Genomic DNA, 55,692 nt, shown 5'->3' with positions numbered 1-55,692 from the left:
ACGCAGAGCATGAAGACGGACGGCGAGATGAAGCGCCTCTCTCTGGAGCACGGGACCATGGAGGGCCCGCCCACACAGGACGAGCGCGCCGAGGAGGCGGAGAAGAAACGGCTCACCTCCAAGGTGACACGCCCCCCCCCACTCCCCCCTTCTCCCCCAGAAACGGCTCACCTCCAAGGTGACACGCCCCCCCCCCTCCCCCTCCTCCCCCAGAAACGGCTCACCTCCAAGGTGACGCCCCCCTCCCCCCACTCCCCCTCCTCCCCCAGAAACGACTCCCCTCCAAAGTGACGCACCCCCCCCCCACTCTCCCCTCCTCCCCAGTAACGGCTCACCTCCAAGGTGACACGCCCCCCCCCCACTCCCCCCTCCTCCCCCAGAAACGGCTCACCTCCAAGGTGACGCCCCCTCCCCCCTTCTGCCCCTGAAACACAACGCGCACCCCTACCCAGCCCCCCACACCCCCAGAAACACGACGGGCCCCTGCCCTCCACCCCCTCCCTCAGAAACACGACGGGCCTCCTCTCCCCCAGCATGAGGGCGACGCCCGGAGGCCCCCGGGCCCCCCTTTACTGACCGGTGTTTTTGTTTTTTTGTTTTTTGCTTGCCGCGGCCTTGGCCCGCAGTTCGTGGCGGAGCACGCCGACGCCCTCCAGTCGGACTCCGGGCTCGAGGCGACCATCGGCAAGTTCGACAGCAACTTCAGCAGCCTTCTGCTGGACCTGCTGGACAAGCTGAGCATGTACAGCACCAACGACTGCGAGCACAGCATGATCAACATCATCTACAGGCAAGGGCCGCCCGTGTTTCCCTGGGGAGGGGTTATAACGCGACACGCTGAGGCTGAGATTAGAACAGTTAGCCTAATGCCAGGCTCTCTCCCAGTGCTGCAGATCCTGGTCAATCCATCCTTCAGCAGAGTTCAGTTGTTCTGTGTTGAAGGCAGTTGTCTTAAACCCATTCTGGTGTTAAGGTCTAGGTTTGGGAGTGGTTGTAGTGTTTTATTAAAAGTGTAAATAATTTCAAGTGTGTTTTAAAATAAGGAAGAGTTTTGCAGGAAAGACGTCACTCACGTCCAGCTGCAGGACAGGGACACTAGTTTGAATATCAGTTGTGACGTCTCGTGGAGATTTCCGTTCTTGCACCCATTTAATTTCCCCACAGGAACAGGTTGTGCAAAATGTACTTCAAAACAACTTTTTTTTTTTTTAATGCCCAAAACTGGCCAACACAAAACAGTACTTTTGTGTTTCCTCCCCTACAGGCTGGATTTCAACGGCTTCTACACAGAGCGTCTGGAAAAGATGGCCATAGAGAGGAGTCAGAAAGCAGCAGCGTAGCAACGTTTGTGCGTTGTCCTTCCTAAAGGACACGTTTCGGACAAATATAATTATTTATCTCACCATTGTGTACATCTTGGGGGGGAGGGTACATTTGTTACTCACTGTATACCCCCTCTAAAAAAAAGGCTAAAGGGGCCTGTTTGACATATATAGTAAGACAGCATGCTGAATTCACATTGAACTCTGATCCCTTTGAAACGCGAATATGCGCGGTCACATGATGTTCCTCCGTTGTGTCGCACCCAATCGCGTCAGCACTGTGTACCATAGAAATGACTGAAAACAATTAGAGTTGTCTAAACAATAAGCACTGTGGCTTGTGGCGGTTGTTACTGGTGCAAAGCGAAACGAGTGTTGAGCTATCAAATGTACTTTAACGTGACCTTACGACGTGCATAGCCATTGTTGTGACATCACATTTTATTAATCGATTTGACTGTATAATAAAACCCTTTTGAGATGTGAGCTTTTGTAATGTGCCTCAATGCATCTTCCACAGGCATATGAAGTAAATATGCTGTATGTGATATAAATATTTTAATATTTTAAGTTTAGACCTATGATGAGCGAAGTGTGGCCCCGGATGGTGAATGGTCGTGTGAGGGAAGAGCAGGTGTGTAAACTGAGCGTGTCTGCAGTCATGACTAGTGGGGACATCTCTGTGTTTGTACCCATGTGGAGATTTGGGGTTTCTGTGGAAACGACAGATCTGGAAGGAAAACCCTCATCTTCCGCTCTGAATGCCCTGACATTTCCAGTTTGCTAAGAGGCCAGGTTTCTTTGCTAAGTTCAAAGTTCAGTGAGTTCAAAGTTCAGTTTGGGTAGTGGGTCAGATTGCTCCTGCTGGAGGATATTGACTGCCCTGGTATTTACTGGCTGGGTGATTTAAAAAAAACGACTAGGTAATGCAACATATGGGTGTTATTCTTGATCTGGCCAGAGTGGGCAGTAGTGAGCAGTAATAAGCTACTGTCCTACCTACCTATGCAAGGAAGTTTGGTCTGACATGCAACCAACCAAAATGACAATGGCTGACCATACAAGATTGGGTTTTATACGTTTTTTTTGTTTTTTTTTTCTTGTGACCATTTATAGGCTGGTCCCTAGACCCTCTCCTTGCTTGGTTGAGTGTGTTCTTACACAGTGAACAAAACATGGAAACACCTGGGCAGAGTTATTTGAAAGGGTGTTGGGCTACCACCTGTGGTCAGTATGGCCTGTATGTGCAGGAACCTGTGGCAGAGATCTGGAATTCTACCAGCATCTGGAATTCTACAGGTGGAATACGAGAACACTTCTACAAAGTGTGCGAGCAGCCCATTACATATGAATAACGGTAATATACTGCAATGCTTTTTCAACTATTGAGTGACTATTCTACCAATGCGGTGTGGCCAGGGGAACTGTCACTGAAAGACACTGCTCTGTAGGGAATAAATCATTTAACATGGGAGGATGAAGATCACCCATTCTTTCAAATTATATGAGCGCCTCCCAAATCATGATGTGAAAATACAACCCCACATCTACTGAAACTTGGTGTCCCTTGCGTTATTGTTTGTGTTAAATGAAGAATTACGTTTACTCGTCATCAGTTCAAGTACTGCACTGTTTCACGGAGTTCCAGAAATTTGTAACCTGAGTAAACTACGCTTAAATAATTTTATCGGGTTTTTTTTTTTGTTTTGTTTTTTTTGCAATGAGTGTAGGTTTTCCTGGAACATGTGAATTAAGGTTGGTCAAGGATGACGTTAAGCGACTAAACCGATGATCAGGATATTGCACAGGATATTGAGGCGGCGCTCACGTCAAGCTTGAAACTTATTTTTATAGACGGATGTGTGTGGCATTTTGCAGTTCTCGGACATACTTTGCACTTCGCCGGGGCCATGCACTGTATTTCATGGACTTCATTCCTCCTGTGCATTTATTCGTGGGGTAAGATCCGTAACAACTGAATAGAATTGATAATAATAATAATAATAATAATAGAATACAGAAATTGTGCCCATACCATGATTGGGAACCGTTTTTAGAAAACCTGCTGCAATAGCCTACTCAGTTATTATTTATTTTATTTTTTACGCAACAGGTGCACACGCTTTTGATTGTACTGAAACCTTGCCTTTTCTTCGCATACGATTAAATGTAATTCGATTTCCCATTACTTTGCCTTACTGCTCATAGATTAGACGGACATTTGGACACATTATTTACACAGTAGAGATCCTTATTCAAGGAAAATTACAAACAGCGCTTCCTATGTTGTTAATTTATACGGATATTTTATTGAAGCAATTTGGGAATCTAGTCTTAAACCTATAACTCTTTCATATAAACTACTTAGGCTAATTTAAGACAGTTCTGAAATACATCTCGTTCGCTCCACATATCCACAAGCAATCACTGCTAAATGAAAATTACAGCACCTGTTATATTGTATTCCAGGATCGTTTGTCAGAAGTGCACGAGAACTACCTCATGTAACGGAATATGAAGTGATCAAGCCTAAGAGATTAGGCCGAGCGAGACGGAGCCTTTCGTCGGAACAGGTGCGCGAGTTCCTTCGATAAACCATATGGAAGCACGCTGGCACTCCTTGGTTGTCTTGTTAAAGTTAATGTAAATTACATTTAAAATAGTCTTTGATAGTTTAAATATATTGTATTTACAAATTGTTTGATGCTTGTTTGATGTTGCAAAATTGTATTTTGGCTGTCTCCACACAAGCTGCACATCCACTTCTATTGGTATATACACTATTGTGAAACTAGAAATTTTGGGCGCTCTTTCTTTCAGAAAAGAGTGATATTTGTTTCTGTGCAATAGCTTCTCATAGCATTCATTTATTTCCTTCTCTGGGTGATTGAAAATATCCATGTGGATTTTATTTTCTGATGTTTTCTTTAATGGATTGGGCCCTTTCGTGGCCATTTTTGGCTAGTCTGTTGTGAATCACATCTACTTTACCTTTTGGTTTTTTATGAATAATAACAAAAACTGTTGTTCATTCCTACATTAAGGTAGGAGTGTAATTAAAGTCTAGAAAGGGACAGTATTATTATTTTGTTTACTGACACCATTACCCAAAGTGACGTCAATGCAGTACCTTACATTTTTCATGATGTCCATCCTTACCATGGACCATATACTGCAGTAGTTCAGGTGAAGTTCTTGCTTGAGGGCAGGTAGTAAATGGAAGTATTATTAGCAGATTCATAATAAGCTGAAGACAGTGTATTATACTAATGTAATAATGTACTATAGGCATATCCTGAAGAGCTTCAATATGCTTTGTCTATCGAGGGAAATGAACACAAAATCCACCTGGAGAAAAACAGGTATGTTTTTCATAGAAAACAAAAATGAGTAAAAGTCTGTTAAAGTATGTTTTTATTAAGCTCTCATATGCACAGTTTTGCATTACTGTACATCATTCAATGTAATATGTATCTTCAAAATAAATAATTTGGAGAAATACGTGAAAAGTATTCACAACCTGTGTTTGTGAGTTGTTGTGAGTTCATGAAATTTGGTGAGCCTCTCTTACTTCACTCAACAAGTATCACTGAAAGCCAGTTTTCAGCTAAAGCCTCTTTCTTGCCTGATGTTTTTGTAAATTAATTTTGTTAAGGATTCTCATTGGAAAAAACTACACTGAGACGTTCTATTTGGAAGACGGAACTGAAGTGACCACATCGCCAAATTATACGGTAAGAACATGGTTGCCCGTGGTTACGGTAAAATATCACATTAAGACCACCATCTTACTTTCTTCAAAGACAGGAAGGCTGGTTCTATGAAAGATTATAGCGCAGGCAAACCATCCCTGTATGGTTCATTTACACTTCCCAAGTACATAAACGTGAGCACTTTTAAATTAAACCATATTGAACCCTAACGCTCAGACAGCATTTTTATCATACACCTGGTAAAGAAATACTGTCTTGTCTTTTTTTACAATAAACTGCAGACATAGGAGCTAAAGTAGTGTCTAAACCTTACATTATATATATATATATCATTGCTATTCCTCTGCTTAGCATCTTAAGGAAAATATAAAGGCGAGTATGATTTAAAATCTAGATATTAGATGTACACATTGGATGTTAATTGCAGCTGCTAATTCAGAGTACTGTCCAGGGCTCCCTGTGTTCTGTCTGAATTGTGAATGTTCGTCTGTTACGATTTTGTGAAATTGAGAGCCTGAGTCCGTACTCACTCAATGAGAGCTTTTAGAGCAGGTGCAAAAAAATAGATTTTCCCAGATGAGTAATATTCTTTCTGACATAGGATCACTGCTATTATCATGGCCACATTCAAGACATTGAAGATTCGTCAGTCAGTGTTGGAATCTGCTCTGGAATAAGGTATGTATTCTGTGGCTATAGCTGTGTTATACGTTTGCTGCATGTTCTGTAGTTGCACGGATATGCAGCTTTTTAACCAAAGAGAAATGAGTCACTCATCACAATTTCATGTGAAAGATTAATTGCCACAGACCTTTTTTCATACATGTACGTCATTTACTAGTTGGTGTATTTTTCTCGGCATCATTTTCTATTTTTGTGAGATGTATTTTCGACTTCTGAATTTTCTGCTTCACAAAGTGGTGTAACGTCCAGCTTGACCAATCAGCTCATTGCTACGTTCTTGCTTTCAGCAGAAAGCGATTCTAGGAAATCGTCTGTTGTAAGAATATAAAGTGATGTCATGAAGTACATCTGAGCTGCAAACTGTTCAGTGATTCTAAGGATTTGGCTAGAAGTTTATATGTAATTAAAAAAATAAATATATTAATATTTAATATTTGTTCTTGTCTTTGAAGAAGGTAGGGAGGGATGCAGTCTGAGGTGGGTCTTTAGTCTATAAATGCCATCAGAGGTGGAAAGTCCAGGGGTCAAAAACTGAACGTCCACCCGTGTGTTACTTCCACCCATGAACTTGACCAAATTATTTCTTTAATTAGTTCTACCTCCTAGCTGAGGAATTGGGCTAATTAGCACATCCAGGCAACTGGAACAAAACACTGGGGAGGACTTTTACTTTGTGAACCTGGATTTCCCGCCCGTGGGTGCCACAGGAAGCAGTTCCGCCTGGTTGACCTTCCTGTTTCCTGTGGGACGCAGGGGCTTTGTGAGGGCCGAGCAGCAGGTGTACCTGATCGAGCCCCTGGGCGCCTCCGCGGACGGGGAGCACGCGGTGTACCGGCGGGAACACCTGAGGAGCAAACGGAGCACCTGCGGGAACTCCAACGAGAGCTTCTACGACCACGAGCCCAGGGTCTCCGGCGTGTACAAGCCCAACGGAGCGGTGCGTACGCTTCCTCGTCCTCTTCCTCTCTGTCCTTTAATGGCGTGTACAACCCCAATGGAGCCGTGCGTACTCTTCCTCGTCCTCTTCCTCTCTGTCCTTTAATGGCTTCCTAACGGTGGGACAACATGGTCCTGTTTTACAGGATGTCAATGTTTGTGTTCTAAAAGTATCTGTTTCACGTTTTTAGTCCGTGTAAGTTTTAGATCTTAGTGGTCTTAGAACCTACTTTCATTGTGGGCGTTTCTCAGGGGAATTGTGCTTCTAATAGTCTTATTCCTCTCTTCTCTGAAGCATAGTGCCTTATATGCAAACACTCTGCATTTGTTGTAAGCAAAAACGTGATTGTTTCAAAACCAATTCTCTCTTTTTCAGACAAGCAAACTTCTGTTTGATGGAAAGAAAAGATTTGTTGAGCTTTTTTTGGTCATCGACAATACAGAGGTGTGTATCAATGATTGGGTCCTGTTGTTTTATTGAATAGTGTGTTTGCACGGATGTTGCTAAAGACCTTACCTTAAAGTAAAAATATTTACTTTATTTTATTTCAGTATAAAACCTTTGGCAGAGACAAGGATAAAATAACTGCCAGAGCACTGGAAGTCGCGAACCATGTGGATAGGGTAAGGCCTTGTGTGCAATCCGTTAGCTTTGTCCTATGTTGGTTTAAGTCTGTGTGTTTGTCCACTTTGAAATACATATAGTTTCTTGCAAATGATTGTTCCTGCGAGAAACTGGTGATTTCTCATGATTGATTGATTGATTGATTGATTGATTGATTGATTTTCCTCTGACTGATCAGCTGTATCGGCCGCTGAACATCCGCGTGATGCTGATTGGGCTGGAGATCTGGTCCTACAAGGATCAGATCACCGTCAGCACCGATTCAGACAAGACCCTGACCAACTTTCTGCAGTGGCGCCAGCACACGCTTCTGAAGAAGAGTCGGCATGACAACGCGCAGCTGATCACGTGAGTGAGAACACGTGTTTCACGCGTGCGCTTCGCCTGTTCGTTTGGGACTGGTAGCGGCGTGGAAATGTTAGGCATCAGCACGGTAAAAGACTTTTCCCTCCTAAACGTGGCCATTTTAGTTCCGTCGGCTCATGGCTTGAAGCCACAGGTTTCATTTTGTAAAGTGCAGAGGGGGCAGTGATGTCATGTGGTACTGAAGGCACACGGCTTTGTCACTCAGAAAGGGTGGGAGATGACCTTGAGCAGTTTTATTTCTGGGGTGGTGTTTTACCTGTGCTACAGATTCCACATTCTTAATGTCTGTTAAAGCTTTAATTTGGTAAAAAAAAAAAAAAAGGTCAGGTGTCATTTATTATTGGTTCCTCATTGCTGTGTTTTTAATAAAATAAGTGGTGTCATACAACGTCAAAATTAGCTTTGTGGTTAGAAACAATGGAATGTAACAGTTTAAGAACTAGGGGACCTTAACGAACTTGAGCAAGTTTTTCTTTGGTATGAGTGTCATGTTAATATGGATTTTTTATTCTCCAGTGGTATTGATTTTGATGGTGATACCGTCGGCTTGGCCATCACATCTGCTATGTGCACCGGTATGTCTGGTGCAGTGAATCAGGTACATCATACTGTTTATTTATACTTCCTAATTTTTATATTGCATTATACATTATATACTTTTCCACTGTGAAACACGGTATATTATGTCTCATGATGATCGACGTGCTCCTCCTCGTGTGATCTACCTGTGTGCAATACGCGGTGTGACGCCCGTGTGCGAGAGGGAACTGAGAGTTGACCGACGTCCTCGTTCTTCCCAGGACCACGCAGATAGCCCGTTTGCCGTGGCATCCACCATCGCGCACGAGATGGGCCACAACCTGGGCATGTCACATGACGAAGCGTTGTGTGCGTGCGGCCCTGCGTCCAGCAACAACTGCGTCATGAAAAGCACCATTGGGTACGGGGCTCAGTTCCACCACAAACGCACCGAAAACCACTTACAACCGTCCCATGCTCCCAAACCCCCAACGCCCCTAGCCCCCTATTATATCAGCTAGCGGGTATTTAATGCTTCTCATGTGTTTGACAGTGATAATTGATGAAAAACAAAAGGCTGCAATCCATAAAGAGTAAATAATTTGTTGCGTAGGGACGGGGTGGTTTTTTCGGCGAAAGCGTCCACGTCGGGAAATGTTCTGTTTTGTGTCTCTCCGTAGCTCAGTTTACCCAGAAGCCTTCAGCAGCTGCAGTAAGGAGGACCTGGTCACGTTCCTGCAGAACAGCAACCCCAGCTGCCTGATGGACACCCCACGCACGGAAACGATTTTCGGGGGTCCCGTCTGCGGCAATGCCTTCCTGGAGGCAGGAGAGGAGTGTGACTGTGGGAAGGAGAAGGTTAGACCCTGCCAAAAAATAGTCTATCAAGTATAAAATATTACTGTCGCTTGTTTTAAGGTACTTCTATGCTTGTCAAGAATCCTCAAACAGGATCTGGTTTAATTCCCAGAAAATGCAAAGCCCTTCTCACAATGTTGCTGCCATGTACTGGCAATTTTATAACGTTGACAAAAGAAACATTCCAGTAGCATTGCAAGAACATTCTGCGTTAGCAAGTAATGATAGCGGTTTTCTTTCTGCCCTTTGCTCCTGGCCCTTATCTAACTGTCCTGTTTTTATCTCCGGTGGTTTTTGCCCTGTTTCCCTCCCCCCCCCGCCCCCCCCCCCCCCGCGGCAGGAGTGCCGGAACCCCTGCTGCAACGCCACCACCTGTCGGCTGACGGAAGGGTCACGCTGCGCGGAGGGGGACTGCTGCGAGAACTGCCAGGTACAGGCTCTCATTGGCTCCCTTCGGCTCCCCTTGGCTCCCATTGGCTCCCTTTGGCTCTCATTGGCTCCCTTTGGCTCCCATTGGCTCCCTTTGGCTCCCATTGGCTCCCTTTGGCACCCATTGGCTCCCTTTGGCTCTCATTGGCTCCCTTTGGCTCCCTCTGGCTCCCATTGGCTCCCTTTGGCTCCCCTTGGCTCCCATTGGCTCCCTTTGGCTCTCATTGGCTCCCTTCGGCTCCCCTTGGCTCCCATTGGCTCCCTTTGGCTCCCATTGGCTCCCTTTGGCTCTCATTGGCTCCCTTTGGCTCCCATTGGCTCCCTTTGGCTCCCTTTGGCTCTCATTGGCTCCCATTGGCTCCCTTTGGCTCCCATTGGCTCCCATTGGCTCCCTTTGGCTCTCATTGGCTCCCTTTGGCTCCCATTGGCTCCCTTTGGCTCCCTTTGGCTCTCATTGGCTCCCTTTGGCTCCCTCTGGCTCCCATTGGCTCCCGTTGGCTCTCTTCGGCTCCCATTGGCTCCCATTGGCTCCCATTGGCTCCCTTTGGCTCCCTTTGACTCCCAAGCTTCCCGCGTATATCTCTTAATTAAGCCTGTTTTATACTTCGTCACACGACCATTTCGACAAGTGTCACATGATAAAAATGAGGTATTTTCACAGTCAACAGAACCCTCTCCACAGCCCTTTGCCAAAGTATAAATGCCAAACGTTGTGCGACACTCTCATTTTTGTCGAAACGGTCGTGCGACGAAGTATAAATCAGGCTTTACCACGACCTCCGCGTTTGGAGAAGCAGAGAGAGAGAGAGAGAGAGACGGCTAGCGTCCGCACCCGGCGGCCATTAGACCCGGGGACCGGCGGCGGGGGGGGCGCTGAAGAGAAAACCACACGTCAGATTACCAGGAACTGCTCTTTAACAGCAGGAAACGGCTTGCGGGGTCGGCTCAGCGCTGCCATGGCAACGTTCTGAGGAGCTGTCTCCGCTCACGAGCGCCTCTCGTTACATGACATCACAGCCGTTTAGCAGACGCTCTCATCCAGAGCGACTTCCACAACATTATACATACAGTAGCATTTACGCTGCGTCCATTTATACAGCTGGATATACACTGAAGCAATGCAGGTTAAGTTCCTTGCTCAGGGGTACAACAGCAGTGTCCCACCGGGGAATTGAACCTGCAACCTTTGGGTTACAAGACCTGCTTCTTACTCATTACGCTACACTGCCGCCCCCATTTCATTCCGGTCTCCCTTTTTTTTTTTCTTTCTTTCTTCTCGTCAGCTGAAGCAGATGGGCAGCCTGTGCAGGGAGAGCGCTGACGAGTGCGACCTGGCGGAGTATTGCAGCGGGAGGGCCGCCCAGTGCCCCCGCGACGTCTTCAAGCTCAACGGCCTGCCCTGCAACCGCGACCAGGGCTACTGCTACAACGGCCAGTGCCCTACGCACCTGCAGCACTGCACGCGGCTGTGGGGATCAGGTACCGGCAGATCAAACTCTGAACTTCCTTACTGCGTCAGCAATGCAGACAGTGGCACTAAATACATGATTGCATAAATACTTACCAATACATGCAGAAACTTTCAGACTCAGCTGCAAATGGGGAGAGAAATATTCTGTGTGATAAAAAAATGAATAAATATGTAAATTATTGATCTAGATTGATCTCATGTTGTAATCGTAAACTTGGTTTGTAATCCTGTAGGTGCACAGGTTGCACCGGATGTGTGCTTTCATGAGAATACCTTTGGCAACAAGCATGCGTACTGCAAAAAGACCAAAAGTGGCACTGTGGGCTGCACCACGAAGTAAGTTCTGATTGGTCCTGACTGGCAATGTCATAACATAACATAACATAACCTGACATAACAGGACATAACATAATATAACCCGACGTAACATACAAACATAACCTGACATAACATAACATAACATAACATATCATAATGATGAGAGCAGGCCATTCAGCCCAACAATTCCCACCATTTTCCTGACTGAATTGTACCTAGTGCTCTGATTACCTCCAGACTAGATAGAATCTAATACCGTATCAGCCTTGGTACTACAAGGATATTTGCATCTTTTGCCAATGTGAGATGTCTTTTTAAAAAACATTTGTTTATTAGAATCACAGAATCGAGGTGGATAGCGTAAGTTAAAATGCCGACGACTTGTTTTTCAGAAATATAAAATGTGGAAAGTTGTTCTGCATCGGGGGGAAGCCGTTTCCCATCACCAAAGAAAAGGTGGATTTTAACCTGGGTGGGTGCAAAATAGCTGTGGACAACACCGGAACGGAAGACGTCAGCATGGTGCCTACGGGAACCAAGTGCGAGGATAAGAAGGTGAACTGCACTTACGCGTTTCTGCTTTCACCATGAGTGTGCAAGCTCAGGTTGTGAAGCGGCTGATTACACTGCCTGTCCTCGTAGGTGTGCTACGAAAACGCCTGCCAAGACGTTAAAATATACGGGGGAGAGGACTGCTCCTCCAAATGCAACAACCACGGGGTGAGTGTTACAGCTCTGGTCTCAGCCAGATTTTCTCCATTAAGCTGAACTGGTAATGTTGAGGTTCACGTTGTGTTATTATAAGATGGTAAACAGCCCATAATATCCTCTGTGTGACAGGTCTGCAACCACGAGAGGCAGTGCCACTGTGACCCTGGCTGGGACCCTCCGTACTGCAATGTGAAAAGTGATCTCGGTAACGGTAGGCATCTGAGGCTCGCACTTCATAACGATGCATGTGTGCATGTACCCGCACTCTAAAGCCCGAAAGCCCGCGTTCAGTAACAGTGTAATGCACTTTGTCCTCCTGCAGATGAAACTGCTGCAGCATTTTGATTTCTCCAATTTCGAAATTTAAACTGGATTTTGTAAAGTGATTATTCAGTCAGATTGAATCTGGGCCTATGATCCATCTTTACCTCAGGTTGTATTTTAGATGTGAAGGTACATCATGGACGATCATATTTAAGCCAATGCCCTTAATATACTGTCAGTTAGGCTTTGTGGGGTGTGAGCTCTGGCCTCGGAGCGGTGGAACCCTATTTCCCATAATCCTCGGTTATAACAGCCACAGGGTGTTCAGGAACGTGACCCCAGAGTTAGCGGGGATCAGCTGTACTGGTAAAAGTCATGGATTCAGGGTATCTGTGAAGTCCGGTTGTTTTAAAATAAATTGATGTAAGGACACAGAGCTGCAGATATTTGTCGGTGCACTGGCAATGAAAGTGGGCGTGGTTTGTTTTTGGCTGATCGACAGGTAACAAGGCGATGGTGGTGGGAGTGGCGGTGTCCGTGACTCTTCTCATCCTGCTGACTCTGGTTGTCGGGGGCCTCATGTGCTACAGAAAGGACAGGAAAATCAATAAGATCTGCACAAGCAAAAAGTAAGCTGACGTTCATAATGTGACTAACTATAATGTGAGGTTGAACAAGAGCTACGTACAGCAGCTGCCTGGAATGATTGTGTAAGAAATCTAGGCAAATCTTGAGGAACTACTTTACAGGCATTTTGCAGACTTTATCCAGAGCGACTTACATTGTATCCAGTTATACAGCTGGATATAAACTGGAGCAATGCAGGTTAGGTACCTTGCTCAAGGGTACAATGGCAGTGTCCTACCGGAGAATTTAACCTGCGACCTTTAGGTTACAATACCAACTCCTTAGCCATTGTACTACACTGCCGCCTACTGCCGGACTGATTATGCTCATGATTCTGTGCGGCTGCCATTGGCTGCTGTGGGGCGCTGTAAGGGTGTGTGTGAACCTGTGTGACGTGGCCTGCTGTTCCGTAAACGCTCACAGGGAGGCGCTCCACCCCGCTGGCCTGTCCAACCCGCTGTTCCTGTCGGGCAGCGCAACGAACAGCCCTCGCTGCGGCCCCCCCCGAATCAGCCGGCCCACCTTCGTGGAGTCCTCTGCGGCCCAAACCCACTGCCCTGCTTCTACCACTGTTGCCCCCAGCAGGGCCCCGCCCCAGGTGAGAGAGGCCCCGCCCCAAAAAAAAACCTCCCAAAAAAGCTGCCCAGCTTTAGAGCGTCCGTCGCTACAAGAAGGCGGCCATGATGTTAGAGTTCGTTTTGATAGTGAAAGAGAAATATCCACAGGCTTTGTTTCTTAAACTACGGGTCGGGAGGACACAAAATTGGCGAGGATGGACACAATGTCACTCCACATACTGATGTGTTGATATTTCTGTTCACAGCCACCAAAGAAAGTGCTTCATTCAAACACTGCACAGGTAATTCATGACTACAATCAGTAAAATTAAGAATAGTTTTTTTTTTATACAGTATTTAAGCAGTATTCCTCCACATGGGTAGTAATTATGGGAAATTTGTTTTAGTGTGTCCGTCTGTCTTTCATGGTGGTTAAAAGAGTCTTTTATTGCAGTTTGTGAAGCCCAGTGTTCCACCTCCTGCTTCCTCCAGGGGAATGGCACCTTCACAGGTAAGGTTTAAGACAAACCTGCACATTTGCATACCTGTTTGGGCTGCATATTGTGCAAATACGATGACAGTGCAGTATATGCTTTTGACTGGTCAGTATAGTCTGTGTGCACTGAATATACCGAATATTGTCTTAAAGTGGTTCAACAACCCTGATCTTAAATAAAAAAGAAGAATTATTCCAACTGTAGAAAGTGAATAAACAATATTGTTTTTCCACAGGGAATACCATTGCCTCCAACAAAGCCTTTACCCCCGTTTTACGTCCATGAAGTAAGTCCCTGCACCCCTGCCATGTCAAAGGCAAATTAGGACTGTATGTGTCATCCAGGCATGAGCAGAGAATCAGCAAACCCTTCATCATTTTTCATTTATTAATCTTTAAATTATGTACTTATGGCTGCAGGTGAAGAAGCCTAATCCTCATCCTCCGTTACCTCCTATGAAGCCAGCGGGACCAAAACCATCTGGATATCAGCATCAAGTATGTGTTTCTATTCTATTTTAATCTGCCTAATTCAGCCCATATCCTGCATTGGTTTCCTGTTGTCACTGCTTGCTGTCAGCTTTAATGCTATGGAGTATTCTTAACATTGAAAGTTCTGCCTCGGCACCCATGAAGCTGAAATGTTGGGATTTAATGCAATAACCTTACAAATTCATAAAGGGGAGTGACCCGAGCACTGTACTGCAGCAGTAGATGTTCTGTCCTGTGATATTGCACTGGAAACTTAAACTGTAGTTTAAAAGCAGAGATGATGGACGGAAATGCGGAGGTGGGGTATTTTGACAGTCTAAACAATCTTTTGGTACTAGCGAGTTTCTGCTTCTGTCGGTAGATACGAAGGACGCCGTTGATTTGATAATTAATGTCTTCGCTGAATTTTAATTATGAACAGGCTGCAGCAGGAGGGCCTAAGTTTCCTCCGAAGCCCCCTACCAAGCCAAGATGAGCGTGCGCGGGAGGATGGGTGGTGATTCGTCCGTACCTTTGGTGGAGGTCAGCTGACCAAGTCCGCAGCTTACTTTAGAAAGCGGCTCCTTCGAGGGCTCAGAAGCCATGCTTTCAAATCTGTTCGTGCCTTTTGAGGATCAAAGAGGGCCTGGAAATCTTGGGGACTGATTGGCTGACTGTGGGAGCGATTACCCACATGGGTTTAATTCACTGTTTCAGTCTAATTTCAGACACACAGAAGCTTATTTTATTTGCGTGATGCTGAAGATGTCTTTTCACTGTGCATTTTTCTGGTTGTAGGCAGGTTCAACGTAACAGAATCAAATCAATTTCACAGTACATGTTAGATTCATGTGTATCCTACAACGTATTATTTGTTAATTGTAAACTCCTGATACTACTGTGTCTGCATAGTAGACTTCAGACCAGCAGTGTCTGCTTGTTCATTTTTAGTGTCTGGTTGGTACTGAGTGATGTACTAAATTTATCCAGGACAAAAAAAGGTTAAATTTAAGGACAAAGGCTCTTCAAAAGTCCCTTGAAGGAGTTCTCACCTGTTTAACTGTCCAGTCTGTGTCTTTTTAACTTATAATACTTTTAATTATGATTTTTGTCTTTTTATTTAATTTGTACTTGATTTAAAATTTTGATTATTTTATATTTATTTTTGTGTGTAAACATTTATGTTTGTGTGCAAATATTAAAATCTATTTTAAAGCCTACCATGTAAAATCTCTTGTGTATGATTTTAACAAACTTGGTATTTTGTATCCAAAGCTATTTTATCCTCGACAGTTTCCATTGTATCTCTTTTCATCGCCTGCCACTGCAACACTAAAAATTTTTAAATGTTATTAATATTCTACATTATCACGACTATGCAGTATGATCTCTGTTAAGGTTCTACTTAAAAGCTCAAATAGAAACTGCCGACATGGTAGATTGGGAGCAGATTCTCATGGGAATTATTCAATGGATAGCAAGTCCCCTGCTTCAGCTAAATGAATGGTTTTCATAGTGACAGATTTATTAATAACAGCTTGTGGTGTAAGCTTTCCCTTCCTTCTCTGATGACAGTTGTGGTAAAATTCACAGGTTGTATGTTAATGCTTTTATTCACTGCGGTTACATGCATTTCTGAGGTGTGTGTGTGTGTGCGTGTGTGTGTATGTGTAGGGGCAGGGGCTAATAATCCATGTCTCCATGGAGCTTTAGACAGAACCAGCCAAGGCAACCACACACCCCAGCCCAAAGATATGAGACTACATGTTTATATTCAGTGTGAGGAGCTTTTGATTGACTTTTTTTAAATTTCACTTCAGTGGAGTGCGACTTTAACAGTCGGCGCTGACTAGAACACGGTTACCATGGTGATTAACTACTGTCATTCACACAATTCACAAACCGTTACTCTTTTAATAGTTCAGTCTAAGGTTGCATATGGATGTGTGAGAATTTTCACAGTACAACAAGTCATGCATGCCATATTTGTACCAAAGTCAGTGTGTCACTGGTAGCCTAATAAATGACCAGTGACACATTTGGCTATTTGTTTTAGTACCTTGGAATTTGGTGTGATCCTTTAATTGTTTTGTATCGTGTATACTCCAGTATACTGTCATCTTTTTTTAACGACTTTGCATTAAAAAAAATACAGATTTCAGCTGTTGCCGGTTTTAGAGCAGAGAAAAAAACTACCAATTGTCCAGAAGAGTGGCATCACCTGTGTGTTTCCGCTTGGTGCGGGGGGGGAGGGGGGGGGGGGCATCCGGGCTATCTGGGGCCACGCCTACTGGTTAAGTAGACACACACACCTGGGGTCCATTACCTGAATCCGCTCAAGGTCTTAAAAGTGAGCTTCAACGACAGGGGAACGAGAACTGCACCTGAGAAAGAGAACTGTTGTATCGTTTAGAATGCAAACGTTTGGTTGAAAGGGGTTCTTTTGATTTAGTTGGTTTCTTTTCTTTCTTTTGCTTTTTTTTCTCCTACCCGTCTTGTGCTTATCTAAAAGATAGATATTCTGGTATCTGGCAGGAACGAGCATATCTCCCGAAGTCCGGCTATTCTGTTTCTCCCAGGGGTGTCATGGCGAGCTGAGACCTCTGGAAAAATGAACGGCGGTGAATAAAGAGGTTCTGGCTGGTAGGCTAGCTGGGACTGGAGCTCAGTTAGGCTGCAGTAGCAGCAACAAAGCATATCTGCGCATTCATACAAGTCACAAACCACAAATGTTGCCGATTGATCTTGCAAAAAGACGCTTTGTTCAACGTACTGTTTTCTGAACAACTATTGCGAACAAGATATCTTCCGTGTTCTCGCATCGTTCGTTGCTTCATGGAAGGAAGCCTATCGCAACAGCTGAAGTAATGTGGTCAGGTTTCTTGAGAAAGGTGTGCCAGTGGTTATATGCTTATATTTCAGTAGGACTAGCGCCCTATAGAAACGCTGGGCCCGTAAGCATTCATAAATGAAACATTCTATTCAACAGCAGTTTTCAATATCAATTTATGAAAACATGACATGTAAATTGCCCACCTAAGGGAAAAGCTCTCGTGTTTATCTGTTCGTCAAACATAGTTTGACATCAGATTCAGGAGCCTACCTACTCTTCACACTTGCTTCTCATTAAAGAAGTTAAACTTTTCCAGATAAACAAGTGAAGACGTTTCATCATAGGATGAGTATCACAGAAGGAAATTGGTCAAGGTTCTCATTGTTTATTTAAATTTTTTTTGTTAAACTTTCGAAAGAGAAATCGATTTCGATATAACCTGTTTTATGAAGACATCGTCAAATTGACGCACACTGCCAAGTCTTGGTCTCTACCGCTAAATATTTTTTATCCTGTATGTTCCAGTGAGTGGCACGTGCTCTTGAATTTAAATGGTTGTGCCAGTGCCGGTGACTATGCATAAGACTCCAATCTATCCATTTGATAACCTTGAACATGTCTAATGGCGAGGTAATAGCCAGTCAATGGAAAGTTAATATTGTGTCTCCCTATGGAGACTTTGACGAAGGCCCGTGGGGTGAAAATGCTTGTTTCTTGTCATACTTGTTTCTTGTTCTTCTAATATTTCGGTGCAATATGCCAATCCAACAATGACTTTTAATGTGTTTTTCCTATAATATTGTGAAGCAAATTTACCCACATGAAAAGGACAGGTAACAAAATGTTGAGACAGCATTTATCCTGGAAAAGAGCCACTGCCAAACAAAAGCTTTCTTTTCCTCTATTTCCGCATGAACCAGGATGGGGATAGAGAAAGGAGTCCCATCAGGAAGGGACAGGTCAATGAAAGAACAGCAGGTCTTAATGTTGGCTCCAATAATTTCAGATTTGTTTTTATAGTTTTCTCTCTATTTCACCATCGGGCGATCTGCTCCCTGTGATTAGTTTGTGTGTGGAAAATTATTTTAGGCTGTAGAAATGTTGATAGTCTGTCATTCTGGTGTTTTTTGTTTTTTTTGTTTTTTTGTTTTTTTTTTTTTTTTTACAGGCCACCACAGAAATGTATGCTTCATGACATCTGTGCAACCTTTACTGCAGACATAAGCCATTCAGAAACCAAGATGCTACACACAAACCTCTCGCATCATTCCCATGTGACCATATTAAAAGCCAGACAAACACAACCAATGACCATGTCAAGAAAATAATGTACTTCTTCTTTCCAAATAAATGCAAAGCAGGAATTTTTCATGCGCAACGCGGATGACACATACGCAGCTGTTAAATATTATGTGATGGTAAACAGTTTTTTAACGGCCCTAAAATCAGATTTGCAGGTGGGTGCTCCTGCTTCCCCATCATAAAACTAGGCATAATTTGTTACAGGGCAGTTGAGGTCTCTTGTCAGTCCAATTATTTATTCCTGACTTTTGGGGAAAGGTTGTTATTATAATTCAATCAAGCTGCTTTTACCATTTCACTTTATAGAAATGACTGGACCATGAGCGACATTAAGATTACCGGAATTTATATCCACACAAAAAATGTGGTCCAAAGACAGAGATTTTTCACATTAGTAACATTTTTTGTTAAAGAAAAACCAAAACTGCAGTGACAGGGATATTTTTTTTCTATCATGTATGCATCACTTGAATACTTCTGGAAAACATGAGTTCATTTTTTTTTGATGAGACAGTGGAAAATACCAATGAGAAAGCATTTCAAACACATCCCCAAAAAAAGCATTCTAAAAATGGTGTAGTGGTAGTGGAAGGGCCAGTTTGAAATGATTTACATCAGGTAAGCTTAACATTCACAGGAAAATGGCACATTAAGCCTTAAGTTAAAATGTCTCACTTTACAACCAATCCGATCCCAGCTTACTGCCTCTGTACCATACTGCGTAAATAAATAATACATGGCCATTTTTACAGTAAAATAGTCTGTGGCTGTTAAACTTGCATCCCATTAGATAAAACCACACAATCCTGACATGTACCATTTTCAGTATGTTTTCCGTGATGTTATGAACTGAAATAATTTCAAAGCTAAACTTATACCTCATTGGTGAATGCTAATGTGGGTAAAAAAAAAAACCTAAAACAAATCGCCAAGTGCAACTATGTCTTTGTTGACCTTCCTTGAAGTATTTGGATGACAAAAAATGTTATGCCTCACACCCTCTGCTACACTGGCTGTTTCTGTGGGTTACAACTTGCTCATTTTGCAGTCCATTTTAGCCAAAGCAAGTTTTCTTTTTTAAAAAGTGCATTTAAAAAGGTGAGAAAGTACCACTACAGCAAGAGGCAAAAACATTGAGGTGTAGTGTGAAAAAGGTGGGTTTTTAGATGTTTGAGGAAAACAGCCATTGAACCTTCCTTCCTGGCTGACCGGGGGAAGGTCACGCCATCAGGATGAGGGCAGGGAACAGCCAGGTCCACATGGATGGGATGCTGCACGTTCAAAGAGAAGGGACAGCCAGCTGGCAATAGGCTGCTGAATGGAGAGTTAGATAAGGGGCAGATATGCATTTTCTTCCAACCATTTTATGCAACCATTTTATTTTGAAACAGTTTACTTGCAGCAGCTCTGGTAGCCTCCGATGACCTTGTCAAGGTTAGCAACTCGCTCGCGCTGGCACACGCACACAACCAGGAAACGAGCGTGTCCAAGCAACCGTGACCTGGATTGACATCACAACAGCCAAAAAGACGGAAGGTAAGTACCACAGTGCCAGGAAAATGTAACCAAAAACACAAAAAAAATAGCACATTGAGAAATGGGTGACAGGAACAATAACACCGATATGACGCCAGGCAGCTGGGTAAACCTTTCCATTTTTCTCCGAAGTTCTTTGTGAGTATGTTGTAAGGATTTGGATTTATCACAGGAAGGAAAAAAAACAAGCTTATTTTACTCATTGACACTCATTCTCAAATCCTGTAACAAGAATATTTAAGGCATTTGGTCATTCATACGGATATTCCTATCCGTATGAATCTAATCACCCCTTCTTGCACATTCAGATTCACATTTATTCCAGTCCTCACTCCCACATTCATAGTACTATCCCCAGTTATTGGTTAAATGCCTATATGAACTATGGACCTGACCCTGGTGGCTGCTGGCAGCCAGTGGAGTGACCACAGCAGGGGAGTGACATGCAATAACTTTGGAAGATTGAAGGCAAGTCAGGCAGTGGCGTTATGAATGAGTATTAGTGGCTGTATGGCACAGGCTGGTAGGTTTGCGAGAGGGGAGTTGCAGTAATCTGGATGGGAGATCACCATGGCCTGGACGAGAAGCTGGGTAGAGCATGTGGTCAGGTATGGTCAAATCCTCCTGATGTTGGACAGGAGGAATGTGCAGGACTGTGACGTTGCAGTGATGCGCTCTGTGAAGTCCAGCTGGTCATGCAGGACTACCCCCAGGTTCTTCTCAAAGTGAGAGGCAGACACCGCAGCACAATTGACAGTAATCAATTAAAGCTGGTGGTTACAGTAGGTCTAAACCACAGGCCACTAAGGTCATAGCACAAGTAGGGCAACTGGTTAAGGTGACAAAACTTCAGAAAACCATTCATTCTTTAAGATTGAACCTGACATTACTGACAGTGAAATATGCCACTCGATGGAGAGATAGATGATCGTACAGAAAACTGAATTGTGGATTGTAACAATAGATCCAGTGCATGATTGCACAACCATTTAGGATAATGAGTCACTTTTTGCTATTTTTGCTTTTTGTTCATTTCCTGCGTTTTAAAACTCAGTTCCTCTATTTTGGCCTTCTGTGGTTTCATCTTCCAAGTTTCTACTTTACTTCACCTCATTTGAACAATGTGTAGTGGGCCAGAGTTATAATTAGAAATAGACCTAATCACTTTAAGCACTCAAATATGTCATCTTTGTTCCAGTGAAGCCTGCATGTCGTACATGTCGCAGAGTTTGTAGGATTTTAGAGGAAATTGAAATCTATTCAAAGTGTCCACTACAACTACACAAGAGGCCGTTCGTACTCTTCAGCAGTCAAGATTGGGTCACAAATGTCACCATTTTACTTCCTCAAGGTTTGAAATCTGCTAATTCTGACCCCTGGTGGGTGACAACAGACAACAGTTGAAACATTAATTTGCATTAGGCCAGCTTTTTACAAGAGCAGAGCAGCATTTTTTAAAATTTCAAATCAGCTTACACCATGTCTACTAACCAGGGAAAGAGGGGTGCGTGTGCACAGGCATTAAAACAAGCAAGTTTCAGACTTCAGCAGGTGTCGAGTGATGTGTCAATGAAACAACATGCCGTTGTGGTATCAAAATAGGTTTTATTCTTTTTTTGAGGCCATTGGCAAAACTGCTTGAAAAGGTTGCATAAAAACATTTCAAAATTGAGACTGTTCAGATTACGCAGATTGTACAAAAATTAACATTCACATAGTAAACGCATGAAATTTCAGTTCAACCTTCTGCATCACATTGCGAATCAGGATTACTGCCCACCACCACCACAACTACCTTTACAATACCTCAACCAATCTCCTTCACCAAGCAAGCAAGAATGTTTTATAACGACACCAATCACATTATTGGGATTAAGCATGCGTTTCTTCAACATGTCCACTGTTTTGGTGCAGTTCATTAGGGAATTAGTTGAAAGTTTTAGTGTTGTGACTATTGCGTCATCTGTAAATAAATATAATACTTTGACAAATTACAATGAACACATCACGACAGCAAAAAAATAAAAAATAATAATCCATGATGACTGTAGAAATCTCAGACCTGAAACCATCGCTCAATCAGTTTTAAAGAAAAGTACCGAATACCAGTCCTGAGATATGCCAAGTTAAATGTATGCAACAGGACATCAATGCTGGGTGCGTTCTTGGCTTCATATAGGCTCGTGTCTGCTTTCCACCTCGCATGTTTCTGAACAACACAGGCAAACGGCAAAACAGATGGATCAGACTTACTCTTATTTTAGACAGTGCACCATAATGTGTGCACAGGAAGCAGAACGGCGCCCTCTACAGTCTGATCCAGTTCCACATCCTAAACTTAAAAACCAAGACCCAAAAACACCAAAAAATATTATTGAAGCAATTACAATTACATCTACCATCTTCATCTTTCACTGCGTTCATCTCTGGGCAAGGAAATGGTTTATACCATATTAAAAAGCTGCTTTGCATACTTTTATATTGTTTTTATACTGTTTTTTTCAAAGGCTCTAGTATCCTTCTCAAATACTGCCGTAGTTAACAGAGATTTTATTTTATGAATCGAATCGCCCTCAAATATTTGGTACCGATTCTGTTTAATTCAAACTGAATTTACAGCACAGCACAAACCTTGTTCATGGTAATTTAATACAAAATAAAAACCTTGAGATATTTATAAGGTTAAACAAAGCAAGACTGTTCATTTCTGCCGAGCATTTTATCACTTCTTGGACAATTCCACAGGGGTAGTGCAATTCAAGCTTGGTCTACCCAGCAATAACGTAAACATAATTCAGTTTCCATTACAAAAAAGTCAGATTTAACATTTTTCCATTCACAAACCTCCAGTCTCCACATCACCCGCTTCACATCAACTCAAAATTTTACCGAGTTCATTTTCAAATATTTACTTTAAAATAATCACATTTATTTTGATGCGTAGTTACATATGATGCTTTGACAATCTGATTATCTAATTATTCTTTAAATAATCATTAATAAAGATGGCGACACTGAAGCATGTCTTTTTTTTGGTTCAAGCCCTTGGTGCCCTTTCAGATAAGAACCATCTGTAGTGTTCAAACTGTTCAGTCCACCCCCCACCTCCCCATTAACTGTGTCACCAACCACAATTAACCTACAGTACTACCAAAGTTTCAGCATGTGGAACTCATAGAGACGTATACATATCTAAACATGTAATATTGGCCTATGATATTACACATTTTTCTCCAGGTTCACTAAGCTTGGTAAGTAAGACCTTAATGCAAATCAGACTGGTTAAGTGTCATTTAACAGATCAATTTCCTTTGGCTAAAAAAGATACTGCTTGAGAGAGAGATTAGGCGATTGACATCAACCGACATACTTTATTTACTCCTACGATAAGACTTCCAAGTGCTGCGAGGTTCACATTCCAAACATTTATTCAGAACAAAGTTATTTTCCTTACCAAGGATAATCTGTCCCTTTACAGATGCTCAAATTGCAAATGTTCTTATACCTTCGCCAGATAATTCCAGTTGCACAAAAAAACAAAAGAAAAACTGTTTCATATTAATAACCCTCTGAATTTAAATGCAGATTAACCGGAAACTGAATGTAACAGATCAAAAAACAAACACAGAAATTTGCAAAGCCAGGAGTTGCATAAACCCACCGAACAGTTATTTCCTTTTTTATTTCTTTTTTTAAGTGGTTACTCTTTTTCCAGCAATCATATTCGATTGACACCCATGTACCAACAACGTTGAGCCATCAAAGTTAATCTGTAGTAGCAGTAAATCAGGCAGCACCTGCCCACACTTGCATCACAGCTCTCACCCGTCCCACCTGGCAGAGCAGAGTCCTATGACCTAATCCAAAAGCAGGACAGCCACATTCCTTAGCCTGTTGGTTACCCGTCAAGACTCCGCCCCCTTACCCCCACCTTCAGAGGAGAAAAGCTAAGTGACAAAGCATGCTCATGAATAATCCAGCACGGTGTGGTTCTCTCTCTCTCTCACACACCCGCTCTCCTCAGTGCACAAAAGCAGTTTTGGAATCGGCCGAGCGACCAGCCCTCCCGTGCCTCTCGCCCCCGCCCAGGGCCTCCAGCAGCTCCCGGGGGTCCCGCGCACCCTTAGTCCTCCCGCCAGCGGCGGCGCTGTTGTCCACGAACATGGCAGGGATTTCCTGGCCGAAGTAGATCTTGCTGTTGGCCGCGATCGCCTGGTACTTCATGAGCTCGAGGTACTCTGGCGTCAGCTTCAGCTGTGTGCATACAGACGGGTTCCATACGCGTGAGATACACGTACGCACGCTGCAGTACCATAAAATAACTTTTTTGCTTACAACACTGCACAATATAGATATAAACTGAAAAATATATTGCCCTAACCCTATGTACTGCACAATATGAAAACTTGTATAAAAAAATAATTTAAAAAAACACAGCAAGCAAGGATGTATTAAACAACCAATCAGAGTGCATTGAGTCATGCTGAATTTATGTGCTGTGAATAAGGCTGTTATTACCATGTTAGCTTCGGCTAGCTTCACTGCGGTGTAGTACTCTGCGTCTGCTCGGGCCTTCTCCCGGGCCAGAAACGCTGAGTCTGTGAGAACACACAGCCTGTCAGTCAGAGCTGCACGAGACGGGTCCCCGCGTGCAGTATAAACACAGCTCCACTGATTCCACAGACCAGTAAATAAACACATGAATGAACCTTCTAACCTTCAATTTCAGAAATCTTCTTCTCAGTTTCTTTCTCCATCACTTTCTGCTTGAAATGGATTTCAGCCACTTGAGCAGTCTTCTGGGCCTCTGGAAGGGAAGGAGATTCAAAAATAACTCTTGAAAGCTTCTGGAAAGTACCAAAAATTTTGTTTTTAAAACATTTATGCTACACTTATGGTTATGAAAGTAGCAGCTTACTCACAAGCATAGCTCTAAAAAATCAGGGTCTTTCGGAACATAAATACTCAAACCGCAGCGAAGGCACTACCCCTGTGGAATTACGGTTAAATTCAGCAGCAAAAGCCTGGTTTCCCCTGACCCACATTCTAATGCACATAACCCGTCCACGAATTTACATTTGCTAAATATGCCAAAGTGCGTCACTGGCAGTGGCTAACCTGCTATAATACCTGAAGCTAACCACCATACATTCCTAGCTGGCTAAATGTTCTGAGGTAAGATGAAAGTCTTTCCCTCCGTACCAATGATGGCCTTCTTCCTCTCCGTCTCCGCCTCCTTCTCCACCACCTTCTGGGTCTGAACGGTGATGAGCAGCCGAGTCTTCTCTGCCTCCCTGGGGAGGAAAACACACAGGTCCCAGATCAGTGGGGTACTGCCAAAAAACACCACCTACTGGCACAGGGCCTTCAGAATGCCCCTTAAACGATCAGTCACACCCCACCGCCAAAAATACTACCTACTGACACAGGGCCTGTGTAGGTTACCCACAGTGAACTGTCACAGAAGGTCCACACTTGCAGGAAAGACAGGAAGCTTCTCGCTCCGTACACATGAAAAGCTCAATAACTAAACTCAGTAAGACCGTTTACCATGTCCTAACATTCTTGGCTCTTTTTAAATGCGCTGGTGGGCCAAAAAAGTTTGTCATTCTAACCTAAGGCCATTTCTAATAAAACTTTGATGTGTGCACTGACCTTAGTAGTAGTGTTACCAATGTACTCAAATATGATCTTAATCAATATGAAATGTAATCTTACTGTCCGTCCTATTCAAATATCAGACAACTGCACCTGACCTGCTCTACATATGCCAACAGCCAAGAGGACCCTGTGCTCTCATACTCACATTAATTCAAAATTCCTCCTGATTGCTTCCGGAATTTTTGGCTTTGTAACCCGTACAGCCTGTTACCAAAGAAAAAGAAAAGAATCAATTAAAACGGAAGCCATGGAAATATTACAGACCCATGTTTTTGATCCTAGTGCAAAAAAAAAGGCGTTACTAATTAATTATGTAGCTTATACGTTTCAGCCAACCCATTCATTTTTACCAGCTCTTACCAGATTCTAGATCACGCACCTTTAATTACACAAATTCTGTAAATAATACATTTTAACGGCACTGGAATTATTCCTCTTGGTGACACTACAGCAAACGATCTTCTTTTTAAATTTCAACTCACTTGAATAGTGAGACCAGGCGCCATAACATTCAAGTCCTTCTGAAGAGCAGTCTTGAGGTTCTCATCAATAATGTCTACAACAACATCAAGAACAACAAACATCCAGAACTGCCCAAAGCTTGAAAAATGTGTTCAGTGAGGCCATTTTGTTTCTGTATCCACCATCACAAATATATGCCAAATGACACCATTTTACAAATGCTCGCCACTACTTACCAAATAATTCGATATACACCTCCTGGAGAGTGTGAACGCTGCAGAACTGATTCAGCTCGTGGTGGATCTTATTAAAAATCAGCGTCTTGTCATAATCAGCGGTGTAGTTTTTCACAATGTCAATCACTGAACAAAAGATTAAAAAATAACAGGGTTAAAGGTGTGCCAGAAAGTGTTTCATAAAAACAAAGCAGAGTCAAATTTAGTAGAGTTATTAATTACCTGCTGAAGGAACCAACATGTTGACCACTTCAATTCGATCAAAGTAGATCATGACACCCCCGCTGTTGAAAGAGTTCAAATTAATATTATTGTTGACATTCATAACATTCATATTCCTCTCAGCCAACAATTAAAACTCATCAGGCCCTGTGTCCAGATGACTGGACACACTTTTCTAGCATTATTCTACATGTTTCTTGTTTTGAGTGCAGAATAGAGTAAATGAACCTGACTTGTACAGTACTGACCTGAAAAATCTTGGAATTTTACATTCAATTCAATAAACTTTATTCACAGCGCAGTTCTGGCATATCTATTATGCCATTAAAGTCCCTCCCCAGCAAACAGAAATTGCAACATGACTACATAAAGTTACCGCTGTGGGCAACATTTCCCTGACCTCCACCATAAACAATATATTTTATTCTGGCACAAGACAGCAGAACCAAAATTATTATAATAAGCACTCTACCTTGTACCACAAGGCACGTTCTTTATCTCATCTGTCTGCAGGGTCGTCTGCAATTTTTAAAGAAGGTGATCAACAAATTTACACTTGAAGAAACACAGAAAAGCAGTTCATAGCATTTAAAACAGGAAAAAAGACGCGCGTATTTATCAGAGACCTGGACAGATCGGTAAGAGGTGATGAACGGCAGCATGATGTGGTACCCAGGGCCATTTGGAGACATCAGCAAAGCCCCACCCCTGAAACGGAAAAAGAAAACGGGATTTGTCCGGTAAACCAGAGATGAGCAAGAGCTAAGGAACTCTATCGGATGAGAAATCATAACATTTATAACAGTAAGTGGTAACAATGAGAGCAGTACAACGACAGGTAGCTCACCTGTAGTAAACAGCCAGGTGTCCCTCCTCGATCTTGTGTATGGAGGAGTGCAGGAGCATAGCCATCACCCCGGTGACAGTCACAACTATTGCCCCAACATGAGCCATCGTCATGCTTACAATTTCCTACGAAAAACATTTTTTAGACATTGATCAATTTTTTAAAAATACCTTTAAAAATAACATCCCATGGCAAACCAATAAATCATGTTTTTTTTATTTTAATTTTTTTATTCGACAAACAAAAAACAAAATAAAACTATGTGGTATTCCAATGCTTAACTAACCAGGTCATGCAGCCCACGTTTCAAAAACAGCCTAAAATGGCTACAAGTGAAAGCCAATAAACATACATAGCAACATGAATAAGTCGACCTAGAACACTCTGAACTGCTTTCGCCGTTTACCCACGTTTTGCACTCAAAGAAGGGTGCACACATTACTAAACATCCAAGAGAGTGGGTCTATCTGGGAATTCGGGACAACACAGTCTTACCTGGAAATTCCACCCATGCCTTACATTGATGCGAGGCTCAACGTATTTGATAAGTAACGACTACACCAAATAAACAATATGATGTTTTAATTGGTAAAATACATGCTGTCAGAAAATAACTTTATATTCTGCTAGTCTGTGTAACTGCGGCCGCAACACGGTTACAGTAGTTACAGATCTATAAACCACAGCTATACAGGCCAATGGCCTAGCTATAGCTTCAACGTTGGCTTGCTTGGCAGATGATCGAAATATTTGCATGCCACTCATTTCTTCCAGTAGAGTTTTAGACACACAGCAATGGATTATGAACTTTACCTCGAATGACCTCGAAGGTTACTTGTTAATCGCAACGGACATGCCTTGCAGAACTCGACAGCTAGCTAGCCAGATAATTGTCAAGTTAACGGTTGACAGCTTTATACAAATCATGCACAACAGTATTTTGTTGAACAAATGTCAGTCAACCGCATTATCATCAAATTTGCAATCTGGCCAATGTATGGTCAATGGCAGACTGGGTATCAGATTTCTCTACACACTGCCAAACTAGCACGCTAAACCTAGCTATCGATACGTAGCTAATGTTAGATAGCGAGGCATGGGTCACAAGCATGTTGTTAAAAGATAGCAATCACATTTCTGATGAGCATTTAATTGTGGAACAATGACAAACAATTATGTTCCAAGCCACTGAAGTATAAAATAGAAAATGTACTGTAGAAAATGTATCATCACATTAGCTGATCAAGCTAACAGGGTTGTATTCTTTGCACACGCTCGGGCGATGTGAATGCATCTGGTCTCTGTGTCGGATTATTGATCTTGACAGCTATGCACTCTTGCTATAATTGCTAAAATACTCAAGATTGTCCCAGATTATAATGGTTATTCCACGTCCGAATGGTTGACTGACTACCTAGCAAGCTAATTTTAGCATGGGGACCCTCGCTGATCGGATAAAGCAAAACCAGGGCCCTGCATTGATATGGATAATTTCCCCAGCTAGCTATCGTTACTTTTCAGCTACCATTCATGTTAGCCAACTTCGAGCAAGCAAAGCAAGTTTGGTCTGCAGCAAGAGATATTGCTAGCTAGCTCGCTGAACTTTATAAGATAGTTGCAAATATCATAAGTTACAGGTTCAAATAGTTATTAAAGAGTGTGGCATTGCAGCAAGCAAGGAGGCGAAAAGAATCAAGAGTGATCAATAAAACTCACCAGTCTTGCGGTCAAGCAGCTCTTATACGCCTCCAGTTTAATTTCCCTCTATCCATTCGCCTTACGCCCGATCCAACCCCAGCAGGTTTATGTCTGCCACATACCACAAGCCAAGTAGAAACTACAGCCAAACCCAATCTCCTCTTCCGGGTGAAACGTACAACGCCTATTAAAGGGGAGCTTACGCAGACCATTTTATCCAATGACAGCTAATAAACAATTATGGCCTCCCCCCAATGACACACCAGTATAATACTATGTTTAGAACAGATTTAATAAGTCTAGTAATAACAAACTCCGCACTTATTTCAGAGTATAATTTGCTCCTGCCAAAGAGCAGGCAAAATCGCGCTGTTGTAGGCTATTCCGTAAGACTCCCATACGCAGCAGGGAAGGTCCAAGTAACCTCTAACTTTCAACGATTTTCTTTTGAAGTATAAATCGTGTTGTGGGACTTGCGAAATGATCGTCTCCAGGTTCCAACTGCACCTGTTGTCACAATTAGCATAATAATTCAGTCATGCAGCCTCCAGCGCGGTATCACACTGTTTTATTCTCTTTACATACATTTGAGCTCTATACAGTACAGTAATTTATGGGATGTATATAAATGAACATATTTCAGGTAATTCTTGGCTTTTCATTCGTCCCATTAAAAGCCAAGAATTGTACACTTTTGGTACTCTACATGCTCTACATTGCACTAGTGAATATGTTTAAAATGATACGGCCAGGTAACGATGTGGCCGCAAGGCAACATAATCATTCTGACTGATGATTACATTCAAATTATCAGGTCATAATGATCATCACAACAGAGAATTCAACTTGCAAATGACGCACAACTTAAGTGTGAATAAGCCTGGAGGATCCATCAAATACAAAAAAAAAAAAAACTGAATTTGGGGAATATGAAGTTTTATGAGTGCCCATTAAATGTAAATTGGCATACACGTGATAATCTAGGAAAATACATAAATAAAACTGCACTTCAGTCATTCTTCGAATATGTTACAGATAAGGACTTCAAATATTTCTCTTTTTTACTGTTTAATTATATTTTTAATTTCAACAAAATATATGTACAGTGCAATCCTCTTTAATTCAGTTTCAATGATCCACAGTTAATTAGTTGACCACACCCAGAAAATATTTAATAAATTCTATCCACTGCATACTGCTCTGTTATACTGTGGAGTGTACATGGTGTAACACATTGAAAAAAATCTAACTATTTAAATCTATGGCTGATTAAAAAACCAAAATAAAACAAAACAAACAAAAGAAAAACTGGATGATACTTTTTTGAGCAAATCAATGAAATTAAAAATAAATATGTGTAATTATATATTCGTCAAATCTTCAGACAGTTATGTACAAATAAAATAAGAGGGGTAATATACTATATAGAATATATATAAGTACTATATATATATATATATATATATATATATATATACATATATATATATATATATATATATTCTGACCAAGAATTTAAAGATTTATGTGACAAACAATATTTCTAAACAGATTTCACAGACTGAACCCTCAACTCTTGGTTGGTTTTAACAAAGAATTTCAGAAACGGATTTGATTCGGTTCCATTTAAGCCAATAAAGTGCAGTTTACAGACATTAATATCCTTTACACAACTCTTACATAATCTGTGGATGTCAGTTTCATCTATATGATGATATAAATTCTTTAAGTTGACAGAAGGGGAAGATAGAACTTTTCACCAAAGTAAAACAAAGAAAATCTAAAGAAAAAACAATTATACAGCATGTGTTCATATTTTCCTTCATACTCGCTCAATTCAGTAAATCAAAATACATCTATAATAGTAAATGTCCATGTAATATTGCATGACAGAACTTACAACTTGGCGATGCAACTGGTGGAAGCTGAACAGAACAGCACAGATGTAAATTTTCATAGAAATATACAAGCATGTTTCTATGAAAACATTCAGTTGATGTTGGTGACCAGGCTTAGCATCAAACTCCTTTAGTGTTACCACACCAACAGACCGAGCTCGACACTGACTGCTGGTCGGTTATAAGTTTTGTAGTTTCACTGACAAAGACTCATACTTAGTCCAGCTCCAATCTTGATCCTGTAAGGAGGAAAAAGAAAAAAAAACACTTTAAGCACAAAATTAAAAATGTGTTGAAGGCAGATCTTATATTTTCAGGTCACTGAAGCACAACTGTTTGAAAGCAGAACCTTGCCATGTGAAGCAAGGTTGCTATGTGAAAATACTGTTTTTGTACTTATCCATTCCTGTAGGAAATTGAACCTTATGAATTCTTTTTGAAGGCTTCACAATGTAAAAATTAATGTTCTGAACGTAAACAGAACCCTACGGAAAGCTGTCACTGTTGGGTCAGAGGGCATTTCTCAGGATGATGAATGACCGAATAACATTCTTTAGGGTGAATTATCCCATTAAGTCCAGATTTTATGAAGGCTTTTGATCACTTCGGTTTAACCGAACTTTGGCTGCCAACTGGCTCATCAAACGTATTATTCAGAATTAGCTAGGAGAAACCCTGGACACACACGGGATGACAATCCACACTCACCACTATGCTCTTTGATCGCTCATCAGAGGTTTCCTGTATCAAACTGCTGAGCTGGTTCAGGTACTTCTGGTTCTCCTCCAGCAATCGAGGCACAGCGTCACTGAGGCAGAAAGCAAACGGGTTACAAAGCCAGTTAAAGCACACCTAACCAAGGCGGTCACCCCTCAGAATACACCTGTGTAGTCCTCACTGGATTCAGTAAGGAAGCTCAAACATGGAGCACTTTGCTTCTTTCCACAGACAGGGCGAGCTGGAGAAATCGTGCCGGAGGAGGAGGTGGCTCTGACCTGTCGTTGGGCCCCGGTAAGGACATGAGAGGATGGGGGTTGCTGACTGGCTGGGCTGCCTGTGTCCAGGTCGAGGGATTGGACACGTCCGAGCTGGTGGTTATGGAGTTGCGGGTGGAATTCTGAGCCTGGCACAACAATGAACTCTGGTGAGCCAACACTAGCCCTTTGAGGAGTGGGGTTTTTTTGGAATGTTTTTCAAAATTGTAAGTCAGTGTTCTTGAACGACCATTGCGCTGTCACCAGTAGTGATTGTTACATCAACATTAGAATGTTCAGTTAACACTCTAATCGCATATTTGTGAGCTTTCACATTAAAAGGGTTAAGGTACAGAATCAATGAAATTGCAATGCACTTTGTCACTACCCACGAACAGGTTGCATTCTTTTTACATGTTTTTAAACAACATTACTACATTTCAGAACAAATAAATCCATTGAGAGACTATCACACCAATCTCGTGGGAAGACAGTGGAAGATAATTCTAATATCTCACGCAGGCAATCTTCAGCAAGTGCCAGAACTCCCTCTGCCTCTTAATCTGCATCTGAACAACCGTGCTGTCGGCCTCCTTAATGCTGTCCAGAGCCTTCTCGATCCGGGGGAACAGGTCGATTATCTTCTGCTTGCTGATTAAGATCTTACTGTAAGGGGTGGGGAGAAATGAAGCGCACGTTTGGCTGAATATTCACCAATCAGGCGCAAGCAAATAAATAGCAGGAACAAGTGCAGCACACAGAGTGATAAAATACACTGATGAATGCACTTTGTAGATGAGCCTAGTTCTCCCAACTACAGGGGTACCCCTAAGCATAAGAAATATTCATTTCTACCAAGAACACAACATACCCCTCTCAATAATATTTTTTAAAAACATATGCATGACCACAGGTGCTGCTGAACTGTGATCCCAGGAGGGAACAGGCTGTGTCCCTGTACCTTAGGTGAGCGTAGAGGTCCCGCAGGACGCGGTCCTGGTTCTGCACGGTCTGCAGGATGGCCTTCACCATTTCAGAGCTGTCACTGTAGCCATGTTGGGGCTCCGGCACTGGGGCACAGGGACAGAACACACAGCTTGACTGATCCACACACACAGCTGACTGATCCACACACACAGCTGACGGATCCACACACACAGCTGACGGATCCACACACACAGCCCGAAGGATCCACACACAATCTCTAACTCTTTTAGGGGATCAGCCGATGTTTCCCCACATGGTACAAGGCCTTCAATCCACTGAAAAACACTCCTCCGTCTAATCTACATTACGATTTAAACACCAAAGTCGCGTGTGTACTTACGCGCATTTCTACATTTCATCTTCAGCTGCTTGTAGAGTTCTATCGCCCTCTCCTCCCTGGAAAGGACAGAACGGCGTGATTACTAACGCGCGCCGTCACCACGGTAACCCGCGGCGGGAACGCCGCTCGTTTGGGCCCGAAGCCAAAGGCACTCACAGCTGCTCCATGATGTCTCCTTGGCGACGGGCGTAGGGACTCCTCTGCAGCTCCACGATCTCCGAGTGCAGCGACATGATCTCTTCGTCCAAATGGCTGACCTCGGCCACCTTCGAGAGAAAGCACATCCCGAGCGATAGTCATGTGACACCCGAGGAGCTCAGATACCCAATGAATCACTGGATCAGGCGACTGGCGTGGCTTTTTATTTAAGGTCAGTATGTTACTGATTATACAGTAAAACAGCTACTGGGAAGGACGGCCACAAGCAGTCATCAAGGTGAAATAACCACCAATATGCAATGTGGGTGCACTATCAAACTGCTGATTTGAGTTCCGAAACAGAATTCAGTTGTCAGTTTCGTTTCATTTAATCGCCTAGTTTCCAGTGCCATTTCTTTTCAAAATGGCCCTTGTATAACTTTTCAGTCAGAACAGTAGACTTGATTACTATTGACAGCGCACACAAATTTACTGGTATTGTACATGTCCTCAGGGAAAACTGAATTCACTTCAGTGAAACACACACTGCAGTGGAAGGGCGATACACTTCGGGGTGATGTCTACTGTCAGTGCAGTGTTTTCTGAAATGATTTATTAGACCAGTACCTGTGCAAACGCAGCTGCCTTCTCCTCATTGTCCTGCCAAGCTTTCAGCATCTTTTCAGAGGCTTTAAGATAAATAATAATTAAATATTATTCATAATAGCGTAATAATTAAAAGTACAAGTGATGATAATAACACACATTTTACACACCAAACCTACATACAATATTATAACATTTCTCACTGAGAAATCGACAACGAGATTATCTTCTTTCAACTCACATATCCCAAAATGCATCTGGTCGCTGTACTTATCCAGGTCGTACTGGATGCTGCTCTTGAAGAAGTCCAGCTTGGCCTTCAGCTGCTGCGAGGCGGCGAACATGTGGTTCTTGCACCTGGTGAGGTTGGTGTTGTAGCGGAGGAGGCTCAGCCTAACAGCGAGGGGAGAACAGGAGCAGCCCTCACACGTACGGTCTGACACAAAGGCCTCCAAGAGTAACTAGGCCTGGTCTGACAGGAGCTGAGTAGGCAGGTTTAACAGGAGCTCATGGAGTAGGTCTCTGAGTAACTAGGCCTGGTCTAACAGGAGCGGAGTAGGCAGGTTTAACAGGAGCTCATGGAGCAGGTCTCTATAAGTAACAGTTAGTCTTGGTCTCTATAGTAACAGGAGGATCATGTAGCCTGAGCTATAATGCAGTCCATTTACCATTTACCATTGGTCTAACAGTTCTCTATGAGTAACTAGGCCTGGTCTAACAGGTCTCCATGAGTAACAAGGCCTGGTCTAACATGTCTCTATGAGTAACCAGGTTTGGTCTAACAGTTCTCTATGAGTAACTAAGCCTGGTCTAACATGTCTCTATGAGTAACTAGGCCTGGTCAACAGGAGCTGAGGGAGTACGTCTCTATAAGTAACCAGGTTTGGTCTAACATGTCTCTGAGCAAATAGGCCTGGTCTAGCAGGTCTCTCTGTGTAACTAGGCCTGGTCTAACAGGGCGGCAGTGTAGTATAATGGGTAAGGAGCTAAATGCCTGTAATGGAAAGTAAAGTAGCTCACATGGCCGCTCTCTGGCCCTGGAACAGGCGGCTGTAGTCATCCTTCAGGCCACAGATGTAGCTCACCGCCTCCCCCCACACCTTTTTCAGCGTTGTCAGGGGCAACTGGGTCTTGGTTTCCCGCACTGTGTCAAAATACGCAAACAGGTTTATTCAAATAATATAGAGGAAGTAAATACATTAGGTGGGTGTGTGTGGGGGGGGGTTGATAGGTACTACTGTTTTGAGTTATAAATGCACAGAGAACTTTCTAGAAAGGAAGGAAGGCCAGTGATACTTACACCAAAAATCACAGACATACACAAACTGCATGTAAATACTAATTACATAGAGAATGGCACTGACTGAACTGTGTATGACAATCCCAGTAAAATGGTGACCTGTTTTTATCTGAATCTTCAGCCGATGAAACACACCCAATGCACCTGTGCGGAATGCATACTGCTGGAGAGTTGACCATCAGCGGTGAACACTTACCGATGAAATTGACCTTATCTGGGAGCGGTCTGGCAGTGAACGGGCCTGAGTATTTCGTCAGGCTCTTGTCAAACAGGAAGACGATGTAGCTGTCCCAGCCCCTCTGTAGACCGGACAGAGAGAGCACAAGCGTGAATATTTTCACACCGACACGAGCAGCACTACACTACTGTACACCACTAGCAGCCCAGTATTCCGCCCAAAGGACCAGCAGTGGAAAGATCCTCCACTGAAGCGCTCTGCTCAGATAAACAGGAACTCACCACTCCGTACAGCACACACTGCGCAACAGGAACTTACCACTCCGTACAGCACACACTGCACGACAGGAACTCACCACTCCATCCAGCACACGCTGCACTACAGGAACTCACCACTCCGTCCAGCACACACTGCACTACAGGAACTCACCACTCCATACAGCACACACTGCACTACAGGAACTCACCACTCCGTCCAGCACACACTGCACTACAGGAACTCACCACTCCATACAGCACACACTGCACTACAGGAACTCACCACTCCATACAGCACACACTGCACTACAGGAACTCACCACTCCGTCCAGCACACACTGCGCGACAGGAACTCACCACTCCATCCAGCACACACTGCACTACAGGAACTCACCACTCCGTCCAGCACACACTGCGCGACAGGAACTCACCACTCCATACAGCACACACTGCGCAACAGGAACTCACCACTCCTAGCACGCATACAGGACTCACCACTCGCCAGCACACTGCGCAACAGGAACTCACCACTCCATACAGCACACTGCACAGGACTCACCACTCCATAAGCACACACTGCGACAGGAACTCACCACTCGTCCAGCACACTGCCTACAGGAACACCTCCTCAGCACACACTGCGCGACAGGAACTCACCACTCCGTCCAGAACGCACTGCGCGGCGGGCTTGCGGGGGTCCAGCATCACGCCCGTCTCCTGCAGCAGCTCCTGGTTGAGCAGGTCGATCTTGGTCTCGGCCTCGATGCGCTGCTGCAGGCTGTGCAGGCTCTCGTCCGGGGCCAGCTGGAACGAGTGGATCTGCGCCGTGGTCATGTTCAGGATGTGCACTACCTGGGGTTAGAGAGATGAGCTGGGTGAGCAGACTGGTCCTCTCCTCAGACCTGAGGGCGTACACCAGGGCTATGAAGCACGATGAAGTCTAGGACTGAGCAAGGGCTGAAGGGGTTACTGGGCTGGTATGTTCAGATCAACTCAGATCAAAATAAAAAAGAAATAGATAAAAAAACAAGTACTTGGAGAAAAGACTTGCACGCTGTATCTTGCACAAACTATTTTATTAAATGACAAAATAGCACAAAATAATGAGCACAAGATCATTAAATGGCACAAAATGAAACATCTGTGCTGTTTCGTTAAAGACTTTGCGCAAGATGCAGTGCGCGGAGCAGATTAGCTGAAAAACTGAAAAAATCAGAAACAATAAACCAAAAGAGAAAGAGGGTTTGTGTCACTGCAGCGGCGCTGGGGAGGGAACCGTCGGGCTCACCTTCATGCTGAGAATCTGGTCCAGAACCGTGAAGCACTGTGGCTGCTGCGTTCCTGGATGAGTTCCCCCTCCTCTCTGGACCGGGTCCCAGTTCAGCATCAACTGCAGCAGGACCTCCAGGGGCTCCGACAGCGTCCTGCAGACACACAGCTCCGGCTGGGATAAAGAGCTCAGTGCAGGGGACCCGGGAGATAAGCTCAGAAACGATCGGACCTCAGATCAGGGTGCTATTCTGTGTTACTCTCATTCCGTGTGCCGACCTGCTCAGGTTGTTGGGGTAGGGCAGGTGCGTAGAGAAGCGCACTTCCCCGTTCATCTCCTCCACGGCCATGATGTCCTTCGGGCCTTTGTTGCGCACTTTAGTGGTCCTATAAAACATTTTCAGAACGACCAAATTAAAAATTAACGGAGAGTTAAATTCACACCGGTTTGTTATTTCTTATCAGCTAAATACAGTCATATTCTCTTTTATGTAGTACTTTATACACAGCAAAAGCTACCGCGTTTACTCTGTTCTGTAACAAAGAACGGAAAGGTATCCATGATCATTTTGCGTGAGATGTCATTTGACGGAGCTTCTTGGTGAGGCAGAGTGAGGATCTCTCACGGTTTCCTGAAGCTTTTGCTCCTACTGAGATTCATCAGCTGGGAAACAATTGTTGAAATGTGCTACAGCTTTCACAGTCCACTTGAAAACTGTGATACTGTGTGCACCTATGTGCACACTCCACAAACCATGCACGGTTAACTGTCAAATATTGGGTCTAATTTTTAGGAAATATTAGCAAATCTTCTTATAAGCAGATCACTGACTATTTAAAAAAACGATTTGTTAAAATGAAAAAATGCACAATATGCTACCTGCTATTCCAGAAAAAATATTGATTTGCTTCCCATTTTGTGCATTTAGGTGTTTAACAGTGCAAAGAGCAATACCAGCCTGCCTTTCAGTTACTTTGTACTCAATACTACTGTGCAAATACTGCTAACTGTGCCTTTAGCAGTGGCCTCAGTATGAACTCAGAAACTGGCTGCTGTATCTTACATCACATGCACACGCTTTGACAGCACTTGAGGAGAGCAGGAACCCACCACTGCACGGGCTGCAGATTGTGCAGAAAGGGGCGAAAGCCACAGCTACATTCAAAGACCATGGTGCCGAAGCTCCAGTAGTCCACCGTCACCGTGTAAGGCTTGTTCTCAAACAGCTCGGGGGCCTGAAACAGCGCAGTTACATTCCTGTGAGCACAACCGGACACTTAAAGAGAAGAGAGTAATCACACAGAGCATTACAGGAAAATGCCCTCACACCCATTAAATCAAACTGCCCCCCCCCCCCTTTTCCCCTCAATAACAGGCAAACTTGGAAACTTAAAACTGCTCAATCAATAGAAAGGGTCCCTGGGAAAAGATGAGATTTAAATCCCAGCCAAGTGCCAGTCAAATGCACCCCTCTGTAACCCTGGGCAACGCCACCGCCAATCAGGTGTCATCCTGCAGGGCTACCACCCACAGTGGGCATCGGCCCATGCGAGGTCTGATCCCAGGCCTCGGGACTTTGGAACCTTCAATAGACATCAGCTCTCTGACAAATAAATATAGTGTTGCCAAAGTAACAGAACAACACCTGCTCAGATTCGCCTGTCAAAGTGGATAATCACAGATCACACAGGACGGGCAGCGAACAGCCCTGCCTCTAACTCAAAGGGGCACTGTCACATACAGATATGACCGTACTAAATTAATCAGACTCAGAGATGGCGCCCGCACTCACCAGGTACTGCAAGGTTCCCACAAAGGACGTGCAGAGACTCCCCTGATCGAGGTCTTTGGCGTAACCCAAATCTATGATTTTGTGAACTAACTGCATGTGGAAAAAAACGGAAAAATACAGAATAAATTAATTCACTAAATAAACAGAGACCAAATCTACAGGTTTCCTCAATGCGTTTTGTCTCAGTAAACCAGTCTCCATCTCAGAGGCTGATCTGTAGAACGCTACTTAAATCTGAATGCGTAACCACAGAAAGATCTTTCCGGAAAGATTATGCTCCACTCGCCTTCCCGCTGATGTCCTGCAGCACAATGTTCTCTGGTTTCAGGTCTCTGTGGATAATTTTGTTTGCATGTAAATACTGAATGCCTGACCCTGCAACAGATGGATTTACAGCCGTTTAGACATAAAGACACCATGAAACACACGCCATATCCTCAACCTTCACTGGGCCCTTTGTGATTACTGTCCATACCTATCTGATAACAATAATAATAACAATAATAATAATAATAATAATAACATGGTCTGTTAGAGCATCTATACACTGCACTTTCTTCTCTTTGTACTTCATAAATCACACGAAGCCTAAAAAATACAGTGGAAACCCCAACCGGCAAAAAATGAGTCATTCTGCATTTCAATAGAAGTGGAACTGGCCATATGGAAACCCCCCCATTTCGCCTATTCGTGTTACAGACTGCACGAGTAGTGTAGTTGTGCAACAGACTCTAGAACACATACCAACATCACCGAGTAAGGACAGGACTTCACTCTCTTTCATTCCACAGCAATTCTCCGGCTTGCTCAAAATCTAGAGAAGGTGCAGAGAGATTGTTAAACATTCACGGGCAAAAAACTTGGGTACAATGTGAACAAAATGGCTGCCTTCTACGAGATGGTAAAAGACGGTATTTCCGCACTTTTCTCAGGTCTCCCTTGGAACAGTACTCCATCGCCAGGAGGGGAAGATCGTTCAGGGCGATGGGTTTCATCTCTTCGGGCACGTCCCGGGCTGTCACCACGTTTATGTGATCCAGCCTGTTCAACGAAAACAAAAAAAACTGAACTTAACACACAAGCAAAGCTGTTCACTTTCACAGCATCCACATCAAATAAATCATTATTATACCTGTACGAGTTCAAATCGTAAATATGTGGGCTGAAAAGTTTAAACCAACAAAGACACAGTGCCGTTGGCGCAAAGCACCATTCAGCTACTTGAGTGCTAATAGCGCCCCCTTGTGGACAATCTTCATCCTGCTAAACCTGAGTAAGCAAGTGAATGACCGAGTTATTTCTTAGTTAGTTAGCTGGTTGGTTGCTAACAAGCCCAACCCTTGAGGTGACTCGCATATAAAGTACAAGCTCTGCGAGCAAATATTGAATACTGATGTTGTGTGTACTCTATCCTGCAGCACTGCATTCTGCATGTGACATCAATCACAGGGCTTTTGGCTGTTAGAATCATTCCATGTTCCCAGGGCACTAAAGAGAACCAAGCTGGGAAAGAAAGGCAGGTAATAATTCTTAAACAGCAGGGCCTCTCCAAACGTACTTCTGCATGATTTGAATCTCACGGCTCCATCTGTCTTTGTTCTTTGGCGTCAGCTCCAGGCGACACAACTTCACTGCGATTTTCTCCGAGGTTTCCTAAAACAACGAACACAAACAACAAACACATGAAGTCGGGTTCACTGAAATTATCATCTGTACCAAAAGAAAAAAGACAGACAAGTCTACATCACTGAAAAAATCTGGCTAGCCATGAAATAGAGCAAGTTAAGTCATACATCAACTTAATTACCTCTATCAAACCACATGAATTGACATCCCTCAAAGTGAAAGCTAATTTATGCAGCGTGCAAAAGAGAGCTTGTATTACATCAGACCAGAAACAGACATCACTTCAACAGTAACACTCACCTGATGCTGATACAAATACACGTGACCAAAACCTCCTGTCCCCAACCTCTCTTTCATCTCCCATAGTCCACACACTTGATTCTGCCTGAAAGGGGGTCTCTCCATTCTGGGCTGAAAGAGATAAGACCAGTACACTTAATGTCACACCATTTTCTGTACCTCATCAAACAATACGTATCTAACGTTGCCATCACTGAGCAGCGTGTTGGATCTCCTATAGGCGTGGTGGATCTGCTATAGGCGTGGTGGAGCTGCTATAGGCGTGCCGCTGAGGTTAGAATATCCGCTCGACGCTTGCATACTCTAAGCACTTGTAGCAGTCACTAGTCGCAGTTGTTGACAATCAGGGCATTTCAGGCATGTTTTCCAGGAACATAAACCAACACTGCCATTTGCAAAAGAGAACTGGGGCGACCTATCTAGCTACATTCCTATCATTCACATTAACGTTAGCATTCGCAAATGTAACCGACGTTAGACTACAACAATACTGTTCAATCACATCGTTTCCCTTAAGTTAGATTTATTAATGTTACATCTAGAAAGCTAGTTGGCCATATTTTGTCGCAGGCCTGTCAATGTGGCTAGCAAGTTTGACAACTAAGTTCAAACTAGAAGACATGAAGACATGAAGTCGAAGATGCATTGTCTTAATATCGTGTTTGTCCCGTGAACATCAAAAACGGACGAGTTAAACGCTGTCAGCAGCTCCTGCATAGTTCGCTAGCTAGGTATACCTGGACTGGCTATGTAAACAAACATGCTCTGATTTATAGATACAGCGAGATAAAAGCATACAGATAGCTAGAATATCAAAAAGGGCACCTTGAAATTAAACTCAAGTAGTCCTTTATAGCCTTTATCTTGTCCCCACCTCCGGTTATTTCTTTCAGGTGCTATCCTTCTCACACACCGCCCTGTCTTTCCCAGAAGTGACGTTGCTAAAGCTTCAACCACCACCACCAGAGTTAGAAGCTAGCAGCTAACTAGCAAAATGATTCATAAACATTCACAACTGCAACGTCGTCCCCTTACCTTGATTCGTTATACTATTTTCCTCAGATTAAATACCGACATCCAATTAATGTTTTACTTTGTAACGAATTCACACCAGGACGTTAAGATCCATTTTTCTGGGTTTAGTTAGCTAGCTAGCGTTAGCGCTGGCTACTCTACCGCTTGCTAGGCCCGTCAACTAGCTGCTAGCTAGCAAACGTTACGTAAACAAACTTGATGCGGTGGATAAAAAAGCCCTAGAAAAATACGTGCGCGCCTGTAGGCTATAAATTAAATCCCAGTGAATCTATGAGTTATGGAGGAAACCTAAAACAGCAGATCTTGTTTATCAGCCCTTCATATTTACAAGAAATAAAATGTCCACCACATATTTTTCTGCTTGGCGCTGGCGACTCTGCACTGTACTTTCCGCAGAAGTGACGTCACTGCGAAATCAAGCAAGTCTCTCGTCTTGACTGAGGCGTGCGAGTCATTGAACGCCGGGGTTTTTTAGCATTGTTCTGTTGCTCTATTTTCATAAACCGTTTCATACAATAAAGATGTTAGCTGACATTCATACGAACATTCCTGTTGAGCAGTCACACCTGACGATGTGTTTTGTTTCAATTGAGCTGCTTGATTTGATTGGGCTGTAAACTGATGGGTTTTTTTTTTGTTTGTTTGTTTTTTGTTTTTTTTTCGTTTTTTTGACGTGAGGATTATGGTATGAGTAACATACCCAGTGAGGCATTTGCGCTAATGTAAAAATAAAGTTGCTTATTCAGCATATTTTAATGTTACATAACTTGCAAAGACTGGGGAGGAAATTATGCAATTTGACATTCTAAATTAGGGATGGATGCCTGGGCTATAATTATTATTATTATTTTTTTTAACACATATTCATTTTCATTATCATTATGTTCTCTGCCATACATGCCCAACTCCCACGTGTTTATAATGCCCAACTCCCTTTGTTGCTTTGTAAAGTGATAAAAGAAGAACAAAAATTGCCATTATGTTCTTTAGCTGTGCTATTTTGAGGTTTTAGACTGATGATTCATGCCCTCCAAGAGTTAGAAGTGCATTTTCCTGTGACAGGCTTCCTTCCTTGTTATGCTCTCAACAGTCTTCTTTAATAATGCTGACTGTCTTCACTAACATATGTTCGCACATATGAGTCAACATGGCCTCTACAACTCTCCAACCACACATACAATACATTAATGAAGAAATATTGTACTGAAAGTGAGCCCTGCATTCTCTCTATTTTCCATTCTCTATTTACTTAAGGTGAACAGAATCTGCTACCACAGGGAACTTTACACATTGCTGTAAGGTATATGAATTGCATATTTACGTTTGCATTTATATTAATATTCAATGTTCATCTTCTTGTTGTCAGTATGCATTTTTTAAATGTTTGTTAAACCATTTGTTAAACCTTTGTTCACAGTGATAATATAATTGGTTGTTTATTGTGGTAAGAACCAGGAAATATTGTTATTCAATCGTAAGAATTAACATTGACATGGCACCAATAATATCTATCATTTTCCAGCTGGCACACGGCTATTGTTGCATGCCATGAATGGTATGACTAAGGCACCAGTCAGAGGGCCTGAATGCCTGTTTCTTTTATTTAGGCAAACGCAGCGAGGTGGCACTTGAAACTCTGACCTGCGTTTATCATCCTTGATGGGCACCCTCTGACACCTCTGGTTTTTAACCCTGTGTCGCTAAGTCACAAGCGGCAGTTCACTGTACACCAACGCGTTACTGCCTGCAGCCAATGAGGAATGTTTTGAATGGTTGCTAACATAAGACATGAAAGCATTTGGGTTCTCATGTTTATAATTAATCAAGATATGACTGAGCACATGTGGTGTGTATGACTTACGTTGGCTTTGGAAAATTATTATTATTATTATTATTATTATTATTATTAATAATAATAATAGTAGTAGTAGTAGTAGTAATAATGATAATAGTTCCTTAGAAATAAGAATATCAGTGTATATCTCATAGTTTACATCGACTGAGGGGGAATATTAGACCAATAGGCATGATGCCTTGAAAAACATATTTTCCTTTTAAGGCAAGTTTCCTTCCCCATATTGAAGTGGCAATCTGTGGAGGGGGCGTCGTTTTCATCATCACATATGAATCACGGATCGAGTTTCTGCTTCCCTGCAGTCACAGCCATCCGCACATGCCTTCCGGCACATGTCCCACACAAATCACGGGCCCTCCCATCGACCAATCACATCTCTTCCCCGCGTTTATAAGGAATTGCCTATGCCGCAGAACAGGGACCGAACAAGTGCTTGAATTGAAGCTGCAAAGATCTGAACCTCTGAACCCTGATCTCCATAAGCAGGTAAGCTTCTCAGCCTATCGAAAGGAAAATGTTTGTGCAACAAGAGGCTATTGCTTCCTTCATTGTACTGAGGCCACATGCTGCGGCCTCAGACAAAAATGTATAACAGCTCAGAGGTCTATGTTCTCTTTTTCATTTAGAATGAGAGGTGTGATTATATTGTGGTCTTGGGTTAACAACACAGTATCTTGATGTTTTTAAGTTGTAAAGTGTTTATGGGAAGCGTGTCCTGGCAAGCTTATATTCCATTTGTGCTGGCCTCAATGTATTGCTTTTAATTTCTTCATTTTACAAATGCTGAACATTGAAATGTAATTCTGTGATTGATTTTTCAGTATAAATCAAGCTCAGCATTTTTTTTTGTTTATGTTATGAATTGGGCACCATAAAAATGTAGCGATTTATATTTGTGTTATGTATTTCTAAGGATGTTATTTTGTATGCTCAGGCAAAAATACTTATTTCTTATTTGTGACAGTAAATTATTTATTTTCTGCTTCAAACATTAATTCATTAATTAATACCAGTACCCTAGCAGGCTTGATCTGGAAAATGTTCCAAGTGGATGATGAAGAGGTTTCATAACTAATACAGCTTATTAACAAGTATTGAACCTGACAGCAGATTCAATTTTAACAGCAATTGTTTTAAGTATTGACGTAAAATTTTAAGTTACTCTTCCGTTATATATGAAGTTAATCTGAAGAAGTAAGCTATGTAGATCTGAATTCACCCTACGGACAGTACACTATACTGTTATTTTATAACAGCCTGTTTGCCAAATAATTGTATTGTTGTTATATGTAAGAATACTTTACATATATTTTACTTTACTAAAGGATTTCATTTTTGTTGATTGTTCATTTTCAGAAATTCCATATAAATTAGTAGCCAATTTTTCAGAAGGATGAAATTGTTACTCATTCTAACAGCATTTGTGGAAATCATCTCTTCCCTTGAAGTGGTAAGGAAGAAAATTTTGTCTGAAAAATCATGTCTAACAAAAAGCTTTCAGCTGTAAAATGTTTCTCACATTCAGTGTTTTAACTTGACTATATATGTATTTGGCACATTCAAAATCAGTGATTTCTATGCATGATCTAAATCAAATAGAAACCCCAGTAAAATCTCCCTTCATTTACCTCCAAAACCAGCTTTTATGTAACTAATCCAAAACACATTCAGTCATTTTCTGAATACAAAAAAAATTGGAAAAAAGCTGGAATTCTCCCCATAGTTTATTTAATATAATGTGCCTAAAATAACAATATTTCATTTCAGGAAATATGCCCGCTACTATAATTTTTTTTTCTTGACAACATTGTTGTTCCTCACAGAATGAGCTGAATCGGCGAACAGCACGCTCCCTCCCTTCCACAGTTTACTCAGGTATGACAAATCAGGACTGAACTCAAAAGGCAGAATACCACACATGAATGGCGAAGAAGGACAGAGATACAGGCAATGCAAACTCTGGACTTCTTCTTACACAGTTAGGACTGTGGGATGGGTGGAAGATGGACAATCTTTCCAACAGTTTAATATCATTATATCAGTGTCCACTAACAGCTCTCATTCTTGTGAAAATATAGACGTAAACATAAATATAGACATAGATGCATTATCAATGATTCCATCAGCTGGTGATGAGTTCAGCATTACTGCTTGAATAGTGCAAGCATTTATTAAATTGATATATTCTCTTATGAAAGCTAGTATTGACAGTCTTTTCTACATAATACGTACATATATGTAATAGGAAACAATGTGGTTGTTTTGGGGCTGGAAATGAATAAGGTTCAGTAACATTAGATGTGAATGTAATCTGAAGACATTTGCTATATGCTCAATAAGTCACATTGAAGAATTCAATAAATAATTTTCTCTGTCTCCTTGCAGACTTTTTTGGTCCACAAAGTCTACACAAACCAAGCAGAGCAGAAACAGGTGGGTTACTATTCTACTCTTCCACAAAGGAAAACGGTGCTTTTTGCAGATCTTTGCCAGTTTCAATGTATTAAATAACATTAAATAACAATCTAGTGTCAATCTCATTTTGGAACTATAGGGAAACTTATGAGCTAACATCTAGAGGTAGACACTGATCTATGGACATCAAGGTCAGTTTTCAAAACATTTACCAGAGTAGATGACACATACTAGCCAATTTGGAAACACACCCAAGCGTGGAAATTAAAGGTTACTGCAACTTCTTTCGATGTGAAAAACAGCATATGTTACATCAATTACGTTTTGAGACATTCCAGTGGAGAATGACTGTGTCTTTGCAGCTGTGAAATGCGCGCTTTTTTCATGAGGACAGTGTCCACGCCTGTTTCCGACAGACTCCAGATGTGGAGAAAGGCCCGGGAAACTGCTGAAGATCGTCGGGGGGAAGGTCACCGCGGTGGAGTCGCACCCATGGATCGCGTCCATCTTCTGGAGGGGTCGATTCTCGGAGAGAGTGTTTAAGTGCGGCGGCAGCCTCATCTCTCCCTGTTGGGTGGTCACGGCAGCCCATTGCTTCCCAGACGGGTAAATACACCCGTTCCGCTTTACCACTCAATTGACTTCCTATACTGAATAACGGGAGCTGCACATCCGCGGGCTGCAATGACCTTTAACTGTAATTTTTTATTTCCGTCGGAGCAGATGCGTTTGTTTTCCTGGTTGACTGAGTATTCCGCACGGGAGTGGCCTTTGAATTCTCATGTGTTTAGTGTTATTTTGTTTTTTTTCTCGTTTCATCACAGCACGGAAACCAAACTTCATCGCCTCTCCGTCTTTTTGGGAAAGAACGCCGTCAATGAGACCGACTACGAGAGAGAACAGAAGTTCCGCGTGGATGAACTCATTATTCACCACGGGTTCGACAACAGTGACGGAAACTACAACAATGATATCGGTTAGACTTCCTTTTGTAGTTCTTTACAGGTCATATGCATTAAAGCAGAGCTCTTATCTGAAAACATACTATAAAACAACTATGAATTTCTTAATATAAATATAAATACTCTATAGACCAGGAAGGCAGTTCAGGCAGGTGAAGCCAAAGTTAAGTAATTTCACCCATACCTATACTGCATCAGTCCTAGCTCTTATTATCTTCCAATAGAAAATATCCTGTCCTACACCAATAAGTGAAGTACTTAACCCCTAATTGCTTCAATACATTTCCAGCAAATTATATGGATAATATGAAAAATATCAACAATATTTTGTCATCCTGAAGAGAGATAATAAATGGCCAAGCAAGTAAGTGAGGTAATTATATCACTCAGTGTCCTGCACTGGTGTTTTCCAGCCTTGCTGAAGATAATCGGAAATGATGGTAGGTGTGCGGAAGAGTCCAGCTCGGTGAGAACGGTCTGCCTGCCCCCAGCCAATCAGATGCTCCCTGCGGGGGTCACCTGTGAAATTGCTGGATATGGGAAAGAGCGGGAAGGTGAGGCTGCTGTTCGTGCCCGCGGTCGCTACCCAAAGCGACGAGGCTCCATCGAGAACCTTTATCTCCATTTGACCTTTGACCTTTTTCCCGCTGCAGGGATCTGGCATAACTCGCAGTACCTACGAGAGGCCATGGTGAAGCTCTTGTCCCAGGACGTCTGCACAAGCAACGACTACTACGGAAAGATGGTGACCAACAACATGTTTTGTGCCGGCAGTCCTGACTGGAAAATAGACTCCTGCAAGGTACTGCATGCTTACGACCTTCAGCATGTTCTGCCTCCAATGCTACCTCTGCTCACTGCAAACGTTAATGCAGAAAATCAAATTAACATTAACAACTTGGAAATGTCATGAGAAAACCTTGTGTTCTACAGTATTTCACCGTTTAGCTTTTTTCCCCACTCACATTGAAAGTTCTAATCAAATTCTTATTAGTCCAATTTTTTTGTACTCCAGTCTCAACATTGTTTGTGTGGAACCAGAAGAGAGAACACACCAATTTAATAAAACCCAGAAATACATCAAGCAGCATTCCAAAATGTGTGGAGTGGCCTGTGCTGAATAATGGCATTTTGCAAACATTGTGAAACATAATCATGCTCATCGCAGTGTCCACCATTTTAAAAGCTGCGTCCGTCCCGTCCGTGTTCTGACGGTCCCGCTGCCGTGTCACCCGCAGGGAGATTCGGGGGGGCCCTTGGTGTGCGAGGCGAACGGCCGCCTGTTCCTCTTCGGAATCGTCAGCTGGGGGGAGGGGTGTTCCCGGAAATTCCGCCCGGGGGTCTACACCAGGGTCACCAAATATAACCGCTGGATTGGGAGAAAGACCGGCCTGTCCTCCATCGCTGCGGGCTCCATGTATCCGCAGAAGTGACCCGCCTCCGCCCAGCTGCAGCCCAGCTGTTAAACGGGCAATCCACAGATCCAGCTCTATCCACTTCCTGTCAATCAACCTCATCTTCTGACTTTTAAAAAAATAGCTGGTGTAGCACAGCACCGCTGCTGAATTCCATCAAACCATACCCAGGATTATATGCTAATGGAGTTGTTTCCGTTATTACATAATGCCAGAGAATATGCTGCCATAGATTAATTTTAAAAGAAATCTTATTCTGAACAAGTGTCCGGCAAACTGCGATGACATGAAAATGGAAGAATTGTGTTTGTAATAGAAGGTTAACAACATTTACACACAGCAAATGTAATGCTAGATGCATCCATCCTGCAGATTTGGTAGCTTATGAAGTTCTGATGCTACAAAATAGTAGCGTAGCTTCAAGGAACAGTGCTTGTGTAATTGTTTTGTTGTCATACTTTTTACTTTAAAAGTGAATTGAATATTACTCAACACTCAGGAAATTATCAGAAACTAGAAAGACATGCTGAAAGGCGTAATTTTTTTTGTATTTGATTATTTATTTTGGACTTGTGATACGCTGCTGCTGCATCATGCACAGTTGTCTCTGTTTTCATTGTTTTTTTCTTCTTTTTTTCTCACATCCTGTCAAGATATTTCATTTGTTTGTCGTTCTTTTCTCTTTTTTCATTACTCTGACGTGAGTACTGCGTATTGGTTTGAATGCCCTCAGTACGGGAGGACATTTTGCCCTGACTTCAGACTCTGAGGTGCTGAGACAGGCCTAACAGGCATTGGGAGCAGGGCTGGGCCATACGGTCATATTTTTAAAGGGGTATTTGCTGTGCAAATATAAAAATATTTTTCAGTATTTTTGAATGTTTCAGCAATACAATATGTATTTTTTATGATAAAAAAACCGTATTATCCAATACCACATGGCATATTGTATGTTTTATACTAGACTGATACTTACAGTTTTATATTAAACTAAGTAAAATATCTTTGCACATTGACACACGGAGGATCTGTCAGTTCCCCTCTATGTGAAAGCTTTACTTGTGTTCTGTAACTTTGTGTACTTTGCCTGTATATGATTTTTTTCAAGGTTCAATAAAGTTTGTGTTGTTAAAGCATTTTACTCGTCTATGGAACACTCACTCATTACTTTTATTATGCTATTTTACTAGTGATTCTTTGAAATTTGATTTCATGGTACTTGAACTTGTAAAAAACAACAGATCAAGGACTTTATTTAATCAAAGAGATAAGTCGTTCACCCTCTGTATTTGTATGTTTTTAAAATTCTGACAGAAGCCCCTTCCGATACCTTCCCATAATTCTTTGGGTTTTCAGTCAGTTATGTTGATAGTCAATGGTCAGAAGGTTTTAAGGACCTGGTACATTGAGTAAGGCTTTGTGCGGTTTGGTATACGAATGAAGACATACTGTAAGTGATTTTAATTTGAAATGGGTTGATGTCTGAGTTAAGAATGTGGCTTTTCGGGCAAACCCATCAAGACTCTTGAGAAGCGGTATATTTGAGGTTCCATAGAACAGTAGACTTTTATTAATTTAGCTCTTTTGGAGTGTGTCTGTGATGGTTAAACTCAAGATAAATGACAATAGCTACTGTGGGGTAGAAAGTCTGGGTAAATTATGAGAGGGGTTTCTGTTATGTCATGGTGATCTGGTGACACAGTCTCCTGCAATGAGAGACCATTTCTCAATTCAAAAATGTAAAAAAAAAAATGTTATGACTACATATTTTCGCTTTTATAATCCCTGTTGGATAGTGTTGCATTGTGATTTCCTCATCAGGCCAGCTGAGTTTCCTACCACACAAAGGACCCTTGCCCCCGCTAAAGGAAGCACAGTTGCCTGGATACAACATTGCCTCATGTTTTCCCAAAATGCCACCTCCGTGTGTGAAATCAGGCATCCTGTCAATCTCGCAAAAGGACGATGACATTCATGCTCACCCCATGGAGATTTCCCCACCTTGTTTGTCCCTGGGTAAATCGACACACTGATCTAATTAGTCCACTAATAAAGCAGTATTTATTTGTTTTATTATTTATTATTTATTATTTCAGTATGGGAGGGGGCCTTGCTTGCACATTGGTTCCAGTGTTGAATCAGTGGTGTGAGGAGGAGGGGGGAGTGGGAGGGAGGGGGGCGGAGGTTAAGGGCTCTGGGGAGGGGAGTGGCAGGAGGTTGCAGTTCTCTGTCTGACAGGGAATTCCTAACCTCGGTCATGACTCCATCGTCAGGAACGCCGGATTAGTGGAAACCCTCGGAAAGGAGGCCCCCAGAGCAGCAGCTGCTCCTGACATTTCTGTTTTGACGGTTATGTCATGGGAACCAACGAGGGGGGGGGGGGAAAGACTGCTACACGAGCTATCGCCGGAATGAACTCCGGTGGGATGGAAACATTATTCCCCGCTACCGTACGGCCGAAAGTGACTCAATACAACGGACATTTCGGCAAGCGAAAGTCCTGGGGTGGGGCGGGGGGGGGGGGGGGCTGAGTCAGACCTCGGGGCGGGGTGCAGCGGGGGAACTGAATCCCGTTTTTCACATCTTTCACCGAGGCATTCCCTCCGCGAAATGCGGGACGCCTCGAGCGGGCCTCTTCCAGGCAGCCTAATTTACTGGGTAATCAAACCCACTTTCTCTCAGAGGGCAATTATTCAGAACGCAACAGCTGTTCTAAAATGGAAGGAAAACGTCATCCTCGGTTATGATTTGGAGATTAGTGCCGTCTGAATAGAGAAACCCGACTGAAGCACTGGATAGAGACTTCATTTGTCGTGCATTTTTCTCTTTAGCTTTAACTTTAACGTGTAACTGTTTTGCAGTTTTTCACCTGTCCCAATGCTGCAGTGTCCTCTTTAAATTTCAAAATACGTACATTGGCAGGCATGCTCTCTGATAGCATTGCTATTTAGCCATGACAGCATCATATACCCTGTGGGTGAGAATATGGGCAGTTACTGTTTCTGTCTGGGACTGACCATCACTACAACAAAGAACAAGAACCTCATCAAGATGTAGCACTCAGGAGCTGAATTTTTTCTTCATTTCAACAGCAAAGAAATTTACAATGGTACTTAAGTAATGTGAGTCACACTTAAAATGATTTATTCAAATGGAAATAAAATTGAACTGAACCCCAGCTTAAAGCTAAAGTACTAAAGATATTTGTTGATTTTTTTTAACATTGCTTTTCAAGAATCTATGAATTTCTGAAAAGTCATTTTGGTAAAGCTGCTCATCTTACTGTATACAAACAACTGCACACAGTGATAATAATATAGGTCACAGATGGTGTTATGCATTTGCCCGATGATGTTCCCTAATTGTCTGACCATTATAGATGTTTCATAATGATAGTCCGACTTCTCCAGCCTTGTATAAAATGGTTTCCATCATTTTTGCTTTGGGTTGTAGGTGATATATTGGCCACAAGGGGGTGCTATTTGATTAAAAAAAAATTTAAAAACTAAAACGGTATGAGTCAGTAAGATACTTGTCAATGCATTTTTTTAATACACAATTTTTTGTTTAAATTGCAAAACAGAAAACAGTGAAAGGAAAAAAGACGCTTCTCATGTTCTTCAGCTGAATTATTTATCAGGAAGATGTTGGATGTGGGTGTCTTTAGTACACAAATTTCAAAGAACTTGACAGCCTCAGCGGTATCTTCCACCATTCTCGATTGAAATGACATCTATGGTATTGCAGCTAGCATCCCAGCATAGAACCTGGTGTAGCAAATGCCTGACTAGTTCTGTGTTCAGCTTTGCGTGCTGAGCATCGCTAATAGTTTTGGAAACGCAGATCAGGCTGTAAAATGGGTAAAGATGAGCTCCTGCAGGCCGGCTGTGGGACCACCCACCATGGGCCGGCACGGTAAACATTCCTGCGTCCCCTCAGAGGAGGTCAGGAGGAGCAGGGCAGCCATTGGCTCACAGCCATTAGACAAGGGCAAACAGCAGCGAGAAGCCTTCGGTGTTTGAGCAGACTGGTCAATCGGTGTGTGCGTGTGTGTGTGTTTGTGAAGACGTGTAAAGAGATGTAAGGCATGCAGTTCGTTCTGTTCACAGACTAACCACACTTTGAATGACACGTTCCAGACATTTATCGTGACGTTTGCCCTCAAGTTGCCTTTCCTGGTGGTGCCTTTTACATAATTTAGGGTTCATTCCTTGTTCATTCAAAATAAGTGTCCGTCTTTTACGCCACTGGACCAGCCAAGGTCTGGGATCTTACGGGCCATTTAGGATCGCTGAGTTTCGTGATCTCGGCAGACGCAAGTTCGTTTCTTCGAGTCAACCAGCGCTATTACGGGCAGAAGGACAGGTGAGAGGTGTTGGCTTACCGATCCCCGCACAGCGCACCCGAGCACGAGCCCTCTCATCTGCGTTCCACGTCCGTGGCGGCTACAGCTGTCTGTGGCGGTATGGCACCGCGCGTCACTCTGAAACGTGCACGGCATTCTCCTCCATCCTGGTGCCTGTGGCAGAACGACGCGCCTCTAGAGGCCCACAATGTCACAGCCAACACTGCCAAACGCAGACAGAATCAGCCTCAAGCTCAGTGGGATCTAAACGTGCCGCATCAGAGTTAAATAAATTCCAAGCTTCGACACACACCGTTCAGTGAACATGCATGCGTTTATTTGTGTTTTTTACGCACTGTAGGGGAAGGTACTGACACCTTGTTTGACTCAAAATGATACTTTAAACTGCTAAAAAAAAAAAGTCAAAAAGCCTTTCAATAAGTCTCGCTGTTTTTCACTTTGGAAAACCATATAAGCCCAGCCACACGGCCACTGCAGTGCAATCTACACTTTCATCAGCTTCAGTCCCTGCCAAAAGCTCCCTTTTTATGGCTCTGTTGTCAAACACAATCCAGGAGGCGTACTAAATGGGTTCGAGAAAGGGCTTTCAGTCTGAGCCTGTTAAAGTAGTCTGTCTCTTTGTGTTTGGAATCCCAATAATGCACATGAATGTTTTTCTTTTTCATAGAGAGTATAAAATCCATGAATTTTTCCAAATGTAATTTCAATTCCCATAAACAACGTTTGAAATTCTACAAAGCAATATGCGGTACATTCCAAGAGCGCAAAGACCTTAAGACAAACAACTTTTGTTATGGCCTTCAAAACATCATAGACAGGCTGAAGAGAAACACATCAATGGAGAATGTGTAATCCTTTGTGAAAGGCTGGTAACAGACCTCAATAGGTAGGAAAGTAAGATTTTGAGGATCCATTTCTAGGAAGTGCGGTGAAGCCGGTGACAGTGGCTCATACCAAAAGCCACACAGGCAGCGTTTAATACTGACATGAATAACCCACATTCTCAGCTCCGCTTAAAATTAGCCGTGTTTTTTGTGAGAGTAGATTTTCATGTCTCAGTGTGTAAACTGCTGCACACGAAGAAAAAAAGATCGCATAATTTACAAAGAAGCGCTGCAGTAGAAGTATTCCATCGAGCCCGCAGTGTTTACACGAACCGTCCCTACAGAACGACGGCCCCAATTCTTCCTTTTTGAACTCTTCCTTATTTGGAATGGGGCTGCTGCCTTATAATCTCTGGAGGGAGGCTGTGTGAATTCCACTGCAGGTCTGGCTGGAAGTTTTTTTTTTCTTCTTTTTTTCAATCCACCAGTGTTATTATTTCAGAGTTTTGGGGAAGGAAAAGGAATCTGAAATATTTTTCTGTCTTTTGAGGGCTTACTGTCAGCACACACAAGCCATCTCAGTATGGTGGGCAGAGTGTGTAAACAGTAAGGAAAACTGTTAAACGGTAAAACTCAGCCCGCTTGAATGAGGTAGTTTTATGGACGATTGTCTCACGTGCATTTCACTTTCACACTATTGACTTGTGGACACAGGGATGCTATGGAACATGTTATGTAAAAAAGAAATTAAAATTCCTGTTTCCTTGCAATATGGACTTTGTTAATGGAGAACAGATATATGTGTTTTCTGAAATAATAAAAACACAAAAGTGATCCAAGATATCCATATAAGCAGTTGCGCAATGTTTTCACCACTGCCTTCCTACTAATAGCATTCCGGGGGATAAAACACATTATGTTTAATAGTGAAACTCTCAGTACCAAAGCTGTGATGTTTTTCCACTTTTCACACAACGGAATACATCTCTACTTCTCCTGCTGTAGCGCTGTGGAGCTGGGTCTGCTTCAACCCCACGTTCAGTCAGAGAGAAACACAGTTGTGTTTCTTCCATAATTGGAAGCAGGGTCATGACAGGCCGACCCATCCCACGCCTTGCGACTGTCAGGATGGTAGATACCGTTAGCGCTTACGTTTATCGCATGATAAAAGCAGCACACTTCCCCAGCAGCTGCCATATCGCATTGCTCTTTCTAACTGATCATATTACTGAAGAATCGGGAAAGGCTCAGTCAAGAGAAGAACGGGTTGACCCGTTAGATGATATGGAGACACCTTCCTTTAGAAATAAACACCACCCAACATCCTGTCTACCACCGATTCAGACCAAAAGCAGTGACGCTTGATGTCTGTCACTTGTCAAATGATGAAGCGAGCTTCCGTTGCAGTTTATATTTTTCTGAAAGGCACTGATCACTTTCTCACACAGTGCAGTTCAGCCCAGGTCAGCCTCTTATCCTAACTACAAGCTTTGCATTTACTGTGACAGAATCCAGGGCTGTTTGTCCTTGTCTAAACATGGCTCTGCCAGAGACAAGCAGAGACACTAGCACCTGGAACTTACGTACACAGCCACCGTATCATGTTTCAGTGCATCCTTGGATGTTGCGCTGATGGAAGTCATAGTGTTAAGCAAACAAGGAACTACAAAGAGAAAAAAACCTACACGCAATGTCTGCGCCCACACAAGGACATTTTTAACACACCCAGCTTGGCACGAAAAGACAAGGTCTACATTCATCAGTTCCTGAATGCACTGTCTTACTTTTAATCTACAGACATGGGCAAGGCTCTTCATTCACTCATTGAAATAAAAATACTAGTATTTCATACTGAAATAATTTAAGAGCAAGACAATCTGAGAATGTTTTTGCGGGTGTTTCACCTGCTTTATTTCCACAAAATTTTGAGTGCATTTGAGGAAAGGTGATTGTGATGATGTAGCATAACACATTTAGGCTATAACACCAG

At 42.7% G+C, this 55,692-nt stretch overlaps 5 protein-coding genes and 1 long non-coding RNA gene across 8 annotated transcripts in view; 3 read left to right on the top strand and 3 right to left on the bottom strand.

Annotated features, from left to right (window-relative positions):
• tubgcp2 (tubulin gamma complex component 2) overlaps positions 1 to 1,808 on the top strand; it is a 9,102-nt gene extending 7,294 nt beyond the window's left edge. The window contains exons 16-18 of the mRNA XM_064315005.1: positions 1 to 123; positions 627 to 790; positions 1,265 to 1,808. The exon at positions 1 to 123 is cut by the window's left edge and continues 6 nt beyond it. Coding sequence (XP_064171075.1) covers positions 1 to 123; positions 627 to 790; positions 1,265 to 1,340 — 363 coding nt within the window. The 3' untranslated portion in view covers positions 1,341 to 1,808. The remainder of the gene's footprint in view (positions 124 to 626; positions 791 to 1,264) is intronic.
• Positions 1,809 to 3,126: 1,318 nt separating this feature from the next.
• On the top strand, positions 3,127 to 15,587 carry LOC135243297 (disintegrin and metalloproteinase domain-containing protein 8-like). Of its 2 annotated transcripts, XM_064315030.1 has the most exons (25): positions 3,127 to 3,281; positions 3,792 to 3,895; positions 4,611 to 4,684; positions 4,978 to 5,056; positions 5,637 to 5,713; positions 6,473 to 6,656; positions 7,032 to 7,100; positions 7,208 to 7,279; positions 7,459 to 7,628; positions 8,163 to 8,244; positions 8,447 to 8,586; positions 8,846 to 9,023; positions 9,364 to 9,453; positions 10,736 to 10,931; positions 11,157 to 11,259; positions 11,634 to 11,796; positions 11,884 to 11,961; positions 12,082 to 12,163; positions 12,719 to 12,845; positions 13,267 to 13,441; positions 13,667 to 13,702; positions 13,855 to 13,911; positions 14,133 to 14,183; positions 14,317 to 14,394; positions 14,810 to 15,587. In XM_064315030.1, the coding sequence occupies exons 1-25, from the start codon at positions 3,233 to 3,235 to the stop codon at positions 14,861 to 14,863; spliced, it is 2,568 nt and encodes an 855-aa protein (XP_064171100.1). In that variant the 5' UTR covers positions 3,127 to 3,232; the 3' UTR covers positions 14,864 to 15,587. The 2 variants fall into 2 exon arrangements, with proteins under 2 accessions (XP_064171100.1, XP_064171107.1); XM_064315037.1 differs by lacking the exon at positions 14,133 to 14,183.
• On the bottom strand, positions 13,757 to 14,310 carry LOC135243313 (uncharacterized). The gene is made up of 2 exons (XR_010326602.1): positions 14,131 to 14,310; positions 13,757 to 13,903 (listed from the first exon to the last, which is right to left on the bottom strand). It is a non-coding gene; the product is annotated as an uncharacterized LOC135243313 (long non-coding RNA).
• Positions 15,588 to 21,623: 6,036 nt separating the features above from the next.
• On the bottom strand, positions 21,624 to 29,359 carry LOC135243279 (erlin-1-like). The gene is made up of 12 exons (XM_064314992.1): positions 29,183 to 29,359; positions 27,467 to 27,591; positions 27,246 to 27,327; positions 27,092 to 27,138; positions 26,620 to 26,681; positions 26,398 to 26,523; positions 26,182 to 26,255; positions 25,845 to 25,903; positions 25,241 to 25,332; positions 24,756 to 24,845; positions 24,557 to 24,636; positions 21,624 to 24,292 (listed from the first exon to the last, which is right to left on the bottom strand). The coding sequence occupies exons 2-12, from the start codon at positions 27,577 to 27,579 to the stop codon at positions 24,059 to 24,061; spliced, it is 1,059 nt and encodes a 352-aa protein (XP_064171062.1). The 5' UTR covers positions 27,580 to 27,591; positions 29,183 to 29,359; the 3' UTR covers positions 21,624 to 24,058.
• Positions 29,360 to 29,715: 356 nt separating this feature from the next.
• Positions 29,716 to 42,282, bottom strand: chuk (component of inhibitor of nuclear factor kappa B kinase complex). 2 transcript variants are annotated; one of them, XM_064314970.1, is made up of 22 exons: positions 41,866 to 42,282; positions 40,831 to 40,941; positions 40,463 to 40,557; positions 39,828 to 39,945; positions 39,649 to 39,718; positions 39,191 to 39,279; positions 38,905 to 38,994; positions 38,223 to 38,347; positions 37,391 to 37,498; positions 37,131 to 37,266; positions 36,500 to 36,694; positions 35,604 to 35,706; positions 35,128 to 35,251; positions 34,349 to 34,500; positions 34,129 to 34,190; positions 33,520 to 33,629; positions 33,364 to 33,419; positions 32,998 to 33,106; positions 32,555 to 32,702; positions 32,058 to 32,185; positions 31,771 to 31,870; positions 29,716 to 31,301 (listed from the first exon to the last, which is right to left on the bottom strand). In XM_064314970.1, the coding sequence occupies exons 2-22, from the start codon at positions 40,933 to 40,935 to the stop codon at positions 31,242 to 31,244; spliced, it is 2,283 nt and encodes a 760-aa protein (XP_064171040.1). In that variant the 5' UTR covers positions 40,936 to 40,941; positions 41,866 to 42,282; the 3' UTR covers positions 29,716 to 31,241. The 2 variants fall into 2 exon arrangements, with proteins under 2 accessions (XP_064171040.1, XP_064171051.1); XM_064314981.1 differs by lacking the exon at positions 41,866 to 42,282 and adding an exon at positions 41,656 to 41,812.
• Positions 42,283 to 44,046: 1,764 nt separating this feature from the next.
• On the top strand, positions 44,047 to 49,626 carry LOC135243261 (urokinase-type plasminogen activator-like). Its single transcript, XM_064314956.1, has 9 exons — positions 44,047 to 44,206; positions 45,077 to 45,170; positions 45,544 to 45,595; positions 46,106 to 46,153; positions 46,552 to 46,741; positions 46,960 to 47,111; positions 47,511 to 47,651; positions 47,751 to 47,899; positions 48,336 to 49,626. Exons 2-9 carry the CDS (start codon positions 45,114 to 45,116, stop codon positions 48,528 to 48,530), a joined length of 984 nt encoding a protein of 327 aa, XP_064171026.1. The 5' UTR covers positions 44,047 to 44,206; positions 45,077 to 45,113; the 3' UTR covers positions 48,531 to 49,626.
• Positions 49,627 to 55,692: the final 6,066 nt, after the last annotated feature.

This window comes from Anguilla rostrata, chromosome 2 (assembly GCF_018555375.3).
Source record: "Anguilla rostrata isolate EN2019 chromosome 2, ASM1855537v3, whole genome shotgun sequence".
Classification (NCBI taxonomy): Eukaryota; Metazoa; Chordata; class Actinopteri; order Anguilliformes; family Anguillidae; genus Anguilla; species Anguilla rostrata.
Note: the sequence above shows the minus strand (reverse complement) of the source record. Positions and strands in the feature narration are given on the sequence as shown.

Excerpts from the sequence above, each read along its gene's own strand:
- LOC135243297 (XM_064315030.1), top strand. The coding sequence starts at position 3,233 with ATGCACTGTATTTCATGGACTTCATTCCTCCTGTGCATTTATTCGTGG. Across the intron at positions 5,714-6,472 it reads GGAATCTGCTCTGGAATAAG|GGGCTTTGTGAGGGCCGAGC; the intron begins GTATGTATTCTG and ends TGTGGGACGCAG. Across the intron at positions 13,442-13,666 it reads CCAGCAGGGCCCCGCCCCAG|CCACCAAAGAAAGTGCTTCA; the intron begins GTGAGAGAGGCC and ends TTCTGTTCACAG.
- LOC135243279 (XM_064314992.1), bottom strand. The coding sequence starts at position 27,579 with ATGACGATGGCTCATGTTGGGGCAATAGTTGTGACTGTCACCGGGGTG. Across the intron at positions 26,524-26,619 it reads CATGTTGGTTCCTTCAGCAG|TGATTGACATTGTGAAAAAC; the intron begins GTAATTAATAAC and ends TCTTTTGTTCAG. Across the intron at positions 24,637-24,755 it reads GAAGATTTCTGAAATTGAAG|ACTCAGCGTTTCTGGCCCGG; the intron begins GTTAGAAGGTTC and ends GTGTTCTCACAG.
- chuk (XM_064314970.1), bottom strand. The coding sequence starts at position 40,935 with ATGGAGAGACCCCCTTTCAGGCAGAATCAAGTGTGTGGACTATGGGAG. Across the intron at positions 39,946-40,462 it reads GAGATTCAAATCATGCAGAA|GCTGGATCACATAAACGTGG; the intron begins GTACGTTTGGAG and ends TTCGTTGAACAG. Across the intron at positions 34,501-35,127 it reads CAGGGCCAGAGAGCGGCCAT|GCTGAGCCTCCTCCGCTACA; the intron begins GTGAGCTACTTT and ends CCTCGCTGTTAG.
- LOC135243261 (XM_064314956.1), top strand. The coding sequence starts at position 45,114 with ATGAAATTGTTACTCATTCTAACAGCATTTGTGGAAATCATCTCTTCC. Across the intron at positions 45,171-45,543 it reads TCATCTCTTCCCTTGAAGTG|AATGAGCTGAATCGGCGAAC; the intron begins GTAAGGAAGAAA and ends TGTTCCTCACAG. Across the intron at positions 46,154-46,551 it reads ACCAAGCAGAGCAGAAACAG|ACTCCAGATGTGGAGAAAGG; the intron begins GTGGGTTACTAT and ends TGTTTCCGACAG.